We start from the raw sequence: 72089 nt of genomic DNA, 5'->3' as shown, positions 1-72089 counted from the left end.
AGCGTAAACTTTCCCGCTCGAGCGTACTGTAAAAGTACTGGATGGGTGAAATCTCCGCTCGACGCCCGCTCGAGCTTGAGACACATGACTCCGCTCGAGCGCCCAATACTCCACTCGAGCGGACTGTAAAACAGTGCAGAGATACTGGATGCTCGGATTCCACGCTCGAGCGGCTCTTCCCCCGCTCGAGCGGAAGTGCAAAATCTGGAGATTCCATATTGCACCTCCAAGCCAAAAACCAAGTTCAAAAGCATCAAAACCGATCCTCTTGGGCCCATTTTCTGGAAAACATTTATAAACACATAGAATAACATGTTTCAAAGCTCAATTTTAAGAAATCAAAGCCCAAGAGTGTTTAATTCAAACTCAATTTAAACCATTTTTCAAGCACAAGATGAACATGCAAACATGCATGAATTCAAACCATTTTGAAGCTCCAATTTGATGCTCTAAGGAGCCAATTGATCCAAAAACAAGTTGAAAACATGGACCCTTACAAAATTATGGACATGCATGCACCATTTTGCCATGAACTCAACTCCAAATTCAACCAAGAACACATGCAAGCATGAATTATGCTCTATATCAACATGTATGAACTAAAACATGACTTAGCTCTACAATTTAACATGGACCATGCAAGAATTAGTTCAAACACAAGAATGAGAAGGTGAAATTCATACCTAAGTTCCTTGAATACAAGTCTAGGGGTTCAATTTAGCAATCCACACTTCAATTAGCAAGCAATACACCATGCAATTCAAGCCAATTCAACAAAATGAACTCAATTCTCTCATCTAGTCTCTCTCTAGTCGGCAAGGCAAGGAAGAAGGCTGAGGTAAACGTTTTTGGCTCAAGTGTAATGAACTCAAAAGTGTATAGGTAGTGGCCCACTCAAGGGCAAGGTTGTAATTAAGGCCAACTCTATATTTTATCAATATTTAATCTAATTTAATCATACCTAATCAGTTTTCAAATAATTATACCATAAAATCACATTAATTATGACGATCATAGGACACCAATCGGTTTCTAATTCGGCCGTCGATAAGGCCTTCAATTAGCGGTTTAAACACAAAGACATGAACAGATAATCAATCAATCAAACAGATAGAATATGCAACACAATAGATATACTTGGCTAATTCAGTTTCAATTTCAGTCAGTCGGTTCAGTACTTTTAATCAGTTCAATCATCAGTCATAATCAGTCCAGGTTAACGATAATCGGCGGTTATTCGGTAAACAGTAACGAGGGTTGTTACAAAAGGGCATGACCTTGTAACAGTATAGTCCTCTCGGAGTTGTAAAGGATGTGACCTCCTAGTCTAGTTCATGCATGGCAATTTGGTGGTAGCCTCTGTATGCATCCAGAAAGCTAAGTCGGTTGTGCCCCGCCGTTAGGTCTACCAGTTGATCTATCCGTGGTAAAGGAAAGCTGTCTTTTGGGCACACCTTGTTGACTGTTTTATAGTCGACGCAGACACGCCATTTGCCATTCTTTTTGGCACTATGACTGTGTTGGAGATCCATCTTGGGTAGTGCACTTCTCTAATTGCTCATGCCTCTAGCAGGTTACCTACTTCTTCTGCCACTATCTCGGCGTGGTGGAGTGCCGATCTGCGTGTGCGTTAGATGATTGGTCTGGCGGATGGGTGGACATTAAGTTGGTGACAGATGAAGTTTGGATCAATGCCTGGCATGTCGTAGGGCGTCCAGGCGAACACTTCGATGTTAGAGGTTAAGAATTTCAAAACCTCTAATCTCTCAGTGCTGGACAACGACGAACCGAGCAAAAAGAACTTATCCGGGTTCTCTTCATCTATTCTTACCTCTACCAAGTCTTCCACCACTTTCTGATTAGCTGCTTTGCCTACATCTGCGAACAGTTCATTACTCTCAGGTTCTTCCACTGAATGAACGTATCCTTTGGCAACGCGGCTGCCGTTTACCGTGACAAAGCATTGCTTGGACATAATCTGATCTCCATAGACCTCTTCAATTACACCGGTGTCGTTTGGGAACCGCATTACTTGGTGGTAGGATGACGCCACCGATCGCATGGCATGCAGCCATGTTCTGCCCAGGATGATGTTATAAGTGGAGGGGACCTTCAATACCCAGAACTCCACTTGTTTCGTCACGCTTCCTGCTTTGACTGGAAGAATTATTTTGCCGACGGGCCATTCTGGCATGGAGTTGAACCCAATTAGGGGAGATACGGCAGGCGCCAAGTCTTTGTCTTGTAACTTTAATTGTTTAAATGTTTCGTAGTACATGATTTCACATGAACTACCCTGGTCAATCAGAATCCGCTTGATGTCAAAATCCTTGACTCGGAGAGTGACGACCAGGGCATCATTGTGAGGGTAATATATCCGTTCTAAGTCTTTATCCAAAAAAGACATGACGTTTGTTGCCTCTGTCTTCCCCTTCTTGATGGCAGGTTGGGCACTTAGCACCTCTCTTAAGTGTTCAGCCTTTTTGATTGATCCTCTGAGCTTGCATACACGCTCAGGTTCAAAGACTCCATGTATCACATTGATAATGCCTTGAGGCGGGGCGTCAATCGGCATCCCGTTGGGGTTATTATGGTCCTGGGGGGCTGGTTGCGTTCCTCATTTAATGTATTTATCCAGGTGACCGGCTGCCACCAACTCCTCTAAATGCTGTTTCAATGGAGTACAATTTTCAGTGCGGTGCCCCTTTTCTTTGTGGAAGGTGCATCGCGATCTTTCGTCATAGTCTTTCTGTGCTTCTCTTAGCTTAGCTGGCCACTTGACGAAAGGCTCATCGCGTATTTCGCTCAGAACCCGATAGATTGGTTTCTTGAATACTGTGGTTATGGCCGTGCGGACCCTCAGCCATCTTTTATCCTGGTCCTCTCCGTTGTCTTGTCTGCCACGTCCGTTTCTGTTAGGTCGATCTACCGTGTTGACCTTTGCTGAGGTCTTCTTTTCTGGTACTGTGGTCACGCCAGATTTTTCTTTGGCACGTGCGCGATGCTCTTCCACCCTGATGTGCTGATACACTCTTTCCATCAAGGCTTCCATGGTAAGGGGTGGCGTCATGGTGATCGAGTCTCTTAGTCTGTTTCCGACTGGAAGGCCTCTTTTATACTGTGCAGTGGCAAGATTGGTGAGGCAGTCCCCAATCTGGTTGAATGTCTCCCAGTAGCGACTATTGTAGGATCTTAGGGTCTCTTTGTCACCCATGTCGATGAAGAGTAACTGGTCAATCTCCACCGGGGTTTTAGTGTTTGTTCTGAACCTTGTGACAAACGCCTCAGCCAATTGCGCCCAGGAGGCTATGCTGCCTTCTGGAAGTTTCTCAAACCATGTAAAGCCTAGATCGCCAAGGCTTGACGGGAAGAGAATGCACATTAGAGCCTCGTTTCGTCGATATACCGCCATAACCTAGCGGAAGTGGCTTAGATGAATGTAGGGGTCCGTCTTCCCCTCATACGTAGTGAATTTGGGCTGAAGGAAGCCTGTAGGTAGGGGCACGTTTTCGATTGCCGGAACGAACGGCGAGGTTTGCAGCCTTGCTAATGCTTTGTCCGTCGGTTCGTAGGCAGGGCGTGGTAATGGCATTCCAACCTCGATGCTTCCATACGATCGAGGAGCCAATCGTTGAAGGGCAGAAACTCTGCGAGGGTCGTGCGCCCTGGTGTCCTCCTTCCATCGTGCCTTTTCTTCCAGCATGATCCGCAAATCGGATGATCTTGGCAACTTCGTTTGTTTGGATGATGTTTGGTGTGAGTGTGAGGGTCGGTAGGTATTTCCCTCTGTGTAAGACCTTAATGATCTCGTTCTCTCAGACCTGGAGTAACGAGTTCTGGAGGTTCCAGACTGTGTATCGCCTGTCCTGAGGCTTCTACTTTCTACTTGTGATGGCGTTGAATGCCTTCCATGGTCTTCTGAGTGGCGAGGGGGCGTCTTGTTTTTGTGCCCCTCTCCTGTCGCCACTCTTTTTCCCTTCATCTGGCGCTTTAAGGCTTCCATGTCGGCCGCCATCTTCCTTATTAATTCGTCTTGTTCCTTCACGCGGTCCTCCAGAACTCGAGGATCAATCCTTCGCCTTTGCCTGTCAGGACTTTGTGAATGAGAGTCACGGGGGCTGTGAGTCCGCCTTCTGCTAGTGTCTCTTCTGGGGTTATGCCGTTGGGACTCTAAGTCCGCCATGGGAGGGATAGAAGGTAATCCTTCACGCCTTGCGCCCCCATCTGGAGTTTGCCCGTCGATGGCGGTCTGTGGCAATTCTTCAATGTGTGCCATTGTTCCTAAAGAGGTAAAGCTTGATCAAGAGGTTTTGTCCTGTCTGATTTTCCCACAGACGGCGCCAATTGTACGGGAAAGAAATAAACCTTCTCGTATAATCCTGTTGATCAAGTCTGCGCTCCTCTGTACGCCGTCGCTTTATCACCTGAAAACACAAACGTGAGCTAGTCGGCGGGTGTATGCCGGAAACCTCTCCGATGCCTAAGCCAGTAAGCTTGACAAATAGACAAAAACTGTGTGTATTCAGAAAGCAAAGTTGTGTGTTACCTCTCCAAATGTGATGTTTGTGAGCTTTTATAGGTTTCGTGTGGCACAATCCTAGTAGGACTTCTACTTCTCTATGCAGAGTCCTCCTAGGATTCATATCACTGAAAGATAATGCTTATCCTTCAACACCCCCCTCACTACTTAAACCAAGTGAGATGGTTTTTACAACGGCCGAACTCCAACATGACCGAAGTAAACATGACTATGCATAGCCGCAGAATAAGCTGAACTAGCTCTTCCTTTTACTGCTCTTACGTCGACTTCTCATGCACAACCCATGGCGTGGTCAGACCGAACTAACATGTCATGACCGGTGTAACTCCAAGACCGGTCTAACTCCAAAGTACCGTTAGACCGATCTAACTTCGATCTTCTGTTGGACCGGACTAGCTTCACGGCCTTAGGACCGGACTAACCTCAAAATATCCACACGACCGGAATAACTTACATGGCCATTTTACTCGGCCCTTTCTACTGCGGCCCATAACGGCCCATTACCCAGCTCAGCCCAATTTTCACATAAATTACCCTCTCAATTGCCCCTTAATTCCATCTGCCTAGTATGTTTGGGATTATCTGTCAACTAGCCGAGCTATAAACTCTCAGCCTAGCATGTTTGGGATTATCTGCATTAGTTCTAACTATTTTAGTCATATTAGAAGAAAACTTGGTATAATTATGTCAAAATTATAAAATTTATTGTATTTTTTTCAAAGTTCAGGAATGGTTTGTGCAATTTGCCCTACATATTACATATCTCACAATCAAGCATATGTTAACTCAGAGCAATTATACTCCAATGAAACTTTGAAAAAATAATTACATACTCATTAAAAAATTTAAAATTTTAATTATTAATAATTATAAAATTTATCGCTGATGTGATATTTCCCTTTACATCTTTTTAACGCAATTTTCAGTTAGATGCATGCATAGTGTATTTATTCCAACACTCTTCTATGTATTTATTTCATGGTTGGTCAAGCTTGATGCAACTATCATCAATTCTTTTGGGTGTTCATAATGCAAGCACGTTTTTTATGTGAATATTTAATTTTAAATTAAAATATTTATTATTTTGGCTTATAGTTCCAAAAACGTCACAAACATATCTTTCAAGTGTTCATAATATGTAAGCTTGCTTTGATATGATTACTTCATTTCAAATCAAAACACCAATTATTTTGACTTATAATTTTAAAATATCACAATCATTTTTTTAGTGTTTATAATTCAAACGCGCTTTTGATATGATTATTTAATTTCAAACCAAAATACTTTCTATTTAACATGTAATTATAACGTCATAGTCACGTCTTTCTAATTAATTTTTTTTTTTTTTTAAATTATTTATCTTACTAGCATAGCCATAAATTTTGATTAGCTCACCATGACAGAACTTGTGACCAACATTTCTCAAATATCTATTTTAATCTGTGGAAGGAAAATAAGACACCAAAGTGCACCTATTTGTTTTTTTTTGTTATGTAACACTTATTTGTTAATATGTCACAATCAGTGACATAATGATCCAACCACCAACACATTTATGTGGTTTTTCGTCATTACCAAATTTTTTTTAAAAAAATTATAAATATTTTATTTTTTAAGCATATTTATATTAACTATATCTAAATTTTTTAACTAAAATATAAAAAATTAAAAAACTGTTTTCAAAAACTAAATCAAACAAGCCAGTGGAACATTACCTCACTTGATGGCCCAGCTGGCAGAGATTTTGAGGTATTTATTTTTGTTAGGTTTAGGGTAGTTTCCTAATACCATTCGAGAGCCAACAATCGGATTTGAAATTTCTATTTTTTTTTTTAAATGTCACTATTTAACGGACCTAATTTCACCGCATATTAAAATAAAACTTAGGTCAAAAGAGGTGACAAAAGCATTTTTTCAATTATGTCACAAATAAGGAAACGATTAATTAAAATTTTGACTAATTTATAAAAGGAAACGATTAGGGCCCTTTTTGCAACCCTACTTTCAACGTGGCCAATAGGAATGGCAACGGGGCGGGGCGGGGCAGGGGATCACCCTCCCCGTCCCCGATCCCCGATCCCCGATTGTGAAGATCTCCCCGGCCCCGGCCCCGGCCCCGATCCCCGACGGGGAACCTTCCACCGTCCCCATTCCCGCCCCCAACGGGGATCGGGCTTCCCCGAACCCGAAAATTCCCCGCCCCCAAATCTGTTTCAACACCACCATCAACAACAACAGCAACAACAACATCATCATCAACAAAATTATCAACATCAACATATCAACAAAATAACCAAAAAATAAAAAAAAAATGGACAGATCGGATCTGAGATCAAAAAAAAAAATATACATACACGTATACATTTATACCTGTATACATACACAAAATGTAAATGAATACAACAACAACATCAACATAAAAATGAGATGTGTTTGTTTTGGGATTGTCAACAACAACAACATCGGATCTGAGATCGGATCATCAACACACAGATGGAGGACGATACACATACAGATCTGTGGTGGACGAAGGAGGAGCAGGACGATCGGAGATGCGGAGGCGATGGATGGCTGTGACTGCGACGACAGAGGCCATGGACGACGGAGGAGGCCGATCGCGGACAGTGCGAGAGTGAGTGAGAGAGTAGAACAGTGCGAGAGTGAGAGCTTGAGAGCGAATCGATCATGGCGGTAGAGAGGGAGAGAGATCGATCTAAAATGAGAGAGAGGTGAGAGGTGTGTTTGCTTTGGGATTGTTACTAGCAGATGAGAGAGAGAGTCGATATATTTAGTGGGTGGGTAGGTGAGAGTACATATAATATATATCATAGAGAGATGAGTACATAATATATTATATTAGAGAGAGTACATAACATATATTAGGCGGGGCAGAAACGGGGAGCGGGGCCGGGGCCGGGGTTGGGCCGGGGCCGGGGCCGAATTTCTTATCACCGTCCCCGGCCCGAAAATGACCGGGGGATTATTTTTTTAATACCATCCCCGGCCCGTCGGGGATATTTTTCGGAGAAAAATCGTATAAATCGGGGTCGGGGGGTCGGGTCCCCGTCGGGCCGGGTTTAAATTGCCATCTCTAGTGGCCAACAAACATTTGCACATGATTCTAACATTATATTTGGTTAAAAAATTTGAGAATGAATTTTTTAAAAAAAAAATAGATAAAATATGTATAAAATTATGAGAAATATAGATATATTTTATTCATATTTTACCTACTTTTTTTTTTTCTTTTTTCTTTTAAATTCATTCTCAAATTCTCCAATCAAATATAGAGTTATTTTAACAAAACAAAAAAACTTGAGCAATTTATTATTAAAACCATGCTTGTCAAAAACAATGGTATAATCATGTTGTTTCGAATATAAGATTAAGCCTCGTTTGGGAACAGGTTAATTTACTAATTTTTTGGCTATTTTGCTAAAATATGAGCTAAAAAAAATTAGTATGTTTGAGATGATTTTTTGACTTTCTACGAAAAGATATGCAAAAGTAGAAAGAAAAGAGAATCTTTGACTTTTTAGTATGAGTTGTTGGCTTTTTGATTTTTTTAGTGACTTTTTGACTAAAAAATCACTTGTCAAACGAGAATATATGTTTTCATAGATAAATGTGTACGATTAACTGTACAATATAAGCCATTTAAATTAGGAAAATGCTAGAGAGCTCTAATTTGAGCTCTAGTGATGTGTCAAAGCAAAAAAAAAAACAAAACAAAACAAGACACAAACATCACATCAGGGTGGGTCCCACCTTCCCATTAGAGCTATTAGAGCTCTTATATTAGAGCTCTAAAGCATTTTTGTTTAAATTATATGAATAGACCCGATCATGATAGACTCATCCAAATCATCACAACAAACTTATTAAGGGTTGGTTTGGGAAGTGGGTTGGTTTTTTTGTTTTTTGGACTTTTTTGACTATTTTAGCATGGGTTAAAAAGCTTGGTTTGGGGAAGGGCTTTTTGACTTTTTGACTTTTTTAAATTTTTTTGTGAGAAAAGAGTGTGATGATTGTGGGTTAGGTGTGATGTTTTGTCTTTTGTGATTAAAATAACTTATTTTGTCTTTTATGACTAAAATAGCCAAAAAAGCCCCATATTCTTCTTCCCAAACGGTGCCTAATAGAACACTCAATGAAAATTTTATACAAAAACACAAGACTTATCAAAAAAATTTCAATTTATTTTAGGTAAATTATACCCGTGGTCTTTATATTTTATTCTTTGTGTCATTTTGGTATCTATACTTTTAATTCGCTCAATCTTGATTTTTGATTTTAGATTTTGTTACAATTTAGTCAAATTAATAATATTGTTAGTGTTTTTTTTTAAAAAAAATTACCACTAAATTAGTTGAGGTTAACTAAACTGAGTTGAGTAAGTTTATAATTTTGTCCCTAAAAATATGACCCATGACATTTTTGTAAGTATTTTATATAAAATGTTAAAGAGTTATAATTAATTAAATTAAATTTAAATAAAATTATAAATTCAAAATCAAAGTTAAATCAATTAAAAATATAAAAACTAAAATACTATCTAAAATATAAGAACTACCTTCGTAATTATAATATTTATTTTCCTTCTTGCCAACCTGACAGAGTGTACAACTAATTGACAAGACAAGAAATTAAATGGAGATGCCACCACAGATGTAGGCAGAGAGACCCATTTTCTCCCTAACCTCCACACCAGCTGTTCTGGTAGCCCTTTAATCATGCTGTCTTATGAAATAATGAAGCTAAATAGAGATCAAAATCTTCAACTGCATTGATGTGACATCATAGTTTCATTTTTTTTAAAAAAAACATAAAAAATTATTGTTTATATAGAATTTTTACATATAATTTTTAGAAAAAATTATAGCCACACTTTCTGAAATTTATTTAAATTATAAATTATCCTATATAGTTCTAAAAATTACATATGTCTCTTAAGATTTCTAATTTCATAAAAATAGGTGTTTTTATTAATAAATTATCAAGTTAATTAACAATTTTTAATAATGTTAAAATTTTATTTCAATTAATAATTCAGATAATTTTATTATTGTATAGATAAACAGTTAAAAATTTTATTTTTTCAATTATTTCTGTTAAATAAAAAAATCTGACAGAGAGGTAATTGCAATTTTCGAAACCACAAGGAGCAATTCGTATTTTAAGCAAACCTCAAGGAGTGTAATTGTAATTTATCCTAATTTTTACATATACTTTATTATAAAATCTTTTTTTTAATACTTATATCACAATTAGCCTATAAAATATTTTTATATTCTGACAAGTTTTATTACTTTAAATATTTGATCTGTTAAATCCTAATTATCATACTTAAGGTATTTTGTGAAGAATTTTACCCTTACAAATATTTTTTGAACCCTTAGTAACTTGGTGAAATGAACATTTATATTAAATAAATTAGACAGTATGAATGTTCATATCATAAAATATTCACACTATCAATGTGAATATTAATACGGACTTCCCCTTATTATTATTAAGGATATTTTGATTATTATGTTATCTATAAGATTTATTAAAATATAAAAAAATAATTTGAATTAAGTGGAATGTGAGACAATGTAAGTTTGTTATATCATTAATTAATTTGTATATATTACACCATAAATAGAAGTCCAAGTTTGCCCATGTTGATTCTTTGTTTCTATTTCTTTCATTATCATTTTTTAATTTCAATTAAAATTAGCTCAAATATGAAAATTAAAACAAAACAAACATACAAGCACTCAATAGGTTATGTAATTCGTTATAAGTCTACGTTCAGGGAACAAAGAATTTGAAAGAAATTTCAATATGAACGTAAAGATTATATTGGTAGAGGTAGTGAAATATGAGTAATATTATTGGGTATTTGGAAAACATATATATTTATGATTGGTAGAAAGGCAATGCCATTTGGTACCCTATTAGTATATAAAACTTTTTCATTATAATGATTCAGATCACCATACATTATAACTCTGAAATAATCTAATATATCCAATATATACAAAGGGAAATTTCCTAAAAGTAAGGTTAAAAAAAAATAATTACAAAAAAATAAAAATATTATAAATATTAATAATTAAAATTATAGAAAATTTCATTAATTTATAATTAATTTTCACTGCCTCCACTATAGTGTGATTATCCCTATATATAAGACCCCAAAAACAATACAAACGGATTAGAACTAATTGAACACCTCTAATTCACCTCCAATGTACCATGTGAAAGGATGGATCTACAGACATCATTCATCCTCTTTCAATTATCTCTTTTTCACCTTATTAGAGATTAAAATGTCCATACTATATTAACATAGTTTATAAATACAAATACCAAGTCAAGCCTTATCAAGCCGTACAGGTCGCCAATAGGTAAGAACGCAATAGTAATGTTTTTCTCTACCACGTTGGAGGACTAAAATTTGGAACGCTTATATAGAAAATTTAAAAGTTATATAGAATAGAAGATAATATAATTGGAAGTTAAGCAAAGTGTTTGAAGGGCTAATTAACAGTTTACCCCTTCTTAAATTAAAAAACAATATTTAATTAACCTGCTCATCTCTCACTATTATATATATATATATATACAAAATTTCTTACAAAAATAAAAAATAAATAAAAAAATAAGAATAGGACATTACAGGAAGGGAACCCAAACTTGCCAGACCTTAATATCACAATCCAAACTGCCAGTGTAGACCATATAATAAGTGCCAGAGCCAGAATTGTTATCACCACTCCATTTATCAACAACAGATCCAGTCAAGCACTTGACTGGTCCTCTATGCCCTTCAAGCACTGCCAAACAAGAATAGGTTCTTTCAAGTCCTCTCCTCCAAATCCTAACTGTTTTGTCAGCTGATCCACTGCATAACAAGTCTGACACAACTGCCAAGCATAAGATGGCCTTGGTGTGCCCTCTAAGTGCACCAACCACTACCATATGCCGCCCACCACCACCACCACTGCTACCACTGTCACTACCACCACTGCTGCTGTCGTCTCTTTCCCATACAATTATAGACCGGTCACATGCTCCGGAAAATAGTACAGACCAATCAGTACTAAGTGCCAAAGCATTGACAGCTGAGTTGTGTTTCTCTAATGTAGCAACTAGTTTATGTTTCTTGTCTCCTTCTTGCTTCTTCCACACCTTGATCTTCTTGTCAGCTGAACCAGTGTAGACATACCCTGTTGGAATTAATTTATTAGTTCAAAAAAGCAAGGAGACAACAAAAATATTTTCACAAATTTATCCAGAATATAATAAGACATGATCTAGATTAAATTCTGTATAGTGAGACTCACACTTCAAATGAATCTCAGCTATTCAACATTTTTTCTTGGTATTTTTATGAGTAACTTAATATTGTTGTTATTAGTCAGATATATTGAAAGTTTGAATATGGATAGGTACAAAGCGTTTTGGGCCACATGTATGAAAAATTGAAAATACATGTATAGATTAATTGTGTGACAGTCTAGTTGTTTCCAAAAACCATTTTGTAAAGTTACATGTGATTATTTGAGTATGTACTATGTGCAAGGAAGAAGAAAAATTTTATAAGTAAATACTATGGAGTTAATTTCGTAAAGTTCTTAAAAATTTATCTTCTTCACATATCTGTCATGAGTTGTTAAATAGCATAAGTTATTATTTTTAACATGATATTAGAGCTACAGTAATTTTCCAACATACCATCATTAGACAACGCTATTGCATTAATGGCGTCGTCATGCGCATTCCACACCGATTCCAAACACTTGAAATCGGACGTTCGCCAAACTTTGAGCATTCGATCCCAAGACACAGAATAAAGCAAAGATTCATCTTTCGATAAGGCCAATGCTGACACAGTGTCCACGTGGTGTACCCACGTGCACTTCTTGTGTCGGCGCACCTTCACATAGTTTTTCGCCGAGAACAGACTTGTAAAACGGTCGTTGACTGTAGGCAATGTGGCTATGGCTACGTACTTGTCTCTCTTGTTTGGCGATTCGTTATCTGTATTGATGATCTTCCATACCCGGATTTTGTGATCTTGGTGTGCACTGAATAATAACTTCTCTCCCGAAACTACTATCGACTTGGCGGCGCTGTTGCCGGAGGCAACCACGGTGTCAGTGAAGTTGTTAGGCTTAGAAGGGTTTTGGTTCCTCCACAGCCGGATTTCGCTATTGGAAGAGCCGCTGTAGAGGTGTTTTCCGGCGAGGAAGAGAGAGAAGATGGAGAAGGAGTGGGATTTCAGGGTGGAGGTGCAGTGGTGGTGGGTGGTGGTGGAGGGTGGTTGTTGGGAAGATAGGGTTAGGGAGGGAAGAGATGGTAGACTTGGTTGAGAGGAGAAAGAGGAGGTTGAGGAGTGTGAGTGAAGGTGGTCACAGAGACGTTGTTGAGAAACAGAGTCTTTATTTGACTGGCAAGGAAGTAGACATGGAAGAAGTCCCATTGGAACTGTAAGAGAGTGAGAGAGAGAGAGTGTGGTCACAACATCACACAGCTTGTGAATCCTTCCTGTTTCTAAAGAAGGGAAATTAATTCCAAAATCTAGTAACATTGCTTGTCAAATACACAAAATACTAATTAATTCAAAAAATTATTTAAAACTAAAATATATGAATAAATTTATTTTGTATATCATTCCTAACATATTAATTCTAAATCTACACATCTATAATTTACATTTTTTTTTTTTTTTGTTACAGAAAAATTCTGCCTACCCTCCCACAGATCTAAGGCAGCGTCCCTTGCAGAGATCACCAGGGTGTTCTGTTAACCGTTCCAAGCGAGGAGACTATAACCTAGGAACTTGCCCCGACCTCCCAAGATAAGCTCCGCTTAAGTTAGGACTCGCACAACAGGGGAGTATTGAACTCACTATAACCTGGAAACTTGCCCCAACCTCCCAAGACAAGTTCCGCTTAAGTCAGGACTCACACAGCTGTGTAGTATTGAACCCACACTAAGTGCTGATTAGACAACTTAAAGTCCAACCTCCTAACGAACTGTGTTTCGTTCAAGAGATTTGCTAAGGGAAGAGAAAATTGAATCTATAACCTTGGGACTTAAATCCTAAGCCTTAACCAAAATGTCATCCAGCCCTGGGTTATCTATAATTTACTTTGACGATAAAATTGTGAGTTAAGTTTTCAATCATTAGTCACCTCACTGGAGGAAATGAATACACAGAAGAATTAACGTAATTGCGATATTCATCACCGACTTGATTTCTTTTTTTAACAAATAATAATATGAGAGGATGTATATTTTAACAATAACCATTTTAGCAAAACGAGTTGACTGAGTCCTCTTTTGGTATGTTAGTTTTTGAGGTTATTACGTTAAAATAATTATAAAAAGATAAAATAAATTAAAAAATGATATTTAAATCATAATAATTATTTTTTTTATAAAATTCAAAAAAATAAAAAAAAATCTAAATAAGAATTTTTAGTCTCAAAATAAAATAGTCAAAAAATTAAAAAGTCGACTCACATTTCAAATTAAGCATAAATCAAGATCCACGTGTACTTTTTTTTGCTGAGGCTTATAACAAAGATTGTAATAAAATAGATTCAATAATTTTTATTTTTTAAAACGACCGGGTAAATCAGTAATGGCTCTAAGTTTTGGAATGCTTGAATTTTGAGGGATTCAACTCTACGAGCCTTTATTGCTTCTCCTTCCATGCTCCCACTAAGCCAAACTCTTTTATACTTAAATTAGAAATTAGTAGTAGGATACTTTAATTTGATTTGACAACTAAACCATTTTTAATAAAGTTGAACTTAAATAATTTAATTTATTTATTTTATTTTTTATAAGGGATTAGCTTGTATTTAGTTTACAAAATGAATTACACCATATAATTTGAGTTGTCAATCTCATCGCGTGTCTCATCTTAATAATTCTAATAGTAGCCACACTAGTTTATGACATTTATTATTTACGAAAAAAATAAATGATAAATATTTACAATAAACTAACATGGCTATCGTTATCAAATCGATTTAATTTTTGTGATCTACATATTATGATTTAAAAAATAAATAATTTTGATTACTGATACAAGACCCGTATTAGAGCCACGTATTCAAACATGTTTGTGGGATGAAGACAAACTAGATCTTTTTATAATACATTTAATTGAGTAAATAAATTTTTATCATAAAAATCAAAATTTGAAAGTAGCAAAGATGCATCCAAGTTTGCAATGCTCATATACATACATAGCTTTGCATTTTAGCAGAGTAATGATTTTTCTATACGCCTCCCTCGAGTTGGTGGGATCTTCCATGAAAGTGTTGCTGGATAGATACAATTTTAAAAAGGTGAATCCATAAAATGTTTGCTTCGTATGTCGGTACAACTGCTGTTTGCCTACTCGGTTCTTGTTTATGCTTGTATTGGGTCCCCAACCCTGAAAAAAGTTTAGTTACTCAACATTAAAAGAAAAGCAACATTAGCGATTTTAGAAAAAAAAAATTATCAAAAGTTTTAAACCCGTGTGAGTGTTACCTATCTGAGTATTGTGTATAATTTTTTATAATTATTTTGAGATTTCAAGTATTTGCCTTTAAAAGGTTTTCTTATTGAGAAATATTCTTTATCACTTGCTTTTTGTCACTCTTTTGTATCACTATTTATGGATTTTTGTAATTAATTTTTGAGTTAATTACACAAAAAAAACCTTGATATTTCGCGTCTTTTTTATTTTAAACTCTAGATTTTTAATTTCGACAAATTAAACTCTATTTTTCCACATGTGTTTTAATCTGGCCCCTCCCTCCATTTCTATCATATCAAACTAACGAAAATTTAGACAGAATTTCAGATTCGAATCCACTTGTTCAAGCACTTGTATCTTCTTCGTCGTAACTCTGTTTCGCCTCATTTTTGCGTCGTTGAATTCATCTCACGGCCTAGTTTCATTCCACCCCTCATAAGCCTTGTTCTACCTCTTTTGGCATGCCATCGGAGCTTCGAAAGTTAGCTAAAAATAAGATTTTTCTCTCTTTAAGCAAAATTTTCAGATTTAGACTCACATGTTCAAGAACTTGTATCTCCCTCGTCGTAACTCTGTTTTGCCTCATTTTTGCATCGTTGGATTCACCTCATGACCTAGTTTTCATTTCATCTCTCATATGCCTTGTTTCACCTCTTTTTATGTGCCATTAGAGCTCCGAAACGTAGCCAAAAATAAGGAAGAGGAAAAGAGAGAATAATTGTGGAAAGGAAGGAGGAAGGAAGAAGCATAGAGATAGAAGATAGAAAATAGAGGAGGAAACAAAAAAAAAAAGAAGGGAAAAATTATATTTTTGGCCAAATTTCAGAGCTTTGACAGCACATAAAAAGAGGTGAAACAAGTCCTATGAGTGGTGGAATGAAAACTAGGCCATGAGATGAATCCAATGATGCAAAGATGAGGCAAAACGGAATTACGATGAGGGAGATACAAATTGTTGAATATATGAGTTTGAATCTGAAAATTTTGTCCAAAGAGAGAACAAAATTATTTTTATCCAACTTTTGGAGCTCCGACGGCATTCAAAAAGAGGTGGAACAATGTGTATGAGAGTTGGAATGAAAATTAGGCCGTGAGGTAAATCTAACGACACAAAAATGAGGGAGATACAAGTACTTGAACATGTGGATTTGAATCTAAAATTCTGCCCAGATTTCCGTTAGTTTAACATGACAGAAATAGATGAAGGGGCCAGATTGAAACATGGATGGAAGGATAGGATTTAATCTGTCGAAATTGAAAAGCTGAGATTTAAAATGAAAAAGGCACAAAATCCTAAGATTTTTTGTGTAATTAACCCTTAATTAACCGTTAGCCCCGTTTATTTCTCTTTTACTCAAAGTCAAATGTAAGATAATGCAATATTTTTTATTTTTTTAAATTTATTTATCATTTGAAAATGATGTTTTGCACCAAACATCCATTTCCAACCTTCAAATTATCAAATACACCTTTGTCATGCAAAAGATTACGATTTATGACTCTATTGATTACTTACTTTCTGCTTGAATTTTAAATGTGTATAAATTTCACTATAGAAAAATCGCAAATTAGCGGCGTTTTAAAACGCCGCAAAATGCCAGGAAAACGCCGCAAAAAGATAAGACGACGTTTAAAAAATTCGTCGCTAATACGGCTGCCGTCATATCTTTGTGGCGTTTCAAAACACCACTATAGAGTTTAGACGACGTTTTTTAAAATGTCACTAATTTTTTATAGCTGTTTGACTATTTCCGTCAGAATTAACTATGACGTAAGCAATGACGACATTTTGCGACGTTTTTATGAAAAACGCCACTTTTTCTTTGCTTTTAAAAAAAAATTCATAATTAATGATTTTTTTACTACTGTTCAAAGCAAACCACCCATCCATCACCATTTTCAAAATATATAAAAATGAATAAAAAATAAAAAAATTACTGATATGGAGTACTCATTTTTCAATTTTCCACAATCAAAATAAAAAAAAAAAAACCCCTTTTTAACACAATATGTTAACTCAATACATAAAAATAAAAATTGCTAATATTTTCTCATTTTAACGGGAAAAAAAAAACAATAATATAGAGTGCGCTCTGGTATTTAGCTTCAAGTTAGCTTCAAGGGCTGCTCTATCGAAAAACTTCACCCCAGCTCATCATCTTGGCTCTGCAATAATAGAGCAAAGCATTACACTTCAACACATCTAATAAATCATATGTTCAAGAGAATTAAGGACATTTCCATAAATATCCATATAATCAGCAATTCAACATCACTAAAACATGTTGGTGAATAGAAACCAAGCTATACAACATTAATTTTCAATCCTATCAATAAGATCATATATATTGAAAGCAAACCTAAAGCTCTTTGAGAACATCAACTCGCTTATGAATATAATTGTAAAAAATATATTTATAAAGAAGACTCTAAATTTATAACTGCAAAAAATATATTCAACCAGTAGATTTAACAATTACGTTGTCAAATTGTTCAAAATACACAGCCTCATACTAAATTTTCCCCTGTAACTCTTGCAAAGTAAAAGAAATCAGAAAGCCACAAAAGGAAAGAAATGCACACCATCATAATGCCTGTCAAACAACTGGCATCTTTACATGCAACAATATCAAAATAATTCCAGAAAGAAAACAACTAGCAACATTCTTATTCTTATACATAAGCACTTCAAAACAATCCAATTCTCATTACCGAATCCATAATCAAGTTACAGCATTCTCACGACAACTTAAAAGATCATTAAAAAATACAAGTATGATGTGAAGAAAGATATTACACGCACAACAAATAATAAGATAGCAGCGGAAGGGTAGATAACAACACACAGAAACAAACAAATTTAACCAAGCTTTAGTGTTTTCACCCATATGGATATTTTTAGATTAAATCCCTTCGATAACTAGAACATAATTTAAGTTGCAACTAGAATGAGGCAAGTATCATGGAAAAGACTTATATAAAACGACTCCAGATCCAAGAATAGATATCCATTCATATGTCATTATCATCAGTATAATGACATAGCATATGAAGATCTCAATGTTCATCAAAACTGACCTGAACTATCAAATCTGACCTGAATACTTGGGAATGATGTATCTTCAACAAAGCACTGAAAAAGAAAGCCTCCTAAGAGCCTGGATCCGAAAACCATTATGTCCCCGACAATGCGATCATCAAATTTCAATTGTCATCTTTTGTTATTTGACTAATCTTTAAGCAAAAATAATAATAATAATAATTTGGTCCACTCTAACAAATAAAATTAATTAGTTGAGACCAAACCTGCAGCAGTCTTCACATTTGCAAAAATTGAAGCTACTAGAAAAGCCAATTAAATTTGCAAGTTTACGTAGATGAAATAAAACACAAATTAGATGATGTAGTCATTGAGTGTGAAGAATTTCAACCTTGCATCAAAATCAACAGTTTTAAAGCAACTTGATTAAAAAAAGTCAGAAGAAATACAGTAGTCCATTTCTTGTCTTATTACCTATGACTGAGCCAAATAACACAAAACATAACATTTAGGCCAAATATATGACAAGAAAATAAGCATAAATAATCATCCAATAAGGGCCGGCGCCAAGCCCATGCATTTTCATCATGATTCTTAACTTTTGTTGCTTCTCGTAAACCAAAGATGTCAATATGACCTGCATAAATAGGGAAAATAATTGAAGTTTATTACCATATATAAGAATGAAACAAATAACATCTTCCTAAATAATATACCAACAGATATCAGATGCAATCATTTCATTGACTATAAAACACAACATGCATGCTTCAAATACTCTAATTCAAACAAACACCACTGTTGGTGAAAAAGAAGGAGAAAAAAAATACTCACAAGGAGTAATTGAAGAATAACCCATGTAAAGAAGAGTAGTCCAAGGACAGAAGCGAAATCTATCTTGATTTGGGTCTCAAGCTTGGGCATTTCGTTGACAAACTCAAATAGCATTTCCGTAGCAGGCCGAAGCAAAAACTAGAGGTAGGCATTTGAGGCCTGTACATGTATGAATTGTAAAAGTTAATTCTCATGTTTGTCAATCAATGCAGCACTGCTTTACATTTTGCTACTAACCACTAACCAATCATACAAAGAATCAATTCTTGTTTGCTTAAAAACCATGAGGTGATGAGTAGGTAAAAAATTCCTACCATAAATGGAAAGTAAAGCAATGCCCAAGTAAAAAAGAAAATTTAACAGCCACCACATCTAACTGTTAGCACTGGTCACTACTAAAAAAAACACTTTTTGATATCTAGCTTCATGTACAATTCAAAAAATAAAAATGGCATAACTAACACCACCTACTCAAATGTTCAAATTAATCATTACAATTGCAAGACAGCAAGTCTGATATCTAGCTCCATGTACAAAGAAGTTCCAAAACTCCACCAACCCAAGTTCCAAAGATCCCAATAGAAAGATCAATTAGGAATGTGGGTAACAAAATTGTTTCCCAAGAACAAGAACCATACAGAATTCCAAACAGTAGAACTGGATAGCTTATCCAGCTGTCCAAACACCATCAAGATCGCAAAACATGACCTATAGGTGATGTCATAGTAGACAACGAAGTATATAAAATCTCAAAATTAGAATCCAGCAAAAAAAAGACAAAACCTACGAAGCTCCACATTCCATGAAATAACATGAACATAATCCAAAGCAATGTTGAGAATCTAATCTAATCATAATAATTTAATAAATAAACATAATCCACAGCACAGACAAGGAATGTCAATATAAAGACTCAACAGTAAATAAATAAAAATAACATGCCAAGAAGACTAAAATTATCAACATTTGATCCCATTGAATGACCACAAGGAATAATTTTAGCCAGGTTAAATCCAAAGAGAAAAAAGTGCTCCAATCCAAGCTTGCAAAATGAAGCAATATTTTACACATTAGCTTCTGTATCTCTAAAATAAAATGATACATATATAGTTCTATTGTACCTAATAGGACCTCTTTAAATTTGGAAATCAATCAAAACATTGAAGAGAAAAAGAATGACAAACCAAAAACAAAGAACAAAGGCCAAAAGCAGCTTTTTTCAACAAAGAAATGTAAGTATGTTCATACCTTTTTCTCCACCTTTAATCGGGCAATCAAGCCATGCTGTGTAGAGGGGAAAAGTTGGAATGATGATATCATGGTGAACGTACATGTTTGAATCACCATCAGCAGGGTCCTCATAAATCCAAACCTATTTGTACACATTGAGCTCACCAAATAAACTGGCTCGCTAGTATAAGAAGAGATGGGAGAAATGAAACTATATATTCTCCAACTAAGTACTACATGCCTCAAGATGGCTGACATCATCTTCGTTACAAGCACACACTATGACAGCATCCTCAGCTGTTATGGTCATGTCCTCAACCTCTTCAGAGTCATCATCCTAAAAGGGCAAGGAAATAATAAGATAGAGAATTCCATTTCCTTCAACAAAAACAAAAGAAGTAACAAAAGTCAAACAATAATGTACAACATTGGTCAAACAAACTTACATTCTGATCCTTCAAATACGGGTCCATGTCATTACTTGGATAATAAGCATCCCCAATTCTCGTGCCAATCAGCTCAACACCTGCAACAACCAGGAAACAAATGCATGCTTGCTTAAAAGTTCATTTGATACTTTTTGCACATAAATAAAAAAATGGACAGTTGACCAAATAATTATAATGCTTCAAGATTAAGCCATGCCTTCAAATATACAGAATCAAAGAAACTATTCCCCATTAGAATATAAGAAAACAGGAGAGGGTTACCATCATCCTCTTCATCATAGTGTTCCATGTCTAGTTCCTGCAAAGAATCTGCTATGTCCTGAAAAGGAACTGAAGTGGTGCTCAAGGAGGCTTTGCCAAGTGCATCTGCAATAACTAATGCACGGGCAACTTCATCACCCTGTTTAGCAGCATCAACAACCATATCTTCATCATGGTCCTCATTTTCACTCTCTTCACTGCAAAAGAATCAGAAATACACATAGGTATATACTAGACCAAAATTACATAAAATCTCATTCTTTTACCGCAATAAATTACTTTGTCTATGGAACTAAATAGTATCCTCGTATAAAGAACAGCATATTAGAATACATGAGGGGGTGAGAACACGGTTACAAATAAGAGGTGCACTTCTGTATAATCATTTTCCTTTTCACATTTTTATTTTAAATTTTTTTGGTAACACATCATGTAATGTCAAAAAGCTAATCACAAATTAACATCTACAAGGACAACAAGAGCTGATTCTGTCATTCCAAGTTACAATCATAAGAAGACGCAAGAGAGATGGGTGGAGAATGGGGGGCAAATGGTATCTAAAGTCAACTGATTTAGTTGCAAAATGTCTTTTTAATCAATTATACTGTATACAAAATTACCCAACAGAATAATATTCAGCTAAATTGAAAGAAGTGAGGATGTAAAAAGTTTTACCTTCTCTCAAAAGTCCTGTTGTTCAAAATCTCTTTAATTTCCTCTTTTGAAGAAGGCTGAGCCACAACTGGGATAGACCTTGAGACCCCTTTGGGGACCCAAGAAATAGCTGCTATCATATTCTTTAGACCAAAGGTCTATCTGGTCTATCAACAGACAAGAAAAAGAATCTTTTCAAAATACAACTCCCAAAAAACATACAAATGAGAACTCTTACTAAAAGTCACAAAAACACAAACCATAAACTAGAACCGATCTTCAACTAAAACTATCTATTTGAAACCAGAATGCAAAAGTAACACAGAGCTACCAAGCATGTTACAACAGGGCCAATTGTGGAAATAAAGAACAAGAAAGCCAGTGGTGAAAACTCTGTTGACTGTTGAGTCCAAAACACAATGCTATAGCAAGCTTATCAAACATAATTTGGAAAAATCAAAACTCTAATGCTGTGTTTGGTTGATTGAAATGAGATGGAATGGAATGATCATTCCTTTACAATGGTATATTCCGTTTGCAATGTGTTTAACAGACATAGAAATGAACAATTTGATGGAATCATTCATTTCATTTCATTCCATCGAACCAAAAACTATCTAACAGTGAAAACCTCATTATATCCTAAATTTCGAGAATTGAAGCTATCAATCTTTAGGGTAAAGTTCTATCAATTAGAGAAAGATCGTCCAAAATACGAACAGAGAATCTGTAAAAAGAAAAACATGGTGCTTATACAAATACATGTATATGTAGGTGTGTGTGTATATATATATATACATATATATAAGCATGTAACTATATATGCAGTTAAGAAAATAGATGTAAGGGAAGGTTACCTAAGAGAGAGAGAGAGAGAGAGTCGGGCAGACGAAGAAGGGGCTGGACTGCGAGAGAGGGGAGCTTTTTGTGAGTTTGAGTTGTGGAAAAAGATCTTGAGACTGATTGCAAAACAGGAAAGAAGAAATGGAGAAAAGCCTATCATTTCATCGGCTGTTTTCCTCTTGCTCCGACTCGATCGGACTCGATCTCGGTCCATGTCTCGATCCCGATGATCTTGATCCTTCTTCACTCCTCAGTTTCGTAACCCCGCCGATTTGTGCAACTCAACCGAACCATCTTCCTTTACAAAATCATTAGAATCAGAATCAAGAAAACCAAAAAAACCATCAAGAAATTTCAAACAAATCGATGCAAGAATCAATAGATTTAGAATTAGATCTGAACCCTGGTGAATCTCTCAAGAAGCATGAGGAGACAGAAAAAACCCTAGATCTAGGACAAAGAGAGAAAACGATAGAGAGAGATGAAGAGAGAAAACAAAATGACGGAAAGAGAAATGGGGGCAGAGGGACACGGAGCACCGTTATTAAATGGAACACGCGTGTCTTTAATTTCACTTTAGATTTTGCACAGCGTTTTTCAAAAAAACGTTGTCTAAAAAACGTGGTTATAGACCAATTTTGTTGTAGTGTTTGTGTATAGAAAAGAGAAGTCAAGAAATTTGTATTAAAAAAATAGCAACTCTATTTCATTCATTTTTCAGTCTCTTTTTAATCTTTCTTCATAATTTTTTCTCAAAATTTAAGATCCAAACACATTCTTTAATTCTTTCCTCTATTTTTTTTATAATTTTTTATTGTCTTTCTTTTCTGTACTTGAATGACCTTTTATGTTGAGTCCATTTGATAAAGATTTATGGATCTTAATATTCTTAAAAGGTTCCTAATAAAAATCTTCCACAATAATCATAAATATAGCTAAAAGTTGCTACTAATAGTACTAATCCTTTTGGTTATGTTTGGTTTAAAGATTCGGTAAAAGACTTTTTTATAAAAAGAAAAAAATAAGTGAAATATAATCACATTTCACATACTTTTTTTATTTTTTTTTAAATCTCTCACCAAATTTTTAAACCAAACACAAGAGACAAAAATTATGGTTAGTAACAAAAAGAAAAATGCTTAGGACCTCTAATTTAGAGGTACCACTAGCGATGTCCCACCCACTGCCACTGTCAGTCATGTCTTGATTTTGTGTTTTTTTTTTTTTTTTTTTTTTCCTTTTCCACCTCATTAAAGATGTGTTTAGAGGTGTGTTTTTAGAGATTTCTAGCATTGTTGTAACAAAAATCATGAGAGATGGTCATTTTCTAGTTTGCACCAGCCGGCCCACTTCATGCTTCTTTTTTTTATTTTTTAATGATTTTATATTACCGACGTTAAAATCAAAAATTAAAAATATATATATGCAATAAAGGATGGTACATAAAATAGAATGAATGATCCAATGCTTTCTAGGTAGGCACCACACCACCCTTTAATTATTGAAGTGCTTCAACTAGTTCTTTTTCTTTCAAAAAATAGCTTTCTCACTTTAGGTAGAAAAGCATGAGGGCCAACAAAAAAAAAAATCCAATCCTCTAAAGTTTAATGGGAAAATTATCAAATGTTCATAAATCCAAACATTTACATTTGGTTTATTTAGGCAAAAAATATTAGTGTTTTAATGTAATGAAAAACGAAAATTAACAAAAAATATGTTTCATGATTAACAGAAAATAAATTTATTTGGACAAAAAATGTTTTATACTTTTAAAATAATGTCACCATCACTATTGCCATCACCCTCGTTCCTGCCGCCCCATCACGCCACCACCTCCACCTCTACCTTTACCTTCATCCCGCCACTACCACTACCAAATATTAAAAAATATTTTCTTCAAAAAATCTTCTTCTTCTTTTTTTCTTTTTTTTTAAATTTGTAGAAATGTTTTCTGCTGAAACAAATTGAGCGTTACTATTTTATTTCTTAAAACTCTTAACATAAAAGTACTAGATTCTATAGTTTAGACTAATAATTATTACTTTAGAACACCATTTGAATTTGCTTTAAGAACATTAAATAATTTCTTGAAATAAAGATAGCCAAAGTTTCCGCTTAAATTTGTTCACCATAACCACAACATTTTCCATCAACATCTTCATCTTTTCTGGGAAAAAAAATATTTTTATGAACCAATGAATCTTTTAAGACAAGTAATACAAAGAAAATGAAAGAAGCTAGCTAGTTTTGGCTTATGGGAAATGCTATAGACACACGCGCGCGCAAAAAAAAAAAAAAATGTTACCGTTGTCTTTTATCTAATTTTTTTTTTTATAATAATTTTAGACTGATTTTTTATATGATTGAAATTTTATTTATCTATTCTATTTGTATTCGATGAAAATAACTTTGGGTTTGAAATCGGTTGAAATGTTCAATTTTGTCTCTTTTCCCTTTCACTCAGTAAGATGTTAATAAAGTGAGTCGTGTACTTTTTATGTGTTCAAAATTATTTTTTCTATTTTTCACTTTGTTTATATTCTCCCTTAATATTGAAGGTTATGCTAAAAATAGTCCACTCAAATATATTAAGACAAGAAAAATGTCAAAAGAAAGAGTCTCGAGTCATTTTTTAGACATTTTCAGCACTCTTCTCACTTTCATCTAGTCTAATAATAGCCACCATTTCGACTACCATGTGTCAGTTATTAATTACCAAAAAAAATTGGTCACCAATTTTTTTCATTTTTGGGAACTTTAAATTAAATAGAAAAGCATTATATACCAAAGTAAAAATGTAGAAGATTTATATAAATCTTCCACATTTCTTGGGAGATTGTACATGACACATTGGCATGCATTATTACCTTTTTTTCTTCTAGTCTATTTATAAACAATTACACGAAAAACCAACCTCATGATACGTGAAAATTGTCATGTATGCGGATAATATGTGCTACCCTTCTATGTTGTTCTCTATCTTCTTGGTAAATTAAATATCTTTTTTTTGAGCTGATAAAGAAAAAGAATGGCGGTGAATAGCTCCCAGGAGAAGCAATGGGTTGCTCCACGAGAAAATGGCAAGCCGGGCTTGTTTGAGAAGAAAAAAATTTCAACAAGGTTTAGCGAAAAGATCAAGAAAACCAAAGTTGTAGCTTCTACCGGCATGAAGAAAGTTAAGGAAGGAGCCTCGGCTGGCGCTTATTGGATGAAACTCATGTACCGTGATGTCAAAATTAAGAAATAGAAATTTATTTTAGAAGAATTAATTATCCTCATATGTTGTCCTCACTTGTTTATCCTTCTATATTACATACAATAATGACGATTTATTTCAAGTTTGTTATTGTATGATGAGGATTTCGTCATATTTGTATTGATATTCTTTCTTCTTTTTTTCTTTTACTAGGATAATTTGTGAGCATTTTGATTCCATTGTGCTATATGATTATGATTATTTGATGTAATTCTTTGTTGAATAGAAGACTTGAAAAAGTTGGAAATCTAATTGAATATAGGCCTTGAGGCCACACTTTTCCATCCCTAAACTTGGTGGTTGAAAGCCGTTAATGCTATATAACCAGAAATCTTTACAAAAAATTTTGTTACCCAATTTTTAAAATTAATGTATGTTATAGAACTATGATGTCGATGGTTGAAATCCAAATTTGAAAAGTATAATTGCCTAGTATAAATGTGTTATTAAATTGAAAATGATTTTGGAATGTTGGAAAATAATGACTTCTAAACCTTATATAGAGTTGTTCCATGACTATTGTTCTTATTGATTCAAGAGAACCATGTCAGCGTGTTAAGTTGGTGTTTTGAAACTATTGAAAAATTCAAAAGAAATGCAACTCAGTTTGAGAAGACAAATGAACATGGGTTCAATTTGATCAAATACTTGCATAGATTTGGGTTCAATTTCATACTTGACGGTGACTAACTCTTGTACTAAATGATAGATCTTGTTATTGAAACCAATCTTGTCTGCAAATTAGTAGATTGCATTCTCTATCTCTTATTCACTTGTCACAATTTATACCCAAAAGAGGCAATTCTAATCAAGTCTATTTGATTAACATTTGGATTATTAGTTAATTCTATCTAGGATCTGAGTGATTTCTAGGATTGTTTTGGTTTCGATGATGTGGAACAAGTGCTGACTAGATTGGCAATACTTTCTGGGAGTGGGGAAGGATAACATACATAAAGTGGGACTATATTTTTTAAGAAAAAAAAATTAGAAATGTTTTATTACATACAACAACACAATGAATATTTTTAACTTAGGGTTAGGAGAGGTGAGATTTGAAATCAAGACTTATGTTGTATTTGGTTGAGAGATTTGAGAAGGGATTTGGAAAGGAAAAAGGAAAATGTATGTGAAACTAGGTGAAATGTAGGTATATTTTATTTACAGTTCACCTAACTTTTCCTTTTTCCTTTTTAAATTCCTCCTCAAATCCCTAAATCAAATATAGCGTTAGGGTTTTATAAAGGAGACTTCTATCACTTGGGCTATTTCTTTGTCTCAAATCCATAGTTGTAAGAAACAATTAAAAATAAAATAGAATTGTCTTACCAGAACAATTCTTTTTATGCTCAACCAATCTAATAAATTTAGGGAGATAATATTTAAGTATCCTGAATTTTCAATTTTCTATTTTTATATTAATGTGTTTACAATTATAGAATTATATTTCGAAATTTTCATATATTTCAAAATTCTCACATCATTCTTACAATTGAAAATTCATTAGCACAGACAGATTTTGGGTTCAGAGTATCAATGACTGATATTCACACTTACTTTTTAGTCTCTCACACTTGTCCTTTATCATCTTGCCTCCCACAAGGGTATAATTCTTTTTATTTGGAATTCACTCCTAGAGGACACCAAAATTCATTCATAATTTACATGTATTCAACAAACAGATTTGGAATTCACTCCTAGAGGACACCAAAATTCATTCATAATTTACATGTATTCAACAAACAGAAAAATACAAAAATTAAAGAACTATGTAGTTCGATACAAATTTGCCTAAGTACATGGAAAGAGAGAAAATTCCCAAATTAAAATGTTGAGTGTTAAAACAAACACCTTGTGGTGAAGCAAGGCAAGAACTCATGTGACTGGCATTTGAGCAAAATATGAGGAGTAATTTGTGCATTTTCTCATAAATTTCATGATCTCAAAAATTGATGATACGATTCGACTAGTTTTCCCCTAAACACTGGGCTTTTGTTTGCAGCAATGCTAACCAGCTTTAAAAAGTTATTTAAAAAGTAGTTAGAGAATCAAATTTGTAAATCAAATTTATTTTTTTAAAAAAGAGTTTGAATCTATAGTATGTTTGATTAAAAAGAAATAAATGATGGAAAATGAAGCGAAAGAAAAGAAAAGTAAAAAGAAAATTCTAATATGAATTTGATTAGGCTAAGTTAGGTTAGGATGAGAGTGGTGGTTTCATTTTTCTGAAAACAGTTTCTAGAAAATTCTACTTTCTTATTTTTCGTATTTTTTTATTTTTATTGATTTTTTTTAATATTTTAAGCAATTTTTTTTTTAATTTGTAAACACACTTAACATAAATACACATAAAAAGTATAATTTTTGTGAAAAAAATCTTTTAAAAATTCAATAAATATCAAAAATACGAAAATTTAGTATGTTTTTCATATTTTTATGTATTTGTTAATTTTTTAAAATATTTTTTCACAATTTTTTTACTTTTTAGATATATCTAAGTAAGATACATTTAAAAAAATTTAAAAAAAATGCTTAAAATTTTAAAAATATTCACTATAAACAAAAAAATACGAAAAATAAAAAACTCAATTTTCAAAAAACTTAATTCAGAAAATTCAAACCAAACACACTAAGCCCCTATGTGGGAAGAGGCTTTTAGGGCTTTTTTTTTGCTAAAATAGCCCCAAGAAACAAAATAGGCTTTTTAGCTTAATAAGACAAAACATCACATCCAACCCATAATCATTACATTCTCTCACAAAAAAATCAAAAAAACCAAAAGTCTTTCCCAAACTAAGGTTTTTAGCCCCAGGTTAAAACAATCAAAAAAACTAAAAAGCCAACTCACTTCCTAAACGACACCTGAGATTCCTAAGTTTGTTCAACACAAAAAGGTGAAAATTACAAGTACGTTATTTTCTTGCACAACATAAGATAACATAGTAATTAAAATTTCTATTTTCTCTCTTTTTCGGTTCAAAATTTCCATCAATCATATGACATCATTTTTTTATGTAGTGCTTCAAATTAATTATGTAGTGAAAAATTTTAGGAATAAAACATATTGACACACTTATATTAGATAATTAAGAGACAAGGAACAACTCATTTTTTAATAGATGTTGCAATTACAGCATAGACCGACGTTATCAATTTGTTGTCTTTTTTTTCCTTTTGTTTTTATTTTCCTTCACGAGTCTTGGCACCCATATGGTGTTGATAAATGAACACATTAGGTAGTGTTTTGGAAAAATAATAAAAAGTTAATTTTTTTATTTTTTTTTATAATTTTTTAATTTTTTTAATGTAAAAAAATAAAGAAATAACGTGGTTTAAAAAAAAAAAAAATCAAAAAAAAAAAAATGACATTTAACTAGCTTGACAAAACACCCGATGTGAATAAAGACAACAACTTTTCGGCAAAGTGCGAAATTTCCCAAACGACCTACCACCACTTCTTTCTACTACCCAAAATGGATGCCATCCCAGAAGTTCCCTTGAGCTCCGGCGGCCGGAGACTTCCCATCTTGGGGATGGGCACGGCGTCTGACCCACCGGTGGAGTCAGAAATTACGAAACAGGCCGTTATCCGGGCGATTGAGGTCGGTTACAGACATTTTGACACAGCTGCTCTGTATTTCACAGAAGAGCCTCTTGGTGAAGCCATAGCTGAAGCACTTGAACTCGGATTGATTAAGTCCAGGGAAGAGCTTTTCATCACCTCTAAACTATGGTGTAGTGATGCTCATCCCAAGCTTGTTCTCCCTGCTCTTCACAAGACTCTCAGGTATTTGCATTTTTATTTTATACAATTATAAAATACATTTGTGCTGTTTAAAATAGATTGTCGGTATCACTTTGGTTTTTCCAATTTTAATTTTGTCAATTTTAAATTTTTAGTTTTTTTTTTTTAAATTCTAGTTTTAGTCAATTTGATCCGATTTCAAATGGTGATCTAAATCCAATCATAATAAAATTGACCCATATTAAAGTATGTATTTTATATCACTTTGGTCTTCAAATTTGTAATTTTATCAATTTTGTCCCTCGTAAAAACTATATTGTATCTTCTTCATTAATATTTAGGACTAAAGTAAAAAAAATTATAAAGAAAATTAATTACGCTTCATCCCATTCAAACTATTACTCAATATCGCTTATTCTTTTTTATAATTGAAAACCGATCCTTAAGTAGAGCCTCTGGACCCACCCCAGGAGCACAAACTCAGAATATCATTTTACCTTCATCAACTTTAAAACCGTTTATGATATGTAAAAAAAAAAAAAAAAAAAACTTGAAAACCGTACATTCAGATTATTTAAATATAAAAATTATTTCACTTTCACCCTTCAAAAGGGGATATTTGTATAATTTTTTGTAGTTCAAGTGTTTAAATAATTGAGGATCATATGTGTATCTCATTATAATTTTGTAAATTATTTCGATAATCTGTTTGAAATTGGATCAATTTGACTCAAATTGAAAATGAAAACTTCCATTTCATTCCAGCTTCCTCAGAAAAGCCAGAAAATTTGCTTCTTGATAAAATTCTTAATTGTGTGCAGAAATCTGAAGATGGTATACGTTGATCTGTATCTGATACACTGGCCAGTGAGTTCAAAGCCAGGAATATGCGAATACCCTATCAAGAAAGAAGACTTTGTTGAGATGGAGTACAAGTCTGTGTGGGCTGCAATGGAAGAGTGTCAAAGACTTGGCCTCACTAAGGCCATTGGAGTCTGCAATTTCTCTTGCAAGAAGCTTGCTCATCTCCTTGCCACTTCCACCATTCCCCCTGCTGTCAACCAAGTCAGTCTTTCTCTCTCTTTCTTTTTTCTTTTTTAATTTTTTTTGGGAGTGGGCTTAGCAGAAAAGCACCATGGATTCAAACCATAAAAACAATCTCTCATTTGGAAAGGAAAAAAGAAAAAGTGTGTGAAACTAAATGAAATAAAGATATATTTTATTCACATTTCACCTACTTTTTTTATTTTCTTTTTCAAATCCTTCATCAAATCCCTTAACTAAACACGACATTAGTCAGCAGGCCAAGGTTCCTCCGTTGTGATCTAGGTATCATCAGTTCAAACCATAGAAACAATCTCTCTGCGCGTGGAAGTAAGATTTCTCTGCACGTGGAAGTAAGATTGTGTACATCTCTGATCCTCTCTAAACACGTTGGCGACAAGTCTCCTGCAATGACGCAGTATTCTTTTTTTTTTTTCTTTTTCTTTATCTATTCTTCTGAAATGAGAAAACTGGTAGTGACGTTGTTGAACTTTTGATAGGTGGAAGTAAACCCTGTTTGGCAACAAAAGAAGCTGATAGAGTTCTGCAAGGCCAACGGAATTCTTGTAGTTGCTTATGCTGCCTTAGGAGCTGTGGGAACCTATTATGGCACCAACAGAGTTATAGAGTCTGAGGTGCTTAAAGAAATTGCAAATGCCAGAGGAAAGACTGTTGCTCAGGTGATTTCGATATTGTTGTCTCTAATTTTGTTAGTTTATTTTCTAGTCCAAGATTTTGTCTCCGAATCTCTTTGTACTTCTGTCCCAAAACACTTTAACAATAGTTTGGATTATGCCTCCGAAGATCTCCCAATATTCTTACATGATTTAATGATTGTCAAATGTTTTCCCATGTCTTAAGATGATCCAATAACTACGAAGTGTTTCGAAACAGAGGAACAAGAAAATTCGGATACACAAGATCCTTGGCCTTCCTTCGATCTTAGTTTGCTTCAATTTTCGATCTTAAATTTGTGGTGTAACTAAAATTAGGACCCTAGATGGAGGGGAAGGCAAAAAAAGGGTTCTCACATGACTATCCAAAATAGCATACGTACAAACACATCATTTTTTTTTTTTAAACAATAGTGCACAGAATGCAACATTTGCAACACTACATCCACCTAGATGATAATCAACTATGCCTTAGTGAATTTTCTTGGGAAAAAAATTGGTGTATCCCCTCTACTTACTGAGTACCATATATAACAAGGTTTGGTTTAGTGAATGGACAACTATGGAAGGCTTATTGGTTAGGATCAATGCAGGTTTGTCTTAGATGGGCATATGAGCAAGGGATTGGTGTGCTGGTGAAGAGTTTCAACAAAGAGAGGATGAAACAAAACCTAGAGATATTCAATTGGTCATTGAGCAACGAAGAGTCTAAGAAGATTGGTGAAATCCCACAAAGTAGAGCATGTCTTGGCAAGGATTACACCTCAGCAAATGGTCCTTTCAAGACAATTGAGGAGCTTTGGGATGGAGAACTGTGAAGGACTCTCTCTATTCTCTCTATTGTTTCTATATCAATATTTGGATCAGTTTTATGCAATTTGTAGTGGAATTATGTTTGGAAAAAACACAACTTGTATCTTTTGTTTCTTAGAAAACATTCTCTTCTTGTATATTGTTTGCAAATCCACAGAGAGTTGTGTCCTGTTCTGTGATTAGTGTCTATGTTCCTAGAAGAACTGTTACAGGTGTAAACTTACGAGGGCAAAGGTGGGAACAATTACCCCATGTCCGGGAGGATATGCATGATAAAACTGGAATCCTATCATTTGGAAGGAGTTAGGAGGCTCCAATTTAGAGATCAAAAGCTAAGTACACAAAAATAATGTTCACATCTATTGATTCTATTCACAGCTACTACTCGGTCTCCATCAAGGAACATAACAGAGGATTAGAGTTGGTAGAAGAGAGAAGACTGTCCCCATAGTTGTTAATTCAAGTTTACTTGCCTGTAATATGCAATGAGCAAATATCACACATAATTTTTATGTATTTATATGTTTCCTGATAAGTATGTGGGAAATAATAACTATGTACGGACACATACATTTCACAATCCAAAGAAGATAACACAGATCCAATGACCATACTACAAAAGTCCTTGCAGCCTACCAATTTAATGTAATACAAGCTATAGCATCAGCAAAAAGCCCTTTTGAGAACTTCAGCACACAAAGATGTAGTAGCATGATTTCAGATTTAACAATGTACTGGCCTCTCATAAGTTGGGGGTAAAGAGGGGCAATACTCGTTCATGTTGGCATATGGCTCTATGGTGTTGTACTCCGGCAATTCCATTTTATACTCACCGAGAATCTGGCAGAATGGGAGCTGATCAATCTCGTTGTTGCACCAGCTAGGTAGGCGTGTTATGTTTTCCTCAAAAATCTTCAGCATATATGCATCCCGTATCTGTGAACAATAGTAGTAGACCAATGTCATGTATAGTGATCATGATGACAGGAAACGGTCAGCAACATGGTTGTTAGAATCTTACTATTCACAATTCAATACGAGTTTCAACCAAAACAATTCGATTTGTGTTGTTGAATCATAAATTGTGTGAATTTTACGATTCAAATATATTCACTACGATCTATCGTGATTTACTATGATTCATTACAATTTATTGCTATTTAGTTTTGTTTGCATAATGCATGAAACAATGTCATTTGCAAAATAGAAAAAAAGATCAATTGATTATGTTGATGTACATAGTTTTATATGTACATACATATATCCAATTTAGATATATTAATATTTATTTCATTTTAAACATTGTGAAGTTTTTTTTTTTTTTGAACGGCTTAAACATTGTGAAGTTATATACATAATAATAGATTATGCTAAATAAAATAAATCTTGAGATTCACAATTTGATACGAGTCATGATCTAATTTTTTAGCAAAACGATTCACAATTCAATTTGTGATTTGACAATAATGGTCAACAAGTCTTCGCTTATGGTCTTAGATACTAACCGTAAACTCGGTCACTTGAATAGAGTTGGCATAAGGACCAAGGATTCCCGCCTCTTTATACATTGCCAAAATAAAGGCTACACATGTTATTGATTTCCCATCACTGTAGACCCAGTCATCTTGTTCCGGAATTGTAAGTAATTGATCAAAGGTTATGCCTTGCCTTTCAGTCTCAGCTAGAATTCCATACAAGTCCAAATCCTAAGAGGAGAAAGTAAAAGAAAATAAATAAATAATAAGAAATAAGGTGCAAAATGCAAATGTGACAACAATCACAATAACTGGAATGGTTCACAAAAATAATTACTGCTATTAGAAATTAAAAGGCATACTGTTGATCCTAAGTCAACTTAAACAGCTACTAATGCTTCAATTTTCCATACTAAATTGTACAACACGTGGTTCAGAATATATGCTGACCATAACAAAGTTGGTTTTAGCATTATAACTATATTTTAATCTATTTTTTTCTTTGGTTGAGATCATTTGAAGTGAACACAGTTTCTCCCCATCACAAGCTTCGCATCAAACCTAACTGGGAGTGTTTCCCTTGCTTCCTTCTACAAGGAACATAAAAATCCGGGTGCAAAATTGTGCTCAAAGTCTCAAATGAAGCATTATTCAATCATTTCCTCCTTCCTAATGCCAACATGCGTAGTTAAATACAACACAATTTTTTCAACTTTAGCCCACTTCAGAGGATAAAAGTCCCATCTATATGATAAATACCCATTGAAACTTAAACTGCCTATCACAAAGATGGAAGTAATTTACCAATACAACAATACACACATTCTCATCAACGTTACGCTACTGGGTGATGAAGGGTTGGTGTGTTGGGAAAAGTACCTCAGTTCCAAGCCGTTTATTTAGAGCTTCATTCCACATATTTGCAGCATATGCCGGCTGCACTCTAGTCCACATAGACATGACAGAAATGACCTGTGAACAGAGTCAGCCAGTTAGAAATTTAGCAAAGTTCTCAACATCCTCGCATTTATTCACATGTAATGCAAATGAATGATTGTATCAAGTACATAGAATTTTTTCACCGGCAAAAATGAAACAGTGAAGATGACTGTCAAAGCACAAAAACATAAAACAGGAACAAAAAAAGTGACTCCTAAAATTAATAATTCTGGCAAACTATGCACAGTACAAGTCATGCTAGACTACTCATCCATTTGTTATTACTGTAGCCAAAAGAATTTCACTCAAAATAGTGAGGATTTATAAACCCCATTGTTTACATTTATATGCATGTGCACTTTCAACACATTATCCACATGTTACCTATGTAATGAAACTATTATAATTCCAAAGCAATGACCATAATAGAACCATATCACCAAATCCAATCAAACCAGAAGGCTTCTAAGCCAAGAAAACCTACTAAAATAGTCAAGAAATGCACAGTATTTAGTAGCATGGCATATGCATCATGGAAAGCCAAGTTTAAACTTTAATACAATATATTAGAAAAATATAAAACTTAAGCATACCAAGTGAGCATCAAGAGGTGGTGGATAGTTGTCAGCAATGGTATCAATCCAACTAAAAATCATGTTGTGATAACCATATGGCTTCCCTGCCATGCTCCGAGCATATTCCCATGCTGCAGTCGAATTAAATTTAGCACGCACATCTGGATGTAAGGGCAGCAACACTACCTGTGGATTGGATTCATCCTTAAGAGACAATTCCCACCATTCATCCCATGGAATTACCACAATAATTTCTTCACCCTGAAACACAACCAAGACAATATAAGCATAAAATCTAAGAACATGTTCACATAAATATGGTATAAAGACAATATGATGTTCACGCTGCTAAATATGAAGGCCAAAAAAAAAAAGGAATCCACCAATAAACTCAATCCAAGAATTGTTCAAATGTTTCCACATCTATAAAACCAAAAAAGAAACTTCATTCCAGAAACCAAAATTTGAAAACCTACCTATCTTTTCAAATTTGTATTTTCTAACGCCCCTCACACCTGTTTGCATACATGATATAAGCATTACAATTCTACAGTTCAGTTGTTTTAAACTAAAATTCTTCCCCTTGCCAATTCCAGCTTTTTAGGTTTATGAGTTCATGCCAATAAGCACACAAATCTAACATGGCTCTAAAGTATAACGTATTGGGTAATTATATGTCTATGGCAATGTTAAGAGTTGGTATTGTGCATGCTTGTCTATAATTTAGGAGCAGTCCTCTGCCTACCTTTTCATTCTCATGTCCAGATTCACCAACCCAAAGATTACCAAATTCATCCTTCAAACAAACTGCTGTATGACCAGCAAATGCACCCGTTACCCACTTCTCCAATGTTTCAAATCCACCCCACCTACCACGGATCTTTGATAATGCTAAGAAATCACCAGAATGGACATCATCTGGATTGATAGTTGCACGCCAAGGCCGAGAACGTTTTTCAAATGTCGCACCCATGTGTTTCTTCAAAAATTCTAAGTTAGCATTCTGACCCCAAACAGTGTTAGAGAACAGGGGAAGGACGTCTACTAAGGATAGCAAGGTCCCCAACATTCCTGATGGCATAAGAAATACAGAGATTCCATGCTGCTTTACCTGCTCAATGATCAGTCAAATAGTCAACCTTTTATAACAGAATTCTATAGAAGAATAAAAAGAAAAAGGATGAACACAATAATACATATTCCAGCTCTGCTTCTTCCTCCCAAGATTCAAATTTCAAAGTATGGTCTCGGGCAGAGAAATAATAATCCCAAGTAATCCTATAAGGCGTTGCAAAAACATACAGATCCATACAGGCCCAGCTGTGAGCTGCAGAAGTCTGTGGAAAGAAAAAGAAAGTTAAGAAAACGAACATTGAAAGAGTAGCATGACAAGCAAAAAAATTAGGCATATATTCAAAATTGAAACTCATAAGTCCAAAACAAACTCTGAATATATGTGTGTGGAGGTTATTCTAGATGCAGCCAATTGGCTATGGATATAGGCTCACACTTGAATATCAAATTTGAATTTCAAAATGGTTAGGCCAGATACATTAACATGGTCATTTTTCCATGTAAATGAACAAAATTTGTTGCTGCCTCCCAAAAGAGTTTCACCTACATTTGTATATGCTTTCCAAAACCTGTGAAGGCTTGTTAAAACAAAACACACCCAGATAATGGCCAGATTTGTTGCAAGAGTGCTTGGTTTATACTTATTTAAGTTAAGCATCATTACTTGCTCCATCAATAAGCCTGTTATCCACCCACCGATCGTCTGAAATTACCAGAATCAAAATCAGATCATACCCCCGAGTAGAAGACTGAACAACTAAAAAGTTCCACATGCTTATATCTCCATGTCTAAAGTGAAACATGTTAACTCTTTTAAATCCAATATATTGTATGGTATAATAGGTAGTTAAAATGTGCACATGCGAATGCACATAAAGTAAGTGTTGCAAGATTTAGCATGATGCCTATTTCCATAGATAAAACATGTACTAGGTGTCTAGGCTAGGTGTGTGGATCTGAGTGTTGAAGTACTTAAGATTAAAGTCCTTCAGAGGCAACGCAAAGCGTGCTACCTTAGTTCACCTCTTTCTTCCTTGGGTTTTTTTAATTATTGTCGCTTGAGATGGTGGATATCTAAGAAATTCGGATACTTCTAAGAAGGCCACGTGTCTGTAAAGACACTCGTCAGACAACATCCAAGTCCTATTATTCTTTTAATTTTTTTAGACCTGCACACTCTCCCGACACTTGAGGAACAAACGTGTTCATTGCTTGGACACATGAACAAATTAACTTAGTATACAATGATACAAGAAAACAATATATACATTTATAACTATTAATAACCCCCCCCCCCCCTCTAACTTCATAAATTAATTTTGTGTTGCATTTTTTTATTATCTTCAAATATAATATTTATATTCATGACATTTAATAAATATATAAAACTGTTTATTTTGTGCATTTTTTTAAAAAAAAAATTATTGTGTTGTCCATGCTTCTTAGCCAAATATTTTTCGCGAGGCAGGCAAGTAAAGGAATATTGCAATCCCTAATAGCTAACATAGATGAAATTTGCACCTCAAACAGTTAACCCAGTCTCATTCACCAGATGGCTTCTGTTATGAAGCTATCATTCAAAGAACTCACATCAATCGCTACTTACATTCACTGAAATCAACCTCAAAATTATGTTCTACCATTTATACTCTTCAAAAGCTCTCCAATACAATCCAAACCCAAAATGACATTGCCTATGGAGCAATTGTAAACATAATCATAACTAGTTACTCTACTTCAACAATTCTCACAATTCAAATCAAATCAATCATACACATGTATACAAGTGATAAAAAGAGCGAACCTTGAGGTGAAGAACACCGCCGCCCAAACCCCGATCACCGCCGGTGAACTCAAGCCGAGCTTCGTTATCGAAAAAGCAAGCCCCTTTCCACTCAATCGACCCATTGGTAGGGGAGACCGATCCAACGAACGACGGCAACAAGTCAACGGCGCTGTGGAGATTGTTGAGCACAGGCCATGAAATCTGCCGAGGAAGAGCTGGAAGGACATCGTTGACTCTGAAGGGTACCTTCAGAGATTCCCCAAAATTCAAACCAAACCCTAAACCTAACCCCAGAAAGTAAATTAACCCCAGCAACCACATGCTACGAGCAAACACCATCATCGTCAATATGTATGTACAGAATTGTGGTGAATGTGTATAGCCCTAGATTTGGGGTTTGAGGGAGGGAGGGAGGGCGTATTATGGGCGGAGAAGGAGGAGCGTTTGATCCATGGTTTAGGTTTGGACTGGTTCAAGTGACTGCTCCTCGCAATTTGATTGATTTTATACTCCCTTTATTTTCAAAATATTAGTCACTTTTGAAGTCTTTTGGTTGTAAAATTATTGATGACTTTTCAAAATTACTCTTTTCGATGTATAATAATTATATTTATAAAATATTATACAAGCAAGTTGAAAAATTTGTTTTCATTTTTCAAAAAATATTTTTTAAAAAATTTTACATTTTTATTTTTCGTGTTTTTTTATTTTTACTGAATTTTTTTAATATGTTAAATAATTTTTTTACTTTTTACACACACCTAATATATATACACTTAAAAAAAATTGTAAAAAAAATCTTTTAAAAATTCACTAAATACCAAAAATATAAAAAAAATACAAAAATTCAATACATTTTTTATATTTTTATGTATTTATTAAGCTTTTTAAATATTTTTTCACAATTTTTTTACTTTTTAGATACATCTAACTAAGATGCATCTAAAAAGTAAAAAAATATTTAAAATTTAAAAAATATTCACTAAAAACAAAAGAATACAAAAATCAAAAAACTTAATCCAGAAAACTCAAATCAAACATAATTTTTTAAAATCATTCTTTGATAATACAATTATTATATTTTAAATAATACTAATGAATTTAAAAGAATGATAAAATAGAAAATTTATATAATTTTAGTTATTTATTTTTAAAAATGAACCAATATTTTGAAATAATGAAAAATGAAACAAATGATCAATATTTTGGGACGGGGTGAGTAATTTTTTTTCTTTTTTCTTTCTTTTATTTTTTATACTAAGATTATGTTGATATTTAAAACTCAGTAATGCTACATCAACTAAATTTAAGTCTCTCCCAAATTGTCCGAACTTGTGCATGCTGATTGTCCAACAAGTCATCCAAGAGGTCATCCAACCGGCCATCTGAAAGGATGCCAGTCATTTGGCCGGATACGTATTGACACACTAGTAAGCAAGAGTAACAGTTGTGGTCGACAAATGTGACAATCGCAATAAACAAAGATAACACTGGTCATTTGGTCACATCATTTGGGTGGAGTTGGACTCTTTCTATCTCGATGGACCAAGCATTTTTCTTTAAAATTTAATTAAATTAACCTCTAATAAGATTTTGAAAAAATACAATAAATCTTACAATTTTAACATAATTATATTGAATTCTTTTTTACTTTAATTTATATAACATTTAACCCCATTTTCGTCAATAATTTGTTCATTATATGTATGGGAAAAATGATATTGTCATCTATTTTACATAAAAGTGTATACTTTACATTATTTATTTTTGCATTTTTTTCATAATATTTACATTAGTTTCGATTCATTTAACTTTATTAAAAAGAATATCAGTATAATTATATTAAAATTGTTAAATTTACTATATTTTTTAAAATATTTAAGTGGGTAATTGTAATTTACACTTAAATTTTTGACTTTTTATGGTCCAACATTGTTCTCCTTGTGTCTGGACAAGTTGTAACATTATTATACAGAAAAGTATTTTTTTAAAGTAACAGATTTAAGAAAATAGCAATAAATAAATATGATTTATTTTCAAAAAATTGCACTAAAAAAGATTTATTGCATTTCAATAGAATGCTTTTTTAAATTGTAGATACATGAAATCTTCAATTAAAAAGATTAAAAATAAATAAAAAAATACCCTTTCTTCTTTTCTCTTTTTTTTTTAAATTATTTTATTCTCCCTTCTCTTTTTCTTTTTGCTCTCCCGGTAACTCCAACAACCACAATCGATGCCAACCATCCCTTTACCGCTACCCTTAGCCTCCTTCACTCACCCCCACCCCTTGTCATTGCTACTATACAATCATTGTTAACCACTTATCTACTACCTACTTCAATTTATCTCTTCTTTCTGAAAAGAAAGGGAATATGCGAGTGAAAGGAGAAGGGTGATTGTGTAATTTTATGAAAGATGCTCACTTATTTGCAATTTTGTTTTGCAACTTTTCATGTATTAGGTAATTAGTTTAGTTCATTCCCTCAAATTGTAATTATGTTGTATTTCTTCCTCTCTCTTTTTTTGCAACTATCCCATTTATTTTTCATTAATTATTCACTTTATAATAAAATTAATTTGTAACTTCTGGGGGGCAAAAAATAGAAATAAATTCTAAAAACTCAACCAAACCTAAGCAATGAAACCCACATTTAACATACTTATATCGATCTTCTTTTTAGTAAAATTACAGTCATTGAAACTAACATAGATAATACATACATAAAAATAAATAGAGAAAAATATGCATTTCAATATAACAAAAATAACAACATAAGTTTTTTTTATTCATATAATTAATGAATTATTGATAAAAGTTAAAAAGTGTTTTAAACTAAGAAAATTTAATATAATGGTGATAAGTAATGTATATATATATATATATTTTTTAATTTTATGTGAAAAAAAATTAACTACTTGGAGTGGTTGTATGCAATCAATGTGTAACTTACCCCCAAACGTCCAATAACCAATTCTTGAAACATTTCCTTTAAAAAAATATACATTATTAATGAAACGACTATTCTTCCAACAACCCGCAAATTCAATTATGTAGGGACGTGGTCATAATCATTTCATGACAAATGCCAAACAACACTATCCTATGCGATAACCATTGAAAAGTCCCAAGACTAGCAAGATAATATCTCAATTAGCAATATTAATTTAGAATAAACACTCAAAATTTAAATTGTATTGAACAAATTCATTATATTATATATAACCCACAATACATCAAGCTCGGATCTATACCATATGTTCATTTTTTTAGTAAATTTCAAAATATTTTTGTTTGAAAACCATCTCAATTTCAAATTTTTCTACCCTTAAAATCTTATTCTCATTACCCTAGTCACATAATCGCATTTTAAAATTTTTATATTTCAAAATTTCATAGCTTCATAGGATTGACAATTAACTTCATCATGCGTAAGATATTTGCCTCTTTATTAGGCCTCCTGCCTTTTCTCTCATTTTTATTTATTTTTTTCTGTTTAATTATCTTTTGTTTCTTCTTGGAGATTGACGAGTTTTAAACCCATGATGCTCACGCCAAGAGAGCATAAAAAAAGATACCAAGGAACCATACTACAAACAAGAACAACACAATCCCATGATTTGACATTTATCAGAATAATAAATACCAACTCATTCTTGGAGATAACAACAATTTACAGATTATAATCTTTGGTCCTCAACTATTTCAAAAGTCAAAACATTTACAATTATTCGATCAAAGTCTTACTTTAATTATTTTGGAACAAGGATTTGTTTGATTGAATTAATTTGACAAAAATAAATATCTAAAAAGATATTTTTGAATTTTTAAAAATTATTTTAGCTCAAGAAATGAGAAAATCATATAAAAATGACAAGTGGTTTTTAATTATTATTTTTTATTTTTCACATACTTCTTATTTTTTATTTCAAATTAAAACTCAACCAAACATCCCATCCCATGCGACAATTTATATACTCGGGAGAGAATGCCAGAAGTCCACAAAGTTTGGACACACTTGTGATATTTTCCTAATATCTTCTGTTGATTCAAGAAACCTTGAGATCTTCATTTAGGTCAGATGATGAACAATCTTCAGAAAAATATGATCTCTTGGGTAGACCAGTTCACATCCCAAAGAGAAAGCAATTTGAATAGCAAGGAAGAACCAAAGCACTGTCTTCCACCACCATTGGCTGTCTGAACGGATTTAGCTGAATCTAAAAACAATGGAATTGAATGTCAAGTCTCCAATCAAAATTTCGGTTATTGTTTATGAACTCCTGAAAAAAGGAAAAAAAGAAAAGCAGAGCATACAGGAATCGTGAGAGGACAACTGGTCACAGAGCTTATGCAACAAGCAGCGAGATGACAAGCTTCTTCACAGTAATCAGAAAAAACTGCTGGGATATTTATCGTCTTTATTAGCTCCTGAAGTGCACAAGTGAATTTTAGCAAGTGGAAGATCTACATATATATATATATATATGTATGTATGTATGTATGTATGTATATAAACCGTTGCAACCCTCAAAGCAAAAGTAAATAAATAAACGCGTGTGCGTGTGCACATGAGGGAATCAAAGACGTACTATAGTTGGTAACCAGCTCATAAAAGCAGCAATCCCAGCATTTGGAGCAATAATTAAATGAGGCAAAGAATCCTGTCCATGGAATAGACCTCATGAGAAGCTCTTCATAACACCAAGCAAAATGCTGAAACGTCTTTATACAACAAACTATGGATCAACAACCTTTGCTATATCTCTGTAACGATCATGATAATAACCTGAATGAAGCCTTAATCTGACCTCTGAACTTTTACCACTCACATGCAAGCTTAGATTCTCACTTGAAGATTTGCAAATGCAATCTGTCTCAATGCAGTGAGCATAATTGTAAAGGTCAATCTTCTCGCCATCCCTAGTCAAAAAAATGCAAAACAAGTAATAACTAACAAGCCAATAAAACGTGATCATCACCTTTCCAATTTATCCCAGGAAATCTCCAATAAGAAGCAACCAAGTAAAATATCGAAAAAAACAAATAATTTAAACAAAACTCAACGATGCGCAATCCCACACACAAGGCACGCCAAAGAAGAAAAAAAAATCAAAACCTAAACCCACTTGACTTGCACATGTAGTAAGCGCTAAGCAGTGATAACATCAATAAAGAAGTATGCAACTGACCTATATTGTGGAATTGCAGGTCCAACAAGCTCTACATGCACTTGCACTCCCTGGAAAAGCGCAATCAACTCTCCAAAAACAGCAAGTTGAGAAAGCTCTTTATCAGGCCCTTCAGTTATGAAGTACAACTAACATTCAGTTTAACCACAAAAAAGGTGCTATATAGTTGATATTATGAATGTTACCCTATGTCTTGAATCTTGATCAATTTCTGTAAAGCATATATTTCTTTTGGTGCTTTGCTCTTTAGCTGTACACAGGTGCCCTTGCTGCCTTGGCAATAGTACTACTAAATGACTAACCATGACCAGCACATAATGTTCTCACAAATAATAAGTTGCACTAGTCAGTCAATAAAGTACAACAAGAAGATGGTCTCACTTGCAAGCATATATTATACCACAAGGCACAAGTGACAGCATTAGCAAAATAATTAAGAAAAGAAATTCCCTATGAAATTGAAATGTTCACAGAGTAGGAAGTTCAAGTAGATACCAAGATAGTGTATACGGAGTTCATTACTGAATTCAGGAATCAAGTTTCTTGCAGCAGCAAGTTGAATGGCATGATAGACCGTAAGTGGCTGGAAAAATAAAGGCAACCATGAAAAGATAATTGCACTCTCTTATTTTTTCCCAAGGAAGATACGTTAACAAAATAAATAGGAAAAACCATGGGAATTGCTTTGGATCGCTAAATTCACCATTTTGAAATGAAAGCCTAGCATATTTCGTAACGTACATCCCAAATTGTAAATCATTAGGGTATTAGTGTTTTTTGGTAACACCAAAGAAGGATAAATGAGTGTGTCCACACATAAGCATCTATTGTGTATATCATACCCAGTGAAGAAGCAAAGCAACAGGAGAATATAGTGGGATGCACCTCCAATCATAATAATCCTTCCAACTACATAAATGCTTTGGTATTGGGGATGAAGGACCTGTATGGTATGTTGATGTTTACAAAAAAGTTAATTCAAGAAGCACCAAGTGTTATTTCACGGCAGGAAAAGTAGTTGAAATCAAAAGATAATACCTTTGCATGGGCATAAAATTCTTAAAAGGTTCCAACTTTCAACCAACCTACCAGGAAAGTAAAATACCTGAATGAGAGATGACCTTGCATTTGTTATTGGAATTACAAACCCATCCTATATATGCACTAACTAAAGCATTGGCTAGTTTTTTGTTTTCCTTGATGCTTGATGCTCGTACTGAAGTAATAGTCATCTCAAAAAGAATTTAGTATTTAACCATCCACATTCATAAATATATATATATATATATTTTATTAGCACTAGGGTATCCGGATCAAAACCAGACTAATCACCAAGGGTGCACATCCACATTCATAAATATTGACAAGCACATAGTATGGAAAATTTCAGTTCACAAATCATATTAACTGTTGGCATAATAACAAACCTCGAATGATATAACGAATCTACAGCAGCCCCACAAGAACATTCATGCATCCACAGTCCTACTTGGTGTATGCCCCGTTTTTTCAAGAACGAACACCGAGTCTCCTGCTTTTCACACACCTAACAAGAATCAACCAAAATTAGCACATCAATCAAGTCAAGGGAAAAAAACATAATTGACGAAAATATTGAACCTACCATGCACAACCTCCCACCCATCAATCAAAATTATTTATTACCTGAACAGTAGCTTCTTGAGAAAATGCAAAAGGAAATTCATTTAATACATCAGCACATTTCATTTGTTGTTCCAACCTTTCACACTCTTCCTTATGAACAGTCCAATGCGAAACCTATATACAAATGTTGAACAGAAAAACAAGAGCATAAAATCAAGACAATCACCTGACAACGAGATGGATAGCAAAATAGCTCCTAGTGAGTTCGGATGACCCTAGTAAACTTTACGTGCTTGTTCATTTTGAACACACTAAGAATCTTTGAAAATAAACAAAAGATGATACTATGGGGTTAATTTTGACAGGACATTTGGAGAAACAGTGTCGATGCTTATTTTTTTGCTGCTTCCACATTACACATTCATAACTTTTCCCCCTTTTTTTCTTCCTTCCTTTTTTGGAAGGAAAGTATAGTTCTTTTTTTTTTTTTTTTGGATTTGACACACCAATGAATGGGTGAATAATACTCACTTCTATATTTTTTCTTTGAAAATGTAAGGTAATTAAGACAAACTTCAAATCTTGGATAAAAATATAGATTTAATTCATCAAAAAAAAAAAAAAAAAAAAAACAATGACGTTACTAGGAAATGATTGGCTAATGTATCTACATCTTTCATCTACTTGAGCGTCTCCAATCCAATCCTTACTCTTTGTTTTCATCAAATTTGAGTGAAATTTTGTTAAAAGCTTGACCTCATATGGAACCCACACTCCTTACAATCTTTTTTTATCAAATCTTTTTGAAAAATTTCAAGCTTATCCTAAAAATCTGTTTTTAACTTTTTAACCATTTTTCATAAAAGAAAACCATCTCCAATCCATACTCTTTTTAAAATTTCATCAAATTTTAGTAAAACATGAATTGTGGGAATAGGGGAAAGATTTAGTTCATCCTTGATTTGGTAAAAAAAAATTACCTCTGCCTTAATTTGATACAAATTCAATGAAATGGCTAGAGCACACTTTTAGCCATTTTTTCAACAAATTTGAATTTAATGAAAAATTAAGGGTAAATTATAGTTACCTCCCCTGAGGTTTTGCATAATTGTAGGGTCTCTTGTGATTTCTAAAATTACAGTGACCTTCCTTACTTTTTCTGACATTGTCATGATTCCCCCCTCTCGTTAATTTAGCTCAAACGGTGTTAATTGGTTGTGCAAATGCCCATAATACCCTGTATTGGTTGTTAAGATCGGGATCCTACGCAGGATCGTTTTGGGGGTTTGTCGGATCGGATCGAGGATCATAAGATCCTACTAAAATGATAAAAAAATGTAATAATTTTTATATGACTAAATAATACTATCAAAATATATATAGAATAAGCCCCAAAAAAAGAAATATAACAATTCAATGCAGCATTCAAACATTTTTTTTCAAAAAAAGAAGTCAAAAACATAATAAAACCAAATACCAACACTTGCACACCATTGTCATTGTTTCTTAATGAAACAAAACAAACTAAATAAAGGTCACAATATGATCTGAGGTCACAATATTTCATCCTTATTATTTAAATATAATTAGAAATTTTTTATATGATTTTAAATCAAAATACAATGTTAATTATAAAGGTAAAATGACTTATCAAAAAAATAAAAAATTATAAAGGTCAAATAACTGTAATACCTTCAAATTCTATATTTTTTTTGTTATTTTATTTATCTCTCCTCTCTCATATACATAATTTGTAATATCTAATATTAATTCAATTAATCACAATTAATTATAAATTTTTAATTATTTATTGTAATTCTTAACTTTTATTTTAATTTTTATTTAATTATAATTTAGATCAAAATTAATCCTGAATATTTGCTTATTTGTTGTAATTTCTAACTTTTTAATCTAATTTTAATTTAAATATATTTAAGATCACAATTCATCCTAAATTCTTAATTATTATCGTAATTCCTAACATGCTAATATAATTTTAATTTAATAATATTTTAAATCAATTCTTAATTATTATTTATTTTATATTTTTATTTAATTATATTTTAAATCAATATTTAATTATATGCACCCAACACAGCGAAGAAGAGAAGCAGACCTGGAGTGGCAGCGAAGAAGAGCAAGGGAGAAGAAGAAGCAGACCTGGAGTCGTAGCGAAGAAGAGCAAGGGAGAAGAAGAAGAAGAAGAGGAAACAGCGTACCTGGAGTCGCAGCAGCAGGTCAGGCTTCTTCGTTTGATGTTGAATCTCTCTTTCCCCAAGTCATGCTTCTTCGTTTGCCCTAATCGCAGCATGTGAAGCTTCTCTATTGCTTTGCTTCTCTGCTTCTCTCATTTTAGCTCCCGATTTTGCTTTTAAGTTGTCCAAAAAATCCTTCAAATCTAGATAGCATGGAGTCGCGATCCAGATGCGATCCTAACAATCCCGACGATCCCAAAACGATCCCACCACGATCCTGATCTGGGGTTAATCCGATGTACGAGTCGGATCGAATGGTGTATATTGAGTCGTAGGATCGTACGATCCTACGATCCGGATCGCGATCTTAACAACCTTGAATACTATTCATAACCTTAAGGGAACTAAGTGTAATTTACCCTAATATATAGTATATAGATATGAAATTATCATTTTAGTTCTCACAACATTTGCAAAATGTAAATGTAATTCTGACTCTGCATTTTTTTTTTTTCTGCTATAAATTTTTGAACTTCTATAAGTTAAAAAATAAAAAATAAATAAAAAAATTCAATTATTAATGAAGATAAGAAAGAATATACATGTTTCTTGTTTGAATTAATTTGAAGATTTAATTTAATAAAAAATAGTTTAAATGAGAGAAACAAATATTGAGATATAGATTTTAGATGTAATGGATGACAAATTATTTGAGAATTTTATTATTTTCAAATAATTTCTTCCTTCAAGTAAGATTCATTTTTAATTTTAGGTGTAAGAAATGACAAATTCTTTAAATAATTTGTTATTCTCAAATAATTTCTTCATCTTTCATATCTGGTTAACTAATTTTAATTTATTGTAATGGGATTAGATTTTTTATATTTATTTTTAAATTTTTTGTTAATAAGGTGACAAATATTGACCCTTTTTTTTTTTTAATATCTATTGATTGCAAATTGAAAGACTCAAAGATAAAAATTAAAATTTGAAAATAATATAAGATTGTGAAAAGATAAAAATGATAATTTTTTATATGTGTACAAATAAGTAGTGGAAATTGCCCCTTCCCCCAACAATTTTTTATTTATTTATAAAAAGCAACACATGATATTCATGAAGTAGCATTTGGTAATATTATAGGTCAAGTTTTTTTTATTTTAATAAATATGAAAGAAAATTCATGTTTCATATGTTGCTATGGTATTAGGTGATGCTAGCTAGCAGTGATAAAAGAGAAAAAAAAAAATGATGAAAAAAATGGAGGAAGGAGTATAAGGGAAGAGAACAAATAATAATAATAATAATAAATCATGTGGCGTTGCTATTTGTTGCGGTAGCACCATGAAAAAATGAATGAGAGAATAAATAAAAAGAAGATTGAAAAAAATAAAATAAAGAAATAGAGGGAGGTAGTGGGAATTGATTTTTTTTTTTTTTAGAAATAGAAAGTGGATCATGATGGAAGAAGAAAAAAAAAATTTAAAAATTATGAAAAAAAAAAATTTGTGAGAAAAATAAAGAAAATGAATTAGAAACAATATAGAGATAAAGTTAGTTTGTGAGAGGTAGAATATAATATGGGTTAAGATTTTATGTAGTTGCACCTATAGGTAAGGGTGTGTGCGGTGTAGTTCGAACAGTTTAAGAATAAAATTATAAACCAAATGGTGGATTGATGGATTGGCAAATCACGGTTTGAGTGGTTTTAAGCAGATTGATAGATTGAAGAATATTCTAATCAATTATCAAGGATTTGCATAACATATAATACTAATTTGCATAATATTTTTCCTATATATAATTACTAATTTGTAACAAATTTCACCTTAAATCTCTTACTCATTTTTATCTTGATATTTCATTAAAGGTCAAAAAATATATATGTATTAACTATAGTGGAGCGGAGCGATTTTGAAGGCGGATTATAAATTTTAAAGTTTAATCCGCGAATTGATGCAGATCGGTGCAATTTTAGTAGATTGGGCGCTATTTTACAATGTCCTACCCTATGAAGCACGGACACGCATACGGGCAGACACGGACACGAGACACGGTAGTTTCTAAAAAATGGGGGCACAAACACGACAGGGGACACGGAAATTTTTTTAATTTTTTTATAAATATTTTATTTTAATACACATTAATTATTTTATTTATTTAATATATTTTTTAAATAATGTGTTCCAATTAATTTTTTTATTTTATTTTATATATATGTGTTTATTTATTTATTTATTAATAAGTATATATTATCTTATAATATGTATTATATATTATCTTATAAGCATATTTATGTTATATAATAACTATTATATAATATATAATATATAAATTATATAATATATAACTATTATAATATATAATAATAATAGTTACATATATTATACTCCTATATGAATCAAGGATAAAGACGGGAGAGAAGAGACAAAGAGGGAGATAGAAGCAGAAGCGAGAGAGAGGGAGACAAGCAATCGCGATCAGCGAGAGAAAGGGAGACAGAAGCAATCGCAATCGCGATCGCGATCGTGAGGGAGAGAGAGCTCTGCAAATGCGAAGCCGAAAGTGAGAGAGAAAGCACTAAGTTGAAGTGGACTGGATCGTCGAAATGGACTGGATGGAGGTCGATTGGCTCGAGATCGAAGCCTAAGAAGTCGCCGACCAGGTTTGTACTCCTTTTCTATTTCGTTTACTTTTCTCCCATGTCCCATAGCGTGTCCAAATTTGGACACGCGTATCCCCGCCATGTCTCCACCGTGTCCCTCGCAAAAAAATTAATTAAATTAAGGGGACACGCCGTACGTGTCCCCATATCCGACACCGCCACGGCTTCCATTTTGGCGTGTCCATGCTTCATAGGTCCTACCTATGGGTATAATAGTAGGGGAGGTCTTTGCAATTATATAAAACCTTAAGAGAGGTCAGTGTAATTTACCCTTTAATCTGTGCATTGATAGAGAGAGACGAATAAGGGCAATTTTGACATTTTAATAGCTAAAATTGTTGACATCACCTCAAATTGTTAGACATTCTAACAGATAGATAACATAAGGTACGGGAAATCTTGAGAATAATTTCAAAAGTAAAAGAGGTTATTGTAATTATTGAAATTACAAAAGAAGTCTCTGTAATTATAAAAATCCTCAGGGGGATAAGTGTAATTTACCTAAAAAATAGTGAAGGAATGGAGATGGTCTTACATAAAGATTTGCAATAATTTTGTTAATTTATTTTTGAAAATGGATATTGAATGTATTGTGACGGATTTATTTCAGTATGTCTCATTCAATAAAAAAGTTAATATCATATCATTAAATTTAAAAAATAAAAAAAAAAACAAAGAAAAAACTTGTCTCTCCTACTGCTAACAACCTACCCACCATCTGAAATGCTCAGGGTGAAATTGATCACTGAACGTTACACCATATAAGAAAAGTTCAATTCAAATTGCGAAGATCTAGGGTTTTTACATAGCACTATAAGTCTAATTCCTCCAAATAGATATCATCCAACATGAACAATAGTAGCTAGGGTTTTTCTTCATCAAGACAGAGAAACAAACATATATACCTACCTGGTGAGAGATGGAGCAATAAGCAACGGCTCCGCAACGGCCACAACGTCTGGTGGTTGGGCCACTGCACTGAGTTCTTCTGCTTCCCTTTCCGGCGCATTCCATGGCTTCAGGCCGGCTTGGCTTCACAGTCCAGAGACCTAGTCGACTGTTGATGTACTAGTTTCTAATTGGTTTTGGATCATTCAAACCATCTTATGAGTTGTTTGGATCGGACAAATTGTGATCGACCCGAATATTGGCCCGATAGCATTAAAGTACCCTTTTTGGTGCGTAATTTATAATAAATTAAATTTTAAAAAATGTTTACTCACTTGTGAAATTATAGATATTTTATACCGTATTTGGTTAAGAGATTTGAGAAGAAATTTAGAAAGAAAAAGAAAAAATGTATGTGAAATTAAGTGAAATATAAGTATATTTTGTTCATATTCCACTTACCTTTTTCATTTTCTTTTCTAAATGCTGCTCAAATCTCCCAACCAAACACAATATTAAAGGGATTTGGGTACCATCTATAAATAAGTTATTTATTGACTTATTTATGTAATATCATCTCTTTATTTTTTTTATATGTATTTTCATAATAAATAAAAAAAATTAAAAAATAAATCATATTCAAACCACCCTGATTTATGCTTTTTAATTATTAACTTAATTTGTTAAAAATTAAACCAAAATAAACCTTAAAAGATAAAATAAGTTTTTAGGACAATGTTAAGAAATTTAAAACAATTATATGAAAATATATGTTATATGAAATGTATAATTATTTAAAGTATTATTAACCAATAATATGGTATTTTCATTAGCAAAACCAAAAGCAAACAAAACATAACCCATAATCTTTTGATACAGAGTGAAGTAGTTTTTTTTTTATTGTTTTTGATTTGTAAGAGAATGCTATTATTATTTATAAATAGCAAAAGAATTACGTCAAATTAGACAAATAGGAAAAAATTAATCAAGTCTAACACTAAACAATTATTACATAATACCCCTCAAAAAAATTATAACATGAACAAAACAAACAATTAAAAAAATACTTTTATAAAGGGAAAGAAATAATAACTACCGACTAAAATTATGGAGTAGTTATTCAAATGAGTTAGCTTTAACACTTGTCACAAATTTCTACCATAAGAAGGCATTCACTCACGCTACTTGTGGCTAAAGTAAAACAGTTGATTATAAGTACTTTAGAGGTTTGTTAATCTTTCCACCAATTCCCCTTGTACGACAATGAAAATGAAAGCTGGGACACCATCTCTCATAGCCATCCACAAGTAATCTTGTTGGTTGTCCTAATCAAATCTTGGTATTCTTCTCATAATATTATAGCATATCCTAGGTATTATTTTTTATTAATTTTCCCTCCTATTATATATCCTCCCACCTTTGGGTGGTATTATTTGAAAAGATGAGAGAGAGTTGATTAACTATTTGATAAAGTGGGAAAGATTTCAAGTAATCTTGCCAGCACAAGAAACATCAAGAAAAAGATACCCCAAATCATACAAAATTTTGAAAAAATCAGATGCCAAATACTAATAAAAGGATCATTGACAGTCATTTCTCTCTTCTTCATTGTTTGTTTAAAGCTTGTAAGCATATTTAAGGGGCAAGGGATCTTTTGTGGGGATCTCTCCTATCCCAAGCCCATTTCCTCACATGATCATGTTAGAGATTCATCATGTGATAGAGAGGTACCTTGAAATAGAGGATAGATACAAAAAAAAAAAAAAAAAAAAATTCAACCTTTACCTATGTTCATCATGAGAAAATGGCTTTTTCTTAATTCCACTGTGAACCGAACACATGCAGTTTGAGTTTACGGAGTCACTACAGACCTTATTAATAATTTGATTAATTCATTTTATAATTTTTTTTGTAAATTTTTCACAAAAACGTTTGATTTGTATGATAATTATAAATATATATAATTTCACCGTATGTGTCTTAAAAAAATAGTAGACAGTTCATTTTTAAACTCTTACTTGCTTATTAAAAATAAATAAATATTTATTCATTAAAAAAATTAATCAAGTATTAATAATCACATAATTGATTTACGTTTATCTTTAAAAAGAAGTTAGCTAACACTTGGACAAATTTCTAGCATAAGCAGACATTCACTCTACTTGTGCCCAATTTGAAGAGTTGATTAAGGAATTTTTTTACATGACTTGACAATTTTTAATCGTCAAACAACTTGTTAATTTATTGACATGAGAATTCTTCCACTTTACTGAAAGGTCAATAGTTTGAATATTAGAAATATTTTCTCTAACATTAAAAATTTGTTTGTATCTATATATAGATATATATATATATATAAGAAAAATGAATTTTTAGTGAGAAGTCTTCTGGGAGTTCTAAATCTTATTTTAATTTTCTTAATTTTAAATAATTACTTTTATCTATATGTATAAGGAAAAGAGACTTTTTAATGAGAAGTTTTCTAGGAGCTCCAAATCCTCATTATAATTTTCTTGATTTTCTTAATCTTAAATAATTATTTTTATTTGATAATCTCATCGGAAAAATAAAGAAAAAAATGAGTTGTTTTACTCATATAAAGAGAATCTTATACTCTCATCCCATTTAATGAAGAGTCTTGTGAGAGTTTCAATATCTTATACTAATTTTCTTATTTTTCTTAATTTTAAACAAAGAAAGAAAAAGTGAATTGTTTAAGTTGTGATAGTTTAAGTTAGAAGCTTTTATCACAGTATAGGTTGATGGTTCACCAAACTGTATGGTAATATATATAATTTTATAAATAGAACATATATTTTTTTATTAAAGATAAATACATTGAAATCACATGAATATGACTTTAGAATGAATTTGATTTTTTTTTTTTTTAATATGCATGAGTTTACAAAATTATCGAGTTTGATAAATTTACCAACCTAAACTGTGTCTTTCTAATTCCCATTGACTAACTTTCATTTACTTTTTATTTTACAATCCTACATCGAAAAAAGAAAGAAAAAATAAATTGTTTCACTTACATAAAGTAAATCTTATGTTCCAATTTATATAAGCCAAAATAGATTTTTAGTGAGAAATCCTATGATCAATATCTAATACTCATTGTTTTGATTTTCTTAATTTTAAACAATTAAGAAAATTCCTATTGGCTAGCTTCCATTTAATTTTTATTTTACAATCTACATAGTTTTGATTTTAAAAATAATTTTGTATGAGATTTTGAAACTCTTATAATATTTAACTTTAAAATAATTACAATTCCACGTCGAGAAAAAAAAAAGTAAAAAAAGTGAGTTGTTTCACTTATATAAAGTGTTACAATCCCACATCGGAAAAAGAACAAAAAAGTGAGTTGTTTTAAGGAATTCACTTATATAAAATGAATCTTATAAATGAAGTTTTAAGGAAGAAGCATTTTAGAAGGTCTAAACTCTCATTATAAAATTATTGAATTTTTTTAATTTTAAACAATTAAGAAAATTCATATTGGTTAACTTCCATCTACCTTTTATTTTACAATCCCAAATCAAGAAGAAAAAAAAAAAAAGAAGTAAATTGTTTCATTTATATAAAGTGAATCTTATGCTCCAATTTATATAAATTATTGCAATTTATTAATTTTAAACAATTAAGAAAATCCTAATTGGTTAGCTTTCATTTAACTGTTATTTCACAATCACACTTGTTTCACTTATATAAAGTGAATCTTATACGCTCATTTATATAAACAAAATAAGATTTTTAGTAAGAAACCTTATAATCAATACAAATTTTGTTTGTTTGTGTGTTTAAGAACACATGTACAATACTCCTAGCATATCACCTGTGCAATGTGAAGGTGTTTTTGTAAACACAGTTTCAATCGGCAATTCAATGTGCATTTCCATTTAACTTTTATTTTACACTTCCGCATCGAAAAAAAAGAAAAAGAAAAATTAAATTGTTTCACTTATATAAAGTGAATCTTATACTCCCATTTATATAAGCAAAAGAAGATTTTTAGTAAGAAGCCCTATAATTAATTCCACTTTTTTATTTTCTTAATTTTAAACAATTAAAAAAATCTTCATTGGTTAGCTTCCATTTAACTTTTATTGTACAATCTCACATAGACGTTTTGATTTTAAAAATAATTTTGTATGAGATTTTGAAACTCTTATAATACTTAATTTTAAAATAATTAGAATACCACATTAAGAGAAAAAAAAAAAAGTGAGATGTTTCACTTATATAAAGTGAATCTTATACTCTCATTTAATGTTATAGTATTGTACATGTTTCAGTTCAATATGGTTTAAATTTAAAAATAAAATTTAAAGGTTTTAATTAATTAATTTTAGTGTAAATTGATTGGTCTTTTGATTTAGCCGATTAGGCTAAATCGTTTTCGGTTTAATTGGTTCATTGGTTTAATCACGGTTTTAATTGTTTTATCAAAATATATTGCTTAGATTTGTTTGATTTGAAATAAACTAAGATCGACCGTATTAAAAATTGAACGACTGAGATTGCTTGATTAGAAATGAAATTCCCGTCCAAACAACTGTTCACTTTTATTTTACAATTCCACAGCAAGAAAATGAGGAAAAAATGAGTTATTTCACTACATAAACCTTATACTCCTATTTAATATTGTAATGTTGTGTACGTGTCAGTTCAAGACAATTTAAATTTTAAAATTAAAATAAAATTTAAAAGTTTTAATTAATTAATTTTTGTATAAGTTGGTTAGTCTTTTGACTCAGCCGATAGGGTGAACCGTTTTCGATTTGACTGATTTGCTAGTTTAACTACGATTTTAGCAGTTTTATCAAAATACATTAGTTAAATTTGTTTGATTCGAAATAAATTAAAGATTAACCAAATTAAAGATTAAACGGCTAAGATTGTTTGATTCAAAATAAACTTTTCACCCAAATAATTGTTAACTTTTAAACAATTAAGAAAATCCCCATTGGTTAGTTTTCATTTAATTTTTATTTTATAATCTCATATCGAGAAAAAAAGCAAAAAATGAATTATTTCACTTACATAAAATAAAATTTTATACTCTTATTTATATAAGCAAAATGAGATTTTTAGTGAGAATTTTTATGATTAATATTTTATACTAATTTTTTTAATTTTCTTAATTTTAAATAATTAAAAAAATCTCGATTGAATATCTTTTATTTAATTTTTATTTTACATAATATAAAAAATAAATATAATTATCATATTTTTATGAAATAATATATTATTTTATCTATTAGTTAATTATATATTGTATTGATAATATTTAACACCTTCTCTCAAAGCCATCCATTAGTGATATGTTGTTAGTTGTCTTAATCAAATCTTGGTATTCTTCTTATTATACTATTAAAGCATCTCCTAATTACTTTTTTTTATTTTCCTGCTATTGTTGGGTGGCATTGTTTGAAAAGTTGTGTGATGGTTGATTACCTGTTTGATAAAGTTGGAAAGATTTGACAGTACAAGAAAGTGGAAAGCAAAAGATGCCCCAAATCACACTCAAATTTGAAAAATAAAAAAATAAAAAAATGCCAAATCCTATTAAAGGATTATTCACACTGTCATTGCTGTCTTCTTTAATGCTTTGTTTAGATATGATATAACACAAGTTGTACATGAGGGGCAAGGGATCTTTATTTGGGGATCTCTCTGTTCCTAACCCATCCCTACCACACATGATTATGTTTTTGGGTCATTTTGTGATAAGAGTGGTAATCTAGAAAGGAGCAGTAAGAGAGGATTCGAACAGAAAAATCGACCCTCCGCTTAACGAGTGGTTTGGCAATAATTTTTTCAGTTGATTTTTTTTTATTTTTTTAATCTGAGACTTTTTTAATTGTTTGGTATTTTTGTTTGATTTTTTGACTTTAGAATGACAAAATTACTCTTAACATAGAATGATACCTTTTTAACTTTTTGTTTGTATATGGGATAACTTGGTATTTTTGTAGCTTGTCTTTTTGTGATTTTATAGTTTTTATCATAGAAAAATAATTTATGTTCAATCCAAATAAGGACTAGGCTCGTGCAGTTTAGATTTAGAAGCTTACCACATACCATGATTAGATTAATTTATTTTAGGGGTTTTTTTTTTAAGCTCCCTAATAATAACAATTTTCTGCATAAAGGACATTAAAAGATGTAATACTGCCTCAGGTCCCTAACCAAAGTACCCGCGCATTTTATCAATTTCTTGGACCAAAATACCCTACGTCTGTTCGTCTTCAAATGAGTTGATTTTTTTGACCTGTCCACTGGATATTCTCCTTTGTGATGCTGGTACTGGTGTTGGGTATTTTCCGGCGAGTACGAAAACAAATTCAGCAAAACAAAAGCACTAAGTTTGGCAAATTTGATTTTCTGGGTAAACAAACAGAGTGGAGTGGAGTTGATAGATGTATATATATATATATATATATGATACATACATATATATATATACACAATCTGTTGCTTACTGTCTTGACTAGTATATATATGATAATTAATCAATTAAGACCATGTGTAACCATAATCAAACAGTCACTTTTAGTTATCTTATCTATGGTTGCAAACATATATATATATATATGATACATACATATATATATATATACAATGTCAGCATATATATATATCCAGTGTTGAATATAACATCTTCAAGTTCAAAATTTCTCTGAGTGTTGAATATATTAAAGTGATCCAGAGAAATTTGAATTTTCTCTGGATTCAACCCAGAGAAATTCATACCATTAAGTTAGTGTTGAATATAACATCTTCAAGTTCAAAATTTCTCTGAGTGTTGAATATATTAAAGTGATCCAGAGAAATTTGAATTTTCTCTAGATTCAACCCAGAGAAATTCATACCATTAAGTTTAAAGAAAATCTATCACAAACTCATAAAAGAACTATTAATTTGTTTGTGCAGGAAATTGTGATTGAATCAGCAGCAGCAAAACCAATGACAAATTGATCAAATTAGAGTTTTATCATTCCAGAGAAATTCTGGACTAGAGAAATTTGAATTTTCTCTGGGTTGAATCTAGAGAAATTCTTTGGAAGTCCAGAATTTCTTTGCTTCCAACTGATGATGGACCAGAGAAATTTGAATTTTCTCTGGGTTGAATCCAGAGAAATTCTTTGGAAGTCCAGAATTTCTGTGCTTCCAACTGATGATGGGTTACTTTCCTTCCAACTGTCAAAATTGAACTGCTTTTTGTGCATTTGGGGCTTCTTATTGAAGCTTCTTGTGTTCTTATTTTTGTAAATTTCTCTGGCTTGCTACATTTGTGTTTCTCTATTGTGTAATTTTATCTGGCATGTTTATGTTTCTTCATTATTTTCTCAAGCAAATTATCTGTGGCTTATTACTCTATTGGTGTGGCTAATTTTCTCTGGCATTTATAATTTTCTCTGGCCAAATTACGTTTCTTACTTGTGTGTCTAATTTTCTCTGGCAGCATTTATAATTTTCTCTGGCCACATTATGTTTATGTCTTGTGTCTAATTTTCTCTGGCATATTTATTTTGTTCAATGCTCCATTTCCTCAAAATTTCTCTGTTGTGTAATTTTCTCTGTCATGTTTATGTTGCTACCTTGTAATTTTCTCTGTTGTGTAATCATTGCTACCATGTGATTTTCTCTGCGATTTAATGTTTATGTTTTCATTCTATAGAAATGGCAAAGTGCAGAAGCAGCCCAACCACAACAAAAAAAATAAGTTCAAGTTGAAGAAGCAATAAGCATCAAGATCAAGACACCAACTTTAAGGGTGATTTTCACTCAACTACAAGCTTAACATTTTCTCTATCATTTTTATTGGATTATAATAACAAACCTACGATTTTCTCTATACTACAAAGAAAAGTCCAGAAATATAAATAGTGCAAAAAAAAAAAATGAAAAGTGCAAAGAAAACATATCAGAAAACTTTGAAAAGTGCAAACATATAAAAACACATAAAAACACAACATATAAGTCCAGAGAAATTTGTAATACTTATCATTTGTAATACAATCATATGATTTTCTCTGGACTACAAAGAAAAGTCCAGAGAAATTTGTGAACTTATATTCACTTTCAATATAACAAAAACAAAAACACATTAACATCAAAAGACAAAAATATATTAAACACAAGCACATAAAAAAATCACAGAGAAGATCTGTTATGTTCACAAAACATTCAATTCAAAAAATTTAAAAAAAAAAACAAAACACTTACTACTCTATTGCTACATCTGTAAATTTCTCTGCCTACTTACAATTTTCTCTATGATTTTCACTACACTACAAGCTTACAATTTTCTCTGTGATTTGAGTTCAATTATAGTAACAAACCTGCAATTTTCTCTGCACTACACAAAAAATGCAAAGTGAACAAAAAACAGAGCACAAAAACGCAGAAAAACAGAGCACCAAAAAGCAACTCATAACCATGTTGACAGAGAATGAAAAAGCAACTCCAAAAATCAAAATCAACTCTATCGAAAATTCATCAAAAAAAGATAATGAAAAATTAACTTCAAAAATCAAAAACAACAACACTGAGTTCGTCTCTCTCACATTGATCAAAACTAAAAACAAAAACCTAATTCAACACCTACACAATCAAATCAAATCAAAAATTGAAAACTTATCTAATTCAACTCCACATGAAATCAAATCAAACACAATGAACCAGATTTCAACTCCTACACGATCGATCAACACCTATAAACAACGAACATGATTTCAACTCGTACAGGATTTCAACACCTACAAACAACGAACAGGATTTCAACACCTACAAAAACCCTAGAAAATCTCCACAAAAATCTGAATCGTCAAGTTCATCCTCACGTAATCTCCCACAAAATATCAATATGATCTTTAGCTGCCAAATTCAAAACAACGTATATTATAAATAAGGGTAAGACAGGTATTTTACACTTTAAAATAATATTGAGGGACCTTAGGCTACAAAAGAACACATTGTGGACCTAATCCATTACTAAAAGTTAGATAGGGACCTTAAACCGATTTTCCCTTTATTTTATAGGCTCTTGTATAAATTATTTATTAAGAAATAAAAATTGATTGGATAATTATAATCACATAATTTCATTATATGTATTTTCAAAAAAATAAATGATTTATTTTTAAAATTATATTTATTTTCTTATATAAAAAAATAGATAATTATTTTATGTAAAATATTATATTGATATAATCAGATAATTGGATAACATATTTTTTTTAAAAAAAAATTATAGACAACATGCCGCCTATGTTTAAAAATAAATAAATTTAATCTAATCATATTATTATTAATATTCAACTAATTTAATTTTTAATTTTTTCAATTTATGTCACAAATTCTACCAGATAAATAGTTTCATTTCAATCACCAAAGTGATGCGGAAATAGGAGTAATTTTTCCATGGGTGTGCTCAAGGTAGTGACTTCCACCCCCTTTTTTTATTCGTTTTGAAAGTAGAAATTCATCAATTTATATTGCTGTTTAAAAAGACAATATAAGATGTTAGTAATTTATAATTTGTGAAAGATACCATAAAATATTGCCACATGATGAAAAGTTCAAAATTTATATTTTTATAAACCATAATATCTAAATTCACACACTTATCCAGTTTTCAAATTTTTGTGCAAAGGTAAATTGTGTTGAACAAAAGCAATGAGTTTTGTTCAAATGTTAGAATTAAAGATACAATCAAATTAAATTTTTTTGTTTAAAAATTAATTTTCAAACTAAAACAAGATATATACATTAAAAAAAATTAAAATGTGAAAATAAAAGCTCTCCATACGTTCCTACACCTAACAAATTTTCCCCTCAGAGCTAAACAAAAAACAAAAAAAAACTCCTTGATATCTCTCCAGTTGGATTTGAATAATTTTACGACATATGTAAGGAGTGTGCCATAATAAAGTCCAAAGAAATAAGGAGGAAAAAGAGAGAAAAAGATGAAGTATGTTTGTGGAGGACCCACTAAAAGATTTCACAAAAGCCTCCCAAATCTTGCTAAAATCAATGGGTGCAACTGGAAAAATGAAGACAATGGAGATTGACATAGGTAGGCTCATAAAAATTATAACTTACCATTTAGGGTCCAATACATAATTTAAATATTAAGGCTCAGTATTGCTGAAGCCCCAAGTAGCAATGAGAACCAATGACATCAAGACACATGGCAAAAGAATGACAAGCCACATAAGCAGACAAAGATCTGCAAAGTTATTGTCACTGTACATCGCCATTAATGAAAGCCCTTATAGCATTTATTGCAATAACTCCTCTCCGTCGAGACAGAAGGCCTTTACCATGAACAAGGTAAGCTAGAGCATAAACTTTCGGCCAAGGTGACAGGTCGAAAAGGACAACAAAATGATTACCAGAGGATATAAGCAAACGTCAAGGACAAGAAGAAGGTTAAGTTTTTCTAATTCTAATCTATCTCTACATTCCACCTCTCTCTCTAACTTGCTCGTCGGAGGGTTCGCTAGGGGACTCCTCGTTCCCCGTTGAACTCTTGTGCAGGTTCCTCTGTGGGCTTGGTCATCCGGACTCTGGTTTGGGAAGCATGGATCAGTCCGACCCATTTCGTCTGGAACCCGCTGTATCATCAGTTGGCACCGTCTGTGGGAAAGATTTTTGTTCCGCACGCCAGTTGTGCTCATTGTCGCCGGAGACCCTCTCCCAATAACCCCTTCCTACCACCTGTGAAGGTAGATGGTCACAACTAGATCCATGGCTTCTCACCCCAATATTCCTAATCATCTAGCCGACCCTCCCAATCCGAATAACCCACCACAGTATTTCAAAGAAACCGCTTGGCCGAGCAAAATCAAGCCCTGATTACTGCTCTACTCCAAAGAAACCTTCCTATGCCTCCTCCTCCACCACTTCCAGATATTCCATCCAACCAAGAACGAGCCCCGAGCCATACTATCCTGCAACCTAACCCACCCAACTTGGAAAGCTTGCGAGCTCCCCTCCAGGATATAAACCTGCCACCCAGGGCCCTGCATCCATCGGCCCCGGAACCAACCCCCGAGGGAGAGGCCAGTAGCGTCCAGCCTCTGCTCCCCTCCGGTGGTGACGACATTCCTCTCTGGGATGCAGAACTCCGAGCCATGAAGCTCCAGCTCCAAGGAGTCATGCAAAATATACAGCATAAACCATCTACCACGGCCAACTCGCCGTTCGTTGCCTTCATCCGGGACAAACCTCTACCCCCCAAGTTCAAAATGCTCACCATCGACTTTTTCGACGGTACAAAGGACCCAGTCGATCACTTGGAGACCTATAGAACCCTCATGATCCTCCATGCATTCCCCGACGAGATCATGTGTCGGGCTTCCCCGTAACACTCAAGGGGTCGGCTCGCCTTTCGTTTAGTCAACTACCAGTAGATTCTGTCTCCACTTTCTAACACCTCAGTGACTCCTTCCTCAGCCATTTCATTGGAGCCCAACGCAAACGACGTCCAGCAACCCAACTCCTCAATATCCGTCAGATCGAGGGGGAGTCGCTGCGCAGTTTCGTTACCCGCTTTAACACCGAAGCCTTGCAGGTAGCAAAAAACGATGACAAGGTCATCCCTACGGCTTTCATGGCTGGTCTACGGTCATCTGATTTCCTTTTCTCCCTCTCAAAAAACCCCCCGACCTTCATGGCAACCCTACTCTCTAAAGCCCAAAAATACATGAATGCCGAAGTTTCCCTAGCCGCCCGACAAGACCAAATAGCCAAAAACCCGACCTCTAGAGAGAAGAGAAAAGACTCAGAAACCAGAAATACCGAGTACACTCACCAAACACCTCAGTACAATGACCGCCCACCACGAGCCGACCGGTCGGCACCAGCCCGACCGCCCAGCCGGTTCGAACGGTACACACCCCTCAATTCCCTCATGGAACAAGTCCTCAATCAGATCTAGCAGGACTACCCCCTAAAATGGCCCCAACAATCACGGACTCCTTCCAATCGGAGAGACCAGTTCAAATATTGTCGCTTCCACCAGGACCACGACCATAATACCGAAGAGTGTGTCAACCTCAAAGATCAAGTCGAGGGCTTGATTCGTCAAGGACGTCTTAGTCGATTCACAGATACTCGCCTCAACAGAGGCAACGGACTGAACCCATCAGAAACAACCGCCGGTGCACCCCTCCACGACAACCGACACAACCTAACCAAGGTCATGATCGCCTTCCACAACAACCTCGGGCACAAGGTAACCCCGCCCCACCTATTGGAAAAATCAGAGTTATTTCCGACGGTTTGCTTGTGAAGAACCATCCCACTCAGCTCAGCGGGCAGAACTCAGAAAAATAAGGCAGGACTCAGACAAATAAGTTGCCACATTGGACCGACCCTCCAAACAACCCAGGCAGTGGACCGAGCCTATCACCTTTACGGACGTCGACTGTATAGGCATCCGTTACCCCCATAACGACCCTCTCGTCATTTCCGCCCTCCTCTCCAATTATAAGGTCAGATGGGTTCTTGTCGACAACGGCAGTTCTTCCAACATTATTTTCTTAAATTGCTTCTGCCAGCTCAAAATCGGGAAGAAAGTTTGTCCTCTCTCCAAACCCCATTGGTCGGCATTACGGGTGATCGGGTGACCTCCATCGGCTCCATCGATCTTCCCATCACAATCGGGGAATACCCGTGGCACACCACAAAGTTACTCACCTTCCTTGTTGTCGATTGCCTCTCTGCCTACAATATCATCCTTGGCCGCACCGCCCTAAATGTCTTCCAAGCTATCACATCCACTTTCCATCTTGCCATCAAGTTTGTAGCGGCCCTAATTTTCTTTAGTCATTATTTATTATTATTATGGTTATTATTATCTTATTTTATTTTTGACTTTATTAATTGTGTGGTCACATAAGAGTTAATGTGATATTTAATGGATTTAATATTGTAATTATTAATTGGGTGGTTACATGAGATTTAATGTAATATTTAATGGATTTAATGATGTAATTATTAATTGGGTGGTTACATAAGGTTTAATGTGATATCTAAGGCATTTAACATTGTAATTAATAAATTTTACTGCATATTATAGTTTATTAAGCTATTATATATTAAGATTTAGATTTATAGTATAATATTATTAGGTTATACTAGCTCTTAGGTTATTATATATATAATAACATAGAATTATTCAACTAGGTTTAGGAGATAAAAAGGAAAAGAGAGAGACCAAGTTGTGTGAGAGAGAGAGAGAGAAATCAAAGAAGACAAAGAAATGGGCGGCAGCAAGGAAAAATGAGGAGAGGGAAGAAAAGGAAAGATTAGGGTTTTGTTTTGGTGACTCTAGTAGTTTTCTAAATATTTCTTTGATCTTCAAAATAATATTGTGAGTACAAAACTCACTTCCCTTGATTTATGTTTAATTCATGTTTTTATCTATTAGTTTGATTTTGTGTTTACATAAAGATGATAGATTAATTTTAATTATTTTAACTAGTGATGTATGTAAAGCTTAGGGTTCTTAGATAATTGACTGATTTTAATTATTTTGTTTAGTTGTGTATGTAAGGTTTAGGATTTTTATTGATTGAATTTAAGTATTTTGATTAGTTGGGTATGTCAAATTTAGGATTTTTATATGGATTTATTTTATTGTTGTAATCACACTCATGGTTATATGAAATTTAAAATTAATTAGGAACCCATAGATAAATTCCTTATACTCCACCATGACTCCATGGATTGTTGTTTTATTTGAGTGATGGTGAGAAAGAGTGTATAAAAAAAAAGTGAGGATTATGAGATATATTTGAATGCCTTAGGCTCGGCATTGTTAGGTTTATTCTCATGTGTGAGATGTTGTGTGTATATATATCGTTGCCTCGTTCTCATAAGTAGACGAGTGCTTTGATTTGCGCGCGTACGTATATGCTAACCATCCGGGGAGTGTGAGTCAAACTCGGGACGATATCCCCGTGCAAGTTTGGCTTCGGAGCGGTGTTAGGTATACAGGAGGCACACGAGATATATGTGTAGGCCGGAAGGGGAGAGCCAAAGTGGTGGAGTTAAGGAACAAAGAATTTAATTATGAATTTATTAGTATACTGTGTATGGTACTGTTATGTACATGATAAAAAAAAATAGTAAACGATCTTGATAAATTATGAAATTCGAGCAGAAGCATGTATACGTGACTCTAGACAACTTTTGTGTTGTAACTTTTTATTAAAAAGATCGATTAGAACTTATAATCGGATGACCTTGGTTATTGTCAGTTTGATTCATTTTGGTAATGCAGATTTTATAGGCTGTTTTAACCCACGAAACGAGCTCATTTTTATTGGTTTCACGTAAACTGAAGTAAAACATTATTCTGCACACTTTTCGTGTTTTGAACTTTTTTGAAAAAAATCATCGTAGGATAGTTTCTGTTCGTTTTCAATTTTATATTTTTATTGGTTTCACGTAAACTGAAGTAAAACATTATTCTGCACACTTTTCGTGTTTTGAACTTTTTTGAAAAAAATCATCTTAGGATAGTTTCTGTTCGTTTTCAGTTTCATATTTTTTCGATTGAAATCCGTCTAGATTTTTATATCAAGTTTTTCTCTCAACCTGTTTAGTTTATGTTAAATTCTTTCACGTGGTCTTTTAGGAAATTTAATTCTGTACAACTTTCGTTCTTTGAGTTTTGGTCAATTTAAATTATTTAAGTAAGAAACGGTGCATTTTTATACGTATTCAGCAAGTTACTTATGATTAATTTATACTAACATTATTTTTTTTACAGGATGGTGAGTCTTACTAACTTTTTATGCAGGGCTGACCCACCATATTTCTATTTCTATTTTGTTTATTTTATAATAAATTTATATTTCGTTGTATACGAACAAGAAACTAAATGCCACCGTATCTCGAGAAACTACTCATTCGTCTCAGTGCGGTTGGAACTACTTGTCTTATCCTGGAATAAGAATTAAATGTATTTTTGTCTGTGTCTGGTGGACACATGGGTGTCAATTCTTGTACTCATACCAGTATACCTGTATACTGACCCGTTTTGTCTCTTGGCAACTCGGGTGCGTTCTGTTTGAGCGCAGCTGAGTTTTCTTTGCAGGATTAGTTAAGGTTATAGTGGTGACAAGAAATAACTATGATCGTAGGGCATGTCGTTTGGACTTCTTTTGTTTTTTGAGCTTAGGGTTGTGAGTAGTTCATGTATTTATTATTTTTTTTTATGACTTTAGTATTGGAATAATTTGGCATGGTTTGTAACCGTACTTTATTTAAGTTGTTTTGACTAGTTGTTGCTACTTTAATGTTGGAGGTATTTGATAGTTATGAGATTATGGTAGATGGTTTGGTTGGCGTTTTAGTTTTTTTTGTTTCACCCCTAGGATTTGGATAATGGAATATTGATTGGGGTTTAGTCATAATTTAATATTTAATTATCCAAATTTTGGGGTGTGACAGTTTGGTATCAAAGCTCTAGGTTACTCTAGACTTGTGACAGTTTAGGTGATCCTCGGATTGTGGAAATATGGATTAACTGGTTTAGTTTGGTGGTTAAGTTTATTCTAAGTAGTTTTGAACGAATTCTTTTTGTGTGTTTAACTTGAAAGTGATGGCTGGAAGGTATCTTTAATCTTTTTCCAAAACCCATTAGGGTACTTTTTGATACTGATGCCTCTCATTCTTTTATATCTAGACAGTTTGTAGAAAGAGAACATATTGTAACTACCTCCTTGTCTAGACCTATTCATGTTGAGACCCCTTTAGGAGGGGCAGTTACTTTTTATGAGATGTGTAAAGATTTTGAGATTGATTTTGCGGGTAGAGTCTTACATGCAGACCTAATTATGTTACGGTTTGAAGGGTTCACAATTATTTTGGGTATGGATTGGCTGCGAAAATACTTTGTAACTCTAGATTATGCTGGAAGGACTGTAAATATAGATATTCCCAGTATGCCACGGCTTACCCACACTTATAGCGAAGGAGAAGAGTCGGTGATGACGAGTTTTCTGTGCTCGGTAGAAATTCCTAAGCAGGATATTAGTGAGGCAGATGTGGTGCGTGAGTTTGAAGATGTATTTCAAGAGATACCTGGACCTCCTCCTCGACAGGTAGTAGAATTTCGCATTGACCTAGTGCTAGGAACTGCACCAATTTCTAAGGCGGCATACAGAGTGGCGCCTAAAGAGCTTGTAGAGATGAAGAAGCAGCTGGAAAAGATACTTCAGAAAGGGTTCATTCGTTCAAGTAACTCCCCGTGGGGAGCACCTGCGATCTTTGTCTCCAAGAAATATGGCACTCTCCGTATGTGCATAGATTACAGAGAGCTGAACAATGTGACTATCAAGAACAAGTATCCACTACCTAGAATTGATGATTTGTTTGATCAGCTGAAGGGGGTAGCCATGTTCTCTCAGTTTGATCTCAGAACAGGTTACCATCAGATGGGTGTGTCAGAGGAAAGTATATCGCTTACTGCTTTTCGGACCCGGTATGGGTTGTACGAATTTCCTGTAATTCCTTTTGGTTTGACCAATGTTCCTGCCTATTTCATGGACTTGATGAACAGAATTTTTCAACCGTATCTAGATAAGTTTGTGATTATCTTTATAGATGATATCCTGGTGTATTCTAAGAATGAGGAGGAACACAGAGAACACTTGAAAGTCGTGTTGCAAACTTTGAGGGAGCAACAGTTATACGCTAAGTTCAGTAAGTGTCAGTTTTGGAAAAAAGAAGTTCGATTTTTGGGACATGTTGTGTCCAATCAGGAGATAGCGGTAGATCTTGAAAAAGTTATGGCGGTCAAAGAATGGAAGCAGCCCACGAACCCTACAGAGGTGAGAAGTTTTTTAGGACTAGCTGGTTATTACAGAAGATTTATAGAGAAGTTTTCCACTATTGCAGTACCCATGACTAAGTTGACCCGCAAGAATGTGAAGTTCTTATGGACAGATGATTGTGAGAAAGCTTTCCAGGAGTTAAAGCAGTAGTTGACTACAGCACCGGTGTTAACTATACGAGTACAAGGGGAAAAGTTAGTAGTGTTTATTGATGCGAGTAGAACTGGGTTGGGATGTGTATTGATGCAGCGTCAGAAGGTTGTATCTTATGCTTCTCGACAGCTAAAACCTCATGAGAAACGATACCCTACTCATGACCTAGAGTTGGCAGCAGTTGCTTTTGCGTTGAAAGTGTGGCGACACTACTTGTTTGGGGAGCGCTTTGAGTTGCGCACAGATCACAAGAGCCTCAAATATCTCTTTTCTCAAAAAGATTTGAACATGAGGCAACAGAGGTGAGTTGAATTCGTTAGTAGTTATAATTTCGAGATCCTTTACCACCTGGGGAAAAGAAATGTAGTCGCTGATGCACTTAGTCGGCAACATAGGATTATAGCTTCTTTGATGATTCAAGAATGGAAGTCTTGGGAGTTAATTTCGATGCATGATATTCAACCAATAGAGAGTGCTGAGAGAGCATACATTGGTAGTTTGACCGTACAACTGACGCTACTGGGTAAAATTTGTCAGATGGAGAATTTAGATGGGTTTCTCGTTAGCAAGCTCGATGACCTTGTAGTGGATTTGATCGATGATTGTCCTACTGATTGGTCTGTGGACTCAGATGGGGGATTGCGATTCAAGGGCAGGTTGTGTGTACCTAATATTGTTGAATTGAGGAAAGAGATTATGGATGATGCCCATAGGTCCCGATAAACCATTCACCCTGGTGGGACTAAGATGTATCATGACCTGAAGAGAACGTTTTGGTGGGAAGGTATAAAGAAAGACGTAGGAGAGTATGTTTCTCGATGTTATGTGTGCCAACAGGTTAAGGCAGAACATCAACTACCGTTTGGACTGTTGCAGCCTCTTGAGATCCCTACTTGGAAATGGGAGTGCATCTCTATGAATTTCGTAGGTGGATTGCCGCAGTCTAAGCGAGGCAATGAATCTATTTGGGTGATAGTGGATCGACTCACAAAGTCTGCTCATTTTATTCCTATCAGTGTTCACCGAACTACAGATAAACTGGCTAGGCTATATATTCGAGAAGTGGTGCGAATTCATGGCGCACCCATTTCTATAGTTTCATATCGTGATCCGTTGTTTGTGGCAGAGTTTTGAAAGAGTTTTCAACATGCTTTGGGTGCTAAGTTAGACTTGAGCACGGCTTATCATCCCCAGACAGATGGGCAAACTGAGCGGGTAAATCAGATCTTGGAGGATATGTTGAGAGCTTGTGTCCTCAATCTTGGTGGTAGTTGGGAAGAACACTTGCCATTGGTGGAGTTTGCTTATAATAATAGTTATCACTCTAGTATCGGGATGGCACCTTTTGAGAATTTGTATGGGAGGCCATGTCGATCACCTGCTTGTTGGATGGAGGTAGGAGATGCGTCGTTGTTAGGGCCAGAGTTGGTGAGGGAGACTACGGAGAAGGTAAATATTATTCGGGAATGTATTAAGACTGCACAGAGTCGTCAGAAGAGTTACGCTGATAGAAAACGTAAGGGGGTTAAGTTGAATGTTGGAGATTTTGTGTTTTTGAAAGTCTCGCCGATGAAGGGTATTATATGGTTCGGAAAGAAAGGAAAGTTAGCACCTAGATTTGTGGGACCATATGAAATCATTGAGAGGATTAGTAATGTGGCTTACAAATTAGCTCTACCACCTGCTTTAGCTATGATTCACAATGTGTTCCATGTATCTTTATTGCGGAAGTGTGTACAAGACCCTTCCCAAGTAGTATCACCAGAAGTGTTGGAGAGTAGTGATGATCTAATGTATGTGGTGCGACCGGTTACTATTCTAGATCGAGATGTAAAGCAGTTGCGGCGCAAGAAAGTGAACTTGGTGAAAGTGCAATGGAGCGAAGATGAGAACGATATTACCTGGGAGTTAGAAGAGAAAGTTCGGCATATGCATCCGAAACTTTTTGTTTAATACTCTTTTCTATCGAATCTCGGGACGAGATTCTTTTGAGGTGTGTATATTGTAGCGACCCTAATTTTCTTTAGTCATTATTTATTATTATTATGGTTATTATTATCTTATCTTATTTTTGACTTTATTAATTGTGTGGTCACATGAGAGTTAATGTGATATTTAATAGATTTAATGTTGTAATTATTAATTGGGTGGTTACATGAAATTTAATGTAATATTTAATGGATTAAATGTTGTAATTATTAATTGGGTGGTTACATAAGGTTTAATGTGATATCTAAGGCATTTAACGTTGTAATTAATAAATTTTACTGCATATTATAGTTTATTAAACTATTATATATTGAGATTTAGGTTTATAGTATAATATTATTAGGTTATACTAGCTCTTAGGTTATTATATATATAATAACATAGAAGTATTCAACTAGGTTTACGAGATAAAAAGGAAAAGAGAGAGACCAAGTTGTGAAAGAGAGAGAGAGAGAGAGAGAAAAAAAAATCAAAGAAGACAAAGAAAGGGGCGGCAGCAAAGACAAAAGAGAAGAGGGAAGAAAAGGAAAGATTAGGGTTTTGTTTTGGTGACTCTAGTAGTTTTCTAAATATTTCTTTGATCTTCAAAATAATATTGTGAGTACAAAACCCACTTCCCTTGATTTATGTTTAATTCTTGTTTTTATCTATTTGTTTGATATTAGTTTGATTTTGTGTTTACATAAAGATGATAGATTAATTTTAATTATTTTGACTAGTGGTGTATGTAAAGTTTAGGATTCTTAGATAATTGACTGATTTTAATTATTTTGTTTAGTTGTGTATGTAAGGTTTAGGGTTTTTATTGATTGAATTTAATTATTTTGATTAGTTGGGTATGTCAAATTTAGGATTTTTATATGGATTTATTTTATTGTTGTAATCACACTCATGGTTATATGAAATTTAAAATTAATTAGGAACCCATAGATAAATTCCTTATACTCCATCATGACTCCATGGATTGTTGTTTTATTTGAGTGATGGTGAGAAAGAGTATACAAAAAAAAATGAGGATTATGAGATTTATTTGAATGCCTTAGGCTCGGCATTGTTATGTTTATTCTCATGTGTGAGATGTTGTGTATATATATATTGTTGTCTCGTTCTCAAGAGTAGACGAGTGCTTTGATTTGCGCGCGTACGTATATGCTAACCATCCGGGGAGTGTGAGTCAAACTCGGGGCGATATCCCCGTGTAAGTTTGGCTTCGGAGTGGTGTTAGGTATACGGGAGGCACATGAGATATATGTGTAGGCCGGAAGGGGAAAGCCGAAGTGGTGGAGTTAAGGAACAAAGAATTTAATTATGAATTTATTAGTATACTGTGTATGGTATTGTTATGTACATGATAAAAAAAAATAGTAAACGATCTTGATAAATTATGAAATTCGAGCAGAAGCATGTATACATGATTCTAGACAACTTTTGTGTTGTAACTTTTTATTAAAAAGATCGATTAGAACTTATAATCGGATGACCTTGATTATTGTCAGTTTGATTCATTTTGGTAATGCAGATTTTATAGGCTGTTTTAACCCACGAAACGAGCTCATTTTTATTGGTTTCACGTAAACTGAAGTAAAACATTATTCTACACACTTTTCGTGTTTTGAACTTTTCGGAAAAAAATCATCTTAGGATAGTTTCTGTTCGTTTTCAGTTTCATATTTTTTCGGTTGAAATCCGTCTAGGTTTTTGTATCAAGTTTTTCTCTCAACCTGTTTAGTTTATGTTAAATTCTTTCGCGTGGTCTTTTAGGAAATTTAATTCTGTACAACTTTTGTTCTTTGATTTTTGGTCAATTTAAATTATTTAAGTAGGAAACGGTACATTTTTATACGTATTCAGCAAGTTCCTTATGATTAATTTATACAAACATTATTTTTTTTGCAGGATGGTGGGTCTTACTAACTTTTTATGCAGGGCTGACCCACCATATTTCTATTTCTATTTTGTTTATTTTATAATAAATTTATATTTCGTTGTATACAGACAAGAAACTAAATGCACCGTATCTCGGGAAACTACCCATTCGTCTCGATGCGGTTGGAACTACTTGTCTTGTCCTGGAATAAGAATTAAATGTATTTTTGTCTGTGTCTGGTGGACACGTGGGTGTCAATTCTTGTACTCATACCAGTATACCTGTATACTGACCCGTTTTGTCTCTTGGCAACTCAGGTGCGTTCTGTTTGAGCACAACTGAGTTTCTTTTGCAGGATTAGTTGAGGCTATGGTGGTGACAAGAAATAACTATGATCGTAGGGCATGTCGTTTGGAATTTTTTTGTTTTTTGAGCTTAGGTTTGTGAGTAGTTCATGTGTTTATTATTTTTTTTATGACTTTAGTATTGGAATAATTTGGCATGGTTTGTAACCGTACTTTATTTAAGTTGTTTTGACTAGTTGTTGCTACTTTAATGTTTGAGGTATTTGATAGTTATGAGATTATGGTGGATGGTTTGGTTGGCGTCTTAGTTTTTTTTGTTTCATCCCTAGGATTTGGATAATAGAATATTGATTGGAGTTTAGTCATAATTTAATATTTAATTATCCAAATTTTGGGGTGTGACAAAGTTCCCCATCGATCTTGGAGTCGGCACAATGAAGGGAGAGCAGACTGTGGCCAGAGAGTGTTATGTCGCCTCACTTAAAGAAGTCAAGCTTAAGGAGGCTATGATCATTGAAGGACTCGACGTCAGAGACGAGGACGAGCTGGTCAGAGGGGAACTAGTAAAAAAGCTCATCGAGGTCCTCATCGATCCCACCAA

The 72089-nt window shown here is 33.4% G+C and overlaps 5 protein-coding genes across 6 annotated transcripts; 1 reads left to right on the top strand and 4 right to left on the bottom strand.

Annotated features, from left to right (window-relative positions):
- Window positions 1-11023: 11023 nt before the first annotated feature.
- Window positions 11024-13070, bottom strand: LOC114276576 (protein JINGUBANG-like). Its single transcript, XM_082868086.1, has 2 exons — window positions 12266-13070; window positions 11024-11757 (listed from the first exon to the last, which is right to left on the bottom strand). Exons 1-2 carry the CDS (start codon window positions 13011-13013, stop codon window positions 11204-11206), a joined length of 1302 nt encoding a protein of 433 aa, XP_082724212.1. The 5' UTR covers window positions 13014-13070; the 3' UTR covers window positions 11024-11203.
- Window positions 13071-20386: 7316 nt separating this feature from the next.
- LOC114276565 (uncharacterized) lies at window positions 20387-21078 on the bottom strand. The gene is made up of 3 exons (XM_028218348.2): window positions 20886-21078; window positions 20622-20701; window positions 20387-20512 (listed from the first exon to the last, which is right to left on the bottom strand). Exons 1-3 carry the CDS (start codon window positions 21046-21048, stop codon window positions 20402-20404), a joined length of 354 nt encoding a protein of 117 aa, XP_028074149.2. The 5' UTR covers window positions 21049-21078; the 3' UTR covers window positions 20387-20401.
- Window positions 21079-28726: 7648 nt separating this feature from the next.
- Window positions 28727-32051, top strand: LOC114276589 (non-functional NADPH-dependent codeinone reductase 2). Its single transcript, XM_028218368.2, has 4 exons — window positions 28727-29425; window positions 30205-30448; window positions 30928-31107; window positions 31695-32051. Exons 1-4 carry the CDS (start codon window positions 29112-29114, stop codon window positions 31917-31919), a joined length of 963 nt encoding a protein of 320 aa, XP_028074169.2. The 5' UTR covers window positions 28727-29111; the 3' UTR covers window positions 31920-32051.
- A 357-nt stretch (window positions 32052-32408) lies between these two features.
- Window positions 32409-38332, bottom strand: LOC114276588 (zinc finger MYND domain protein). The gene is made up of 7 exons (XM_028218367.2): window positions 37782-38332; window positions 36100-36240; window positions 35649-36014; window positions 34922-35164; window positions 34269-34361; window positions 33420-33620; window positions 32409-32850 (listed from the first exon to the last, which is right to left on the bottom strand). Exons 1-7 carry the CDS (start codon window positions 38103-38105, stop codon window positions 32638-32640), a joined length of 1581 nt encoding a protein of 526 aa, XP_028074168.2. The 5' UTR covers window positions 38106-38332; the 3' UTR covers window positions 32409-32637.
- A 3313-nt stretch (window positions 38333-41645) lies between these two features.
- LOC114276587 (zinc ion binding protein) lies at window positions 41646-50598 on the bottom strand. Of its 2 annotated transcripts, none has more exons than XR_003634312.2 (11): window positions 50331-50576; window positions 44622-44735; window positions 44384-44502; window positions 43995-44041; window positions 43799-43899; window positions 43452-43539; window positions 42957-43065; window positions 42554-42687; window positions 42357-42428; window positions 42082-42195; window positions 41646-41984 (listed from the first exon to the last, which is right to left on the bottom strand). XR_003634312.2 is itself a non-coding variant. In XM_028218366.2 (11 exons), exons 1-11 carry the CDS (start codon window positions 50433-50435, stop codon window positions 41892-41894), a joined length of 1131 nt encoding a protein of 376 aa, XP_028074167.2. In that variant the 5' UTR covers window positions 50436-50598; the 3' UTR covers window positions 41646-41891. The 2 variants fall into 2 exon arrangements, 1 of the variants encoding a protein (XP_028074167.2); XM_028218366.2 differs by having other exon boundaries at window positions 42519-42687; window positions 50331-50598.
- Window positions 50599-72089: the final 21491 nt, after the last annotated feature.

This window comes from Camellia sinensis, chromosome 5 (assembly GCF_055761805.1).
Source record: "Camellia sinensis isolate YWXY chromosome 5, ASM5576180v1, whole genome shotgun sequence".
NCBI classification, from domain to species: Eukaryota; Viridiplantae; Streptophyta; class Magnoliopsida; order Ericales; family Theaceae; genus Camellia; species Camellia sinensis.
The sequence above is the reverse complement of the archived record's forward strand: the minus strand, read 5'-3'. Positions and strand labels throughout refer to the sequence as shown.

Excerpts from the sequence above, each read along its gene's own strand:
- LOC114276589 (XM_028218368.2), top strand. The coding sequence starts at position 29,112 with ATGGATGCCATCCCAGAAGTTCCCTTGAGCTCCGGCGGCCGGAGACTT. Across the intron at positions 29,426-30,204 it reads GCTCTTCACAAGACTCTCAG|AAATCTGAAGATGGTATACG; the intron begins GTATTTGCATTT and ends AATTGTGTGCAG. Across the intron at positions 30,449-30,927 it reads TTCCCCCTGCTGTCAACCAA|GTGGAAGTAAACCCTGTTTG; the intron begins GTCAGTCTTTCT and ends AACTTTTGATAG.
- LOC114276576 (XM_082868086.1), bottom strand. The coding sequence starts at position 13,013 with ATGGGACTTCTTCCATGTCTACTTCCTTGCCAGTCAAATAAAGACTCT. Across the intron at positions 11,758-12,265 it reads AATAGCGTTGTCTAATGATG|GGTATGTCTACACTGGTTCA; the intron begins GTATGTTGGAAA and ends TAATTCCAACAG.
- LOC114276588 (XM_028218367.2), bottom strand. The coding sequence starts at position 38,105 with ATGATGGTGTTTGCTCGTAGCATGTGGTTGCTGGGGTTAATTTACTTT. Across the intron at positions 36,015-36,099 it reads AAGAAGCAGAGCTGGAATAT|GTAAAGCAGCATGGAATCTC; the intron begins GTATTATTGTGT and ends ATCATTGAGCAG. Across the intron at positions 34,362-34,921 it reads CACCTCTTGATGCTCACTTG|GTCATTTCTGTCATGTCTAT; the intron begins GTATGCTTAAGT and ends CTCTGTTCACAG.
- LOC114276565 (XM_028218348.2), bottom strand. The coding sequence starts at position 21,048 with ATGGTTGTTGATGCTGCTAAACAGGGTGATGAAGTTGCCCGTGCATTA. Across the intron at positions 20,702-20,885 it reads CTATGATGAAGAGGATGATG|GTGTTGAGCTGATTGGCACG; the intron begins GTAACCCTCTCC and ends TGGTTGTTGCAG. Across the intron at positions 20,513-20,621 it reads CGTATTTGAAGGATCAGAAT|GATGATGACTCTGAAGAGGT; the intron begins GTAAGTTTGTTT and ends TTGCCCTTTTAG.
- LOC114276587 (XM_028218366.2), bottom strand. The coding sequence starts at position 50,435 with ATGGAATGCGCCGGAAAGGGAAGCAGAAGAACTCAGTGCAGTGGCCCA. Across the intron at positions 43,540-43,798 it reads TTGCTTTGCTTCTTCACTGG|CCACTTACGGTCTATCATGC; the intron begins GTATGATATACA and ends TTATTTTTCCAG. Across the intron at positions 43,066-43,451 it reads ACTCCGTATACACTATCTTG|GGCCTGATAAAGAGCTTTCT; the intron begins GTATCTACTTGA and ends TCATAACTGAAG.